This window comes from Ctenopharyngodon idella, chromosome 9, assembly GCF_019924925.1.
Source record: "Ctenopharyngodon idella isolate HZGC_01 chromosome 9, HZGC01, whole genome shotgun sequence".
Taxonomy (NCBI): Eukaryota; Metazoa; Chordata; class Actinopteri; order Cypriniformes; family Xenocyprididae; genus Ctenopharyngodon; species Ctenopharyngodon idella.
The window spans coordinates 38,237,029-38,309,117 of record NC_067228.1 but is presented as its reverse complement, the minus strand read 5'-3'; the positions used below and the strand labels follow the sequence as shown (position 1 = coordinate 38,309,117).

Sequence of the window (72,089 nt, the reverse complement as noted above, 5' to 3'; positions counted from 1 at the left end):
CATCCTAAATAGTATGTGACATTAGTAATATTCAATACTATTTAGGGCAGATAGGGTGGATAGTATGCACATTTGGATGCAGGGTCAGGCTTATAGACTGTGTATTTGTTGACCATATGTGACTCTGATGTATGTCAATACTCAGGAGGTGGCGCCCTCATGTGGCATGGTGGAGCAATGTCCTGAGTCAATGGCATTACATTTATGTATTATACAATTATATTGCATTAATCTCATTTGAGTATTAACGATTTATGTGGTAAACCCCATCCAAAGAAATGTCCTCTTGTTGAATCTAGTCTTGTCTCGTACATCTGGAGTCTTTATGATTTCTCTCCAATATATTGTATAATTGGGCCAGTCCACCTTTACTGAAAGAATTTTGTGAGGACAATTTTGTCAATATTGGCAGTTGGGTTGCTGTTAATTGAATTAAAACACTGTCAAAAGAAAGTGTGTAAATCAAAACCATCATGCATAATTCTAAAAATACTGAGTGTAATCATGATTTACGACTGCTATAGTTTACACAAAGAAAACGGTGTTTCATCATTTTTGAGTTACTGATAAACGCATTTATAAATGAAACCAGTTTCTACAGACAGTAAACATAACATTTTGTGAGTATGAATAAATCAAATAAACCATATTATATTGAATAAACCAGTTTCACCTGCTTCACTTTGCATTACACCTGTCAATAAATACCTGTTTGTGTCAAACTCATTCCTTGTCTCTGAATCTGGTATTCCATTACAATTGACTGCAACACTTTTATTTAGAAAGCTTTTACCTCAATAGTGTAAAAGTCTCAGAGATGCTAAGATGCTTTTTGAAATATTTTCTGCATGTAAAATGTTAATTGCATATCCAAATATACCCATAGATTTCCTAGACTTTTTTTTGGTGTTTTCCTGAATATCCTGGACAAGAATTATTATTATTATTTTTGGTATTTGACAATATGGGACACAAACTGCCCAGATAGACATGATATTTTTCCATTAATAGCCAAACCTGGAGTGACCAAAGATAAAGACAAACCCGATATCAAATCAGAGATCTTCAATGGACAAATGTTATTGCCAAAATCATTCAAAATCATTCACCCTTACTGTAGAATAGCCTTTAAAAGACACCATGTGAAGATCAAGGGGTCCAAACGAAGGGGACCTCTTTTCCACTGTCTGAGGTACTACATATTTGTAGACTGTACCGTCTGTGTTGAGGTCATAATTTAAGATGAGAGTATCCTGAAAGCAGCAATCACATTTCAGGGAGATGAAGAGTGCAACAGCCTGGAAGAACTAAAAAGATGAACTGTGCGGGCTGATGAAAGGCACAATTTTGCCAAGCAATTAGGAGTCCACAAAATCTTAAAAGAATGGATAGCACAGTGTGAGGCAGAATGTAGAGATAAAGGCTCTACACCTGTAGTGCTTAAAAATATAGCATGGAACAGCAGAAAAAAAGCTCACCAACATTATAATGAGATTCTCAGTCTTCAGAAGATGGTGGAGAAGAGAACCGATTCTGGCAAAGTTCTCCAGAAGGTGCTCCTGCATCCTCGAAGAGTGATGCTGTGGTCACAAAGTTTCATACAGCTGTTCCACTAGCAATGTAAACCTGATGTTGTTTACATTGATGCCACAGGAAGCATCATACAAAAAGGAAGATTAGCCCCATTTTACATCTATGAGCAGATAGTAAGAATTTAAAGTCTTTAAGAAGATTTGAACCACCATGGAAAAGGTCCTGCCTACCAAAATCTCTCAAAGAAATTTGAGCGACATAATCAGTTGAACACACAGGTCTGTGCTTCATTGTTTGTACAATGCAACTGTTCTTTAATACCTCTGTGACACTGTTAAAACAGCAGTGTGTACATTTTGTTTTTTAGAATTATACCAATGACAACAAAATGCAAGCATTATAGAGAGAAAAGCCATTCGGACCTGAAATACATGTGCTTTCAAAGACACTGCCTCGCAAGGCTGGATGATTTCGTCCATATTTATCAATTTTCAGACTCTACCCACAAGAAAAATGTTATAAATTGTAATGATTTGTCTCTAAAATATCGAATTTATTGCTAACTTCAACTATTAAGTAATCATGTTTTCAATAATGTTTCCAAACATATTTGTGAATGTAGAGACAGAGGGTAGATGTTGAGCGCTGGAGACAAGGAAGGCAGTCCAAGAAAGGGGTTTATGTACCGCCATTACTAAAGTTCTTCCCCTTCAAGAAAGCCAAAAAGGTATTATATAACTTAGTATTATAATACAGTCCAAATGAAAAGATTTTTTTTTATTAAAAGAAGGCTAATTTTTAGTCATTTCTCACAATTGGATTTGCATATGCACTATGCTTCAGCATTAGACTTGAGAACTGTCAGTTTCGGGAGGGATGGATGAGGGCAGAATTCATCCTGTGTTTCTGCCCAATTTCCTTTTTCATCTCATCTTTTTTCTGCACAAATGACTTGGACAGCGAGCATGAGCGGCTCTCTAATGTCTCGCGTGAATTCATGTGGATGTGGGGTTTTTTTTTTCATTTTTTTTTGATCGGGGTTACCGCTTGGCCAAAGATCTTGTAGTCCGTACATGTTATCGGCATTGTGTTGTGTAGTATGAGTGCTGCTAAAACAAGATGACAAGAAAAATTGTGTAGTGTGAGCACCATGGTGATTCGTGTAGTCTCGTAGTCCTGTAGTGTGAGTTTGCCCTTACATGATTTTAATTATGGTGTTTTAATCAAGAGCCAAGAAATAGAAAAGCTTTGACAGGTTTTAAGGTTTTATCATACAAGACAAAGTGCAGAGGATGGAGCAAAACAAAACACCTGTCACGAATTAGAAGTCTAAACGAGAAAAAGAGAGAAAAAGGAGAAATGTCAGAGGAGCTTGAGATGGTTGCCCAGCCCTATAAGTTTGATCCAGGAGAGTTGTCTACTCTAAGCTTACACTACTCCTACATCCTACGTCATGCGTCGGGTTAGAGGTCACTCTTCCACAGTGGTGGAAAGAGTACTGTAAATTTGTACTTAAGTACAAGTACTGTTACATTGCTAAAATAATACTCAATTACAAGTAAAAGTATTGGTGTCAAAACAGTACTTAACCCTCTACCGCATGGTGTTGCCATATGGTAACATACTCTTTGCGTTCATTTCCTTGCCACTGTCTCTTGAAGAGAACATTCTTGTTTTTTTTGTTAGTAAGAGAAGACCTTAGTTTAGCCAATGATGTGCTTTGGTTAAGTCACATGACATGCAATTTTTTTCTGTGGCGCGATTTCTGACAGACTGACGTCTCTTGTTGGTAGTTGCTGAAAGCAAACTAAAACGTTAGTAACAAACAAGGACCCGCCCATGTCACGTTCACAAAAAAATTGGTAACATCATCTCAGGTAAGTTATGATGACATATTCACCACTCATAAAAGTTTTTATGAAAATAGTTTTTGGTAAATCGATAAAATGTCTGTGTTGGCACATGGCAACACTATGCAATAATGGAATGACATTATTGTAATAGGTTAGATAGCTAGCAAAGGTCAGCTGCAGTCTGTTAACCTGTAACAATAACAACATTAATGCTAGTGATATAATGTTGATTAGTCGTATGTTAAGGACTGCCATGGCATTTGTATTATGGATTAAATCAACATCGGAGACCAGCCTGCCCACTGCCACCACAGCCAGTACTACTGGCCCAGACCTACCACTGCCCTACCATGGTGTCTCAAAAAGGCAGGTGCAAGTGGCTGTAAGTGTATTGTTAGGGTGAAGTGCACCAAATGTGATGTGTACCTGTGCCTCACCTCTAAAAAAAAATGCTTTTTGAAGTTTCGTATAGAAAAAAGGTGAGGTTTCAAGGATTATGGGGGGTTCATGTTCATAACCTTCCTCTCATAAGATTGCGTAATGTTGAATTTTCATGAACTGAAATGTTTTTGGTTTTATGTCAATGTTTTATGATACATGATGAACAGTATTATATTTGTTTTTAACTGTCTAAATTTGCAATTTAAGTAATATTCATAAAAAACGTAATGAAATTCAAAGGACATAAAGCATTTCCAGCAAAAGAGAATGGAATAAAAGCACATGATGTTGGAAAATATGTATATGGTGTTTATAATTACTGCTAAAGCTTATAATAGCACCAATTGATTCAATACAAACAACATTTCTGAGGAAAAATATTAACTACATACACTTACACTTATTCTAAGTTATTTCCACTATTGTACGTTGTTGCCATATGGCAACATATAATAAAGTACCTTAAAATAATATTTTTTTTCCAATTTTTTTTTTTTTTACAGCACTTCAAGTTAAGCCATTCTAAGAGAAGAAAGAGAGTCAAATATTTTTTTTCTATAAATTTATCATAATGCGTGCGGTAGAGGGTTAAGTAAAAGTACAAAGTACTCTTCTCAAAAACTACTCATATTCCACCAGCACTAACCGGGTGCTAGTTCAGTGCTAGTGCTATTGCCATTTCAGAGTTGGTTCAACTGACGAGCCTTCTAAGGGTGCTTTCACACCTGAGCGTTTGTTTCGGAACCTGGTGCATTTTCTCCCTTGGCTCGGTTCGTTTAGGCATATGTGAACATGGCAATCACGCTCGGACCCGCGCCAAAACAATCGCTCTGAGACCGCCTGAACAAGGTGGTCTCGGCCCGATTGCAAACAAACTCTGGGGCAGTTCGCTTGTGGTGTGAAAGCAATCCGACCCAATGGACCAACGAACCAAACGATATCATATTTCATAGTGGGAAATGTGTTATATAAAATGCAGCAGTGTTTGATTCTGTGAGTGAGCACATTAATTACTGCAGTAAAAACCAAAGAGCACCTCTTCATCTTAAAAACTTGTGTAATAGCGCTTCTCCGTGCAAGAATGCTGTCCCGACAAAGCCTTGATTCCCGCTCTAGCTGCATTATAACGTTCATAAAATGGCTACGTTTACATGCACCCAAATAATCCATTTGTAATCGGATTGACGGCTCAATCGGATTGAAAAACGTTCATGTAAACACCTTAATCGATCCGATTGAGCTCGATCCGAATGAAATTTCGATCGGATTGGAAGGGGTGGTTTATTCCTTTTCTAATCCAATCCAACAGCAAAAAATTACCATGTAAACGCCTGAATCTGACTACTTTCTCAATCGTATTCAGAAGTCTCTGGGGCACATGCGCAGTGCAATGTTGACACGCATTACGCAGTGCGCAAGTTCACGTTCAAGTCTTTAGTTGTAAAGATGTATGCCAACAGGCAGTGGCGTAGCTGTATCCCTTCGTCATAATATTGGAAATCTTTCCATTTTAAAACAAGGAGAGCCAATGGATATCACACAAGAAGCAAAGTGCAAACTTTGCGCAAGAGTTATGTAGCTGTCTCAACCTCGGTCAGCATTCACTACAGAAAGTGAAAATAAGAAGTGACGGAGCTGTCTGACGCTGCATTAACAGAGCATATTCTCTCAGAGACGAATTTCAACATAATATGCTGATAACGGTATATAACTGTTAATTTATTCCATTATTTCTCTTGTGGCCGTACATATAGGCTAGTGAAACAAATGAGAATAATAGTATTTCGTGTTAAACAGGTTGTTTTTTTAAAGTCGGTGCTTGAAGTAAAGCTGCGCTTAATTTTCATTGACGACTGCGGTGTTAGGAAATATTATAGCCTACACTCTTAATAATTGTAATTATAGGCCTATAATTCATTGTATAATAGACCTAAAAAATGTTAAACATTTTCAAAGATAGCTAATAGCCTAATCTTTTATTATCCTCACAGCACGTATAATATTAATTTAATAATAAAAGAAGCCGAACCTAATAGTTATAATAATAGACTAGAAGAAGGTAACAGGCCGACATTAATTGGAAATACCAAATCCTCTTAATATTGTCAAGATTTGATGCTTTTGACAATATCTCTGGCTGTCGTCGATACATGATCATCGTCTGTTGACGCGACCCGGGTTACCGCAAGTGTGATTGATATGACGTCACACACGCAGAGCGCGTGCACAAAAGTTTTAATCGGCATGTATACAAAACGCATATAAATGGATATTTGAATCAGATTACATTGTTTAGAGTACATGTAAACAGACCTGCAATTGGATTCAATTAATTCCGATTGACGAAAATTGGTGCATGTAAACGTAGCCAGTGTTTCCATGTGTTCTCGAAGACAGATTGGCGCATGACATCAAAGCAGCGCGAGAACGATCCAAAAGCACAGAGATTATAGACAGAGATTACAGTTGAGCTGCTATTAGCTCGATTAGCTGCTATTTCAAAAATAGTGGTCACAAGTTTCTTGTTGGTCACAGTAACCCCGCCCCCAGCCCCTGACGCAAGAGGTTCTTCCTTCTAGACCAGCAATGGTTTTGGTGCTACTTACGAACCACTTTTCCTGGTTCGGAGCTGGTGCTTTGGGTGTCGAAAGACAAAGAACTGATTTGAAACTAGGCTCTGGCTCTGAACCAGCACTCAAACTGCCTTGGTGGAAAAGGGGTATCAGAGTACTAGTTACTTTTTAGCCAGTGATAGCACTGCTTCCGGGTCCAAACGCTCTACCAGACGCCCCAAGAAAACAACAAACGGTGCTAATATACACTCACATTGTGATGTAATACTACTGAAAAATTATAAACCTAACCTTTATCTTCATACAGAAATCCCAGATGGCGAGACAGTAATTCATCTTTTATTACTCGTTAAAATATTTGTGTCTGGGATGCCGTGAGAATGAAGACTGAAGTGTACACAAGTTTTTAAATGCTTAGCTTAAATATGTAATTTTAATTAAATAGTGCTCATAAATGGCAGTTGAGATAGTATTCTCAAGTAAATGAGTAGAGGCTTAAGGGGGTCGCACACCGGACGAGAAGCTCAGCGCCGCGCCATCAAAACTTATCAAGCAGATTCTCCCCAACCCGTCAAACTGACGTCATCAGAGAGAGAACGCCATTCCAGAGCGGAAGAAAATTTCAGATTTTGATTAAAGATTATGATGACTATTTTTTTTCGGTGTATTGACTTGCATGATTTAATTGTTCACAACAAGACTAGTAATGTGCACTAACAAAGTAATCGGGGTCAGTTTTGATTTCATGATGACTTTAAGTCCACATACCACCTACTACTGCCATATAGATTTTTTGTCCATCCATTTTGTCAAGGCAAACATTATTTTCAGGCTTGAAGTGGTTTAAAGTCTTCTGAAAAGAAACGTTCACTTTATATGATAAACCAATTTTAATTTAGGCTTTTATTTACATATAACATTGATCAGTTACCATTACAATAATCTTACTGAAACAATTGCTCATTCTGTGTATTTGTGTCTAACCAGTAGGGTAACTTTGTTGCAATAGCTTACAGCACAAGAAAGCTTGATTTCAAACTGAATTGAATTTACAAAAAAAGACAAGTAAACAATCAGTAATAAAATAAAGTAATAAATAAAACAAATTCCCTCAGTTTAGTTGAGGTATTTAAAATATGACATCACTGAATTTTTATACTGTGTTTTAAGAGCCATGTGTTTTTATTTAGATATATCGAACATCAGATGGCTTTGACCTGTAAAATCTGTACAATGTAGTGATGTAGTTAGACAGACAAATCATACAAATAGGCTACCCCATTCCGAAACATTTCTAACCTTTCTAACATTGTGATTGTTTAAAAGCTTCTAGTGCATTTCACAGCCAATAAGATTTCATGTAGCATTTTCCTTGAAAAGTTTATGACATTTGACAATGTTTAATCCAGGAGTAAAGAGAATTAATTTCTGCTCTAAGAGCACGAAGAGATCGCGATCACACATGCAATATCTGAGTGAGGGGCGGTTCATTTGTATAGGCCTATTTGAGAGAGCTCGCATCCAGTTTACGAGTACATGAGCGCGCTGTTGCAATAATGCGCTCGCGACATTTGCGGGAATTGGTTAAAATTATGCACAATACCTGCAATCCCGCGCCGACTTGAGAGACGCAAGGCAGTGTAGATCTTCTCTCCAGATGAGTTTTATTGCTTTATTGCAGGGCACTTGATCTCAGTTTTTGTCTTAGCAGGAAAATCAAGTCTCACACTGGATTTCAGGATTGGATCTGTTATTTTCAAGTGATGAGTAGTAAAAACGAAAACAAGCAAATCCTGTGCAGACCCATAGCATGTCCTCTGGAAGCCACCCAAAAATGAATTCTAAGAATTACCAAAGTCCCTTTAATGGGATAGTTCACCCAAAAATTAACATTCTGTCATCATTTACTATCTTCAAGTTGTTCTAAACCTGTATGAATTTCTTTCTTCTGCTGAACACAAAATAAGATATTTTGAAGAATGCTGGTAACCAAACAGTTGCTGGGCCCCATTGACCATAGTATTTTTTTTCCATACCATGGAAGTCAAAGGGGCCATATTCTTCAAAATATCTTCTTTTGTGTTCAGCAGAAAAAAAATAAAATAAAAATGAATGAACTTCTATAGTAGTGAATGAGAGACTACATTCATTTGTGTTCCCATTTGCTCAAATATCGAAAGAAAAAACTCCACAATATTGTTTTTTTTTTTTTTTACAACTTTCAAAAAGAGGGGAAAAATAGAGATGTTGATAACAGCAGTCAGAAGAGGGAAAGATGTCAATATTACCATTAGCCGCTGTATTAGAGACACACTCACACAGCATCGTTAGCTACTTTTTTTTGTAATTGGATGCAAAGGGTAATATAATATAAAATATAGTGCTATAAATGTACATACATTAAAAAAAAAAAAAAATGAAAATATAAAAAAACTGAAGCACTAATGCTGCTGATGACTTTTAAAACATGTCATCCCAGTCTGTGAAAAGGGTCCATTTGGATTGTAAGGGGTGATTTAAAACTATTCTAATCTGTTGGATAGGACATGTAAACACTTGATCGAATTGAAAACTGAAACTGGAAAGTTCTGTACATGTGCAATGACATAGAAATGGTGTAATGACATATAACGCACAGAACAAGCTGTTGTTGAGTATAGTGTAATAAATGACCGTTAGGTCATTCTAAAATTCTCCTTCCACTCATCGCCTGCGATGGTCCTTGTTTTAAACCGTCTTCCACAGTTGCATTGTTTTGGGCAGGAAAGGGGCGTTTTTACTGTTTGATAAATACAAGCAGCATGGCACAAAGCTTCATGTGCTTTTCATCTCCTAATTAGGACCCAAAATGGATAAATATTAAGTCTGCATTTTAAAACAAAGAAAAGAAGGAATTAATTCATTCCGATTGAAACAAAAGGCACCAATAGCTACATCAGTCCTCCGGAGGTCGCATTTGTCTGCCACATACGTCATTGAGGCTGCTTCTTTTCAGTAAACTGACCACTACATTCCAAAGTCAGAAAGAAATTACAACAATTTATGCTTCACTAGGAATAACGGCAATTTTTATAATGGTTACTATTTTGAAATAAAACATCCTTTATGACGCATGCAGCCAACTAATGCCACCTCCGGAGGACCTTCGAAATGAGATGCACCGATAGTGAATATAGCTACTGTCTGTATATATAGCAACCAGTTTCTAACAGCAACTGCAGTGATGCGATGACATTACCAGTTGATGATTGCCTCTTTTATTTAGAAGGTGGGACTTATTAATTTACAATTTAAAAAACTTACATAAGGTCTTTAAAGTTTACTTTGGATAAAAACTTTAAAATGGATTTAGGGTCGTTAGCATTTCCTGCAAGGGTGCCCAATTATCAAGTGTTTCTTAAGATCTTATCTTATTAGCTGGTTCAGGTGTGTTTGATTAGGCTGGAGCTGAACTTTAAAGCAAGGTAGATCTCCAGGAACAGGATTGGGCATCCTTGATATACAGTATAAATAGGTTATGATGTTCACCTTTCTGTTCATCTTCTGAGATCCTTTCATTTTATGCCATGCAGACCTTGATCTCATCTTCAATGCCTGTGTGAACTTGACATAGTCTGTAAGAAATAAGAATAATTATATTAAAATTTAAAAACAAGTTTGGAGTTAGCTGCCAAAAAGGGCCTGAAAGTCAAGGAAAACTGATCAAACCTTTTCAAACCACACACAACATGGCTTAAAGGGTTATGTAGCGAATTAACTCAAAGGGGAAATATTCATAATTATTCATAACTCAACCAATCAACCAATCAGTTCATTCTGTGAACACTCAGTATTGATTATTAATTAATTCTAAGAGAAGGGTATTTTTCATGGCCACAGAAAAAGAATTCTTTCTTAGCATTTACAGCGCTTAGAGCTTGTAACAAAATCGAGATCATTTAAGTGACAGTTATTCGCAGGCAGGGAGTCAGAACCAAATATGTATTGTGCACAAGCTTTATTAACTAAATCACGAACACATAACTAAACTAACAAACACACACACATGTATCATAACAGGGGAATTAAGCAATAAGAAGAGTCAATTAAACAAGCTGGAAGGACCATCAGTTTTCTCAATAATAAAGCACCTTTGCTAACAAAGGGGTTCACAAATTAATACTAAATCACTGTTTAGTGTTCAAATGTACGATACTTGCAAAATGCCTTAGCTGTTGAGGAGCATCCGGATCTGCGGGCTGAGAAATTCTTGATGGTTTGGTCTGAATTTGCAATCAATATCTTCTGCGTTGGATGAAGAAATATGAAACAACTTGCGCTGTTAATTTGACTCTCAGTGGTCGAAGAGGTTGCGCATAGTGTGAGGCCTACCCGCCTGGCTCGGGGGCCGGGTCTCATGTGACAGCAATAAGTAGTATCAGCAGGGACAAAGAGAAGAACCAGAGGGGTGAGTGTTCTGCCGGGGGTATTTAACTTCTACAGAAAGTTTACACCCCTGAGTCTTGGCTTGACCAATGAGAAATGGTCCAATTCTCTGGCGGGAGATTTTCCTTGTTTGAGAGTGACCTCATTTGCATGAGGTGTGTGGTTATGAAGTCTGTGTCCATTTATACTCTGATAAATATAACAAACATACAATGCTTACTATGAGATTTCCACTAAAGTGTGAGTCATTAAATGAGCATTCATTTGATAGGAGACATGATGTACATAGGGTTACCTTAACTAATTGTTCACTCATAAGATTTGCGTAAAGCAAAATACAATGCAAGAGTCACTTTACAAGACGGTTATAATCATACATACAATGTCCTGGGATTCATTTTCATTTATAGAACAGTTTGTCCATAAATTAATGCAGGAGAGTCTGTTTTACAGGCTTTGCTTCTTCCCTGTAGCCTGACTCACAATGACTTTTTGATGCAGAGGTCTGCATGGTTTCGGGTCATAAAACCATGGCAACAAGAGGCCTAGTTCTATTACCTCGGGGGGTTGTGCAGACACCTTAATTTGTGTTCGGTGAGGGGTTTTAAGAATATTTGTTAAATATAACAAATATTTGTGTCTGATTTATCTCAGTCGTTACACAAACATCAAAGTTCAGTTTTACAGTCATTAAGGGACAATGTTCAAGGCAAATGGTGAAATTCTTACATTTAAAAACATACTTTGTTCGATATATTTGGGTAAGAGAACCTACGTTTCCCCAATTGATGAGGATTGTCACATATCTGTGGACTGTGATTTTTCCTTGGACTCTTAATTTACATTATGTTCCTTTGTATCCATATTCACAATTTCTATTAGTTAATTTCCTGTTTTCTTGAATTCCATACTTACTTCCTGTCTCCTGTTTCTAGTTTAGTTCTAAATTTTCTCCTGATTATTTACTGTATAGCCCTCTGTTTCAGTTAATCATTGTCTGTTTTGATGGTAATCTCTTATGGTTTGCCTTTTGTTTTGTCCCTTTGTCTTCTTCATTTATTACTGGATTACCCTCATTTCAACAAATAGCTTGCAATTATATCCACCCCTTCTTAAAACAGAAACAAGACATGTTCTAACTGTTCCTCTATGCCAACTGTACTCGGTCTACCCTACTATTTACTTTACAAACAACCACTGTAATATTATAGTATTTTTTTATTAACATACTATTTTGTTTTGAAACAAACACCAAAATGTTATCAAATGTCAGTGATTTACTCTCTACTCATATTTAATAAAAATTAATCTATTTCCCAAACCGATTGTCCAATTTAGGGATGCTGGATCCTTTCCCAGTATCTCTGGTCGTAGGCAGGAAAACACTGTGGATGGATGGCTAGTCTATCACAGACATACACACCTGCACTCACACCTATGGGCAATTTAGTGTTTCCAATTCAATGGCTATATGAACATCTTTGGATTGTGAAATCTGGAGTTTATTATTTGGTTCAGCAGATATTGGGTTTTGGTTACTATACACTGTAAAAAAAAAAAAAAAAAAAGAAAAGAAAAAAGTAAAAACAAATGGTTAAATGACTGGCAGCTACAGCTGCTTTGGAGAAAAACATGTTATTCCACCAGTTTGTCCTTGTTTGAATTAATATATTTTATTTTAAATTTATGGTTTTCATTTGGCAGCTGCTGCTGCCAGTCATTTGACCTTTTTTTTTTAAAAATGATTTTATAGTCACTTTATATCATCCCCACAACTTCGTCAAAGCGCCCAGCCCAATAGCTTGACAGTATTAAAACATAATAACAAAACACAGTAAAAGCACTATATCTTGATGTAACAGTAGAAAAAAATATATATGATTAAAGGTATTTACCTGCTATGTCCTGCTATGTCCTTTAGCTATTGGTAAATGTCTGTGTTCATATTTGTGTTTATTCACTCTCAATTGACATCCCACAATCCAAATTCGCTGATGTAAAATAATCCATGTAATAATCCATGTAAAAGCCATTACTAGTTCACCGAATTAAGCAGTACTGCAGATTAGAAGCCGAGCAGCGACACACTCCAACGAAACAAATATATTCAAACTCTATCGGTAAAAGGCACGCATGGTTGTCATTGGCCAGATTCCCTGATGACGTTCATATTAACCAATCACGCTCAAAACCCAGAGAGACCGCAAATACTGTTGTAATAATAGAAAAAAAAAACTTGTTTTAAACAAAAGATTGTAAATGTGTATATTGATTTTAATTAATTGGCCAAATGGTGTTTTCACATATGCTTTCCACCAGGGTTAGGTGCTTCTGTGCTATTCACTATTCACCTATCATTTCCCTATGAATTTCCGGTTCAATTAGGGTTAGGTTTCGAGCTAGAGAATAGTGTGTGCACATGTTTGGCTATATTTGTGACTTACAGTTACATTCACGTGACCAATAATCACCCTTTTACATTTTAACAAATCCTTTGCCTTTCCTTTAGAACCACTCTTTTGCCTAAATGCAGCTGTGCACACAACTGTAGCATTTTCTGTATCTGACCCTTTACTGTATTGCAGTGTTACACAACCTGTTGGTTTAGGGTTATTCCTCTGTCTACAATAACACTTATTGCATACACTGCCATAATTACATACAAGTTACAACATTTGTCTACAGAATTTTATTTAACAGCATAGATACTTCAAGCTGTTGACTGCAGTGGTAAGGCTGTTATAGCATTCGTGGTATGGGAAAATGTAAACTGAAAACGTTGAAATGCTGTCCGATTAATTCAACAATAATTGAGCTCTTCGATAATAAATGTATTGTTATTCCTTTCAACACTGTAGTGCTTGCAGCAGCATGATGACTCAGTAGTTAATACCCTCACATCACAGCAAGATGTTTCCATAATATGGACATGCACATTTGACAAATTGAGGATTCTAAATTTTCCATTTTAATGTGTGTTTTCCACAATTGCATGCTGGGATGCATTCCAGTCCTTTTTAGACCCTTTTCTCCATGCTTTTCTTTTTCTACTTCCAATTTTTTCAGTGTAGGGTTTCTCTCAAACTAATAACATTCAAAACACTGGAATACTATTGTATTCCACGGAATTACTTTAGATAGCAATCTTATGCAAGCTTCTTTGCCCTTCGATAAACTTAATTGCATTAGGGAGGCTATGAAAGATGGCTTGGAGCACGAGACATTGACTAAAACACTGCTTTCTCTATTAGGGCATTTAAATTTCATGATGCAGATTATTCTGCAAAGTCGTTCTTTTATTTCTAGGCTTACAGATATTTCAAAAACAATCAATAGATTGCGCAATTCTATCAAGTTAGATTTATGCTGCAAATCTGAACTGCGATTTTGGTCCCTTCTTTGTGAAGGTTGGAATGGAATGTCTTTTTTTACAATGATGAGATTGACATCTGTTGCGCTTAAATTTAATTTTTTTTACTGACACTGCTCCTTCAATTGGATTCTGAGGTTTTTACAATAATCAGTGGCTTGCTAGTGCTTGGCCAAAATAATTGCCGGCTCTTCCCTCTCACACATATTCAGTAGCGCTGTTAGAATTATATCTTGAATTATATCCTGCATTCTTTGGGGCAATCAATTGTGAAGGAAACAAATCCTCGTAAACTGTGACAATGAAGCTACTGTTCACATAATTATTAGATTTTTAAGGTAACTTACATAGACGTTTATCAATAACAATTTTACGCTCCGTGGCCTGGTCTTGACAACTACCTGGCCTTGACAACAAAATAGCTCACTGCCTGTCTTGTTTTTTATCTTTTTGCCTGTTCTGTTGTAGCCTGTGTTTCTTAGTTGTATTCTAGGTTGTTCATTAGTCCTGTCCTTGTTAGTTCCCTTAGTATCTGATTTGATTAGTGTCCCTGTTTCAGGTGTGTCTAGTTAGTTCTCCCTTTGTTTGACTTGTATATATTCCCTGTATTCTCCCTCAGTCTCTGTCGGTTCTCGTTTGTATGTGGTGTGTTATTTCTCCTGGTTCCTTGATTCCTTTATTAAAAGTCTACTTCCAAGTACTTCTCCTCGTTGTGAGTGTTTACCCACCATGTACTGTGACAGTCTCGTTTTAAATTTCAGGAGTTCAAAATACTGTGCCCAGATGGCTCTACTGCGAGCCTGCCTTGCCCAGCATTCGCCCTGACTGTTCTCAACTAAACGCCTCTCTGCGATTGTGTAAAACAAATATCCTTATTTAAAACTTTATAAAGTAAAATAACGAGCTTCTGGTGTGACTGCCATACACATTCATCATTGTGTAGAACGTCATGGCATTGTGTACTACGTCGCAGAAATTAACGCTTTTTGGACGTACTTCGAATGCGTATGGCTGTCGTGCCAGAAACTACACAACCACCACTTTGACACTTCATAAAGTGTCATAAAGAGATTGTAAAACTAATCCATATGAACTGAGCAGTTCAGTTAAAATTTTCTAAAGAGGCACATTCGTTTTATATGATGAACATATTTAATTAAGGCTTTTATTCACATATAAACATTCTTGTTTGTTACAAGGCATGTTTGAGCTTCCGTAAGAACCAATGAGGTTTGTTCTAGTGCGTCAAGTATGTGCGGTTGAGCTTCTGTTTATGTTCGCTGACAAATGTATTACTGTTTTCCTTACAGAACATTGGATTATACTTTGTCACCTTGGAATTGTAAGGTTCTATCTGACATTTTCTGACTTAAATCAATATATTACTTTATGTGAATGAGTAGGCAGGATGATTTTTCACATCATTTTGAAGCAAATCTCTAGGCTTCAACACACAGTACTCAGAAGTCTTGTGGATACATATTCAGTGTGTATTTTGTGGCCTTATTTCAGTGACTTTTTTTTTTTTTTCAATAACCATGCATAAACATTATTTACATACATGTTGCTCACATATTATGATAGCCAAATTTGTGCTGAATATAGTCTAATGACACTTTTGCCATTAATATGTTTATAAGCACCTGAAAAATGCACAAATGTCAGGACATGTCAAAACTTCTCCAGGGCCCCAAAATACTCTCAGAACCCAGAGGGTTAATTCCTTGCAACCTTTGGATGGTAGGATCTTCTCACTGTGACTCAGTATCCCTGGTAAGTAACAGACAGGATATGTTAGTACATGAGAGTTTAACAAGATCCACACACCATAAAGACTGTTTTATAGGCTATACTGTGATAAATAACAAAGAGAAAAGCCCAGTGTCACCTACTTCAATGGTCTAGCACAGGGGTCTCCGAACTTGGCCCTGGAGAGCTGCTTTCCTGCAAAGTTTAGTTCCAACCCCAGTTAAACACACCTGAACCAGCTAATCAAGGTCTCACTGGGCATGCAAGAAATTTTCAAGCAGGCGTGTTGGAGCTGGTTGAAGGTAAACTCTGAAGGACAGTGGCCCTCCAGGAACAAGTTTAGAGACCCCTGATCTAGCAGTAGGAACAAGGCTGAAGTTTACAATGAAGCATGCTGTAATTGAATTATAGTTTTTATATCATTTTGATAAAATATACTGTGCAGTTTTTTTTAGTTAGGAGTAAATTAGTTACATGCTATGTAGATCAGGGGTGGTGAACTCTGATCCTGGAGTGCCACAGTCCTGCAGAGTTCAGCTCCAACCCTGATAAAAATTCACCTGCCTATAGCTTTCTAGTAACCCTTCAGACCTTGATTAGCTTGTTCAGGTGTGTTTGATTAGGGTTGAAAGAAAACTCTGCAGGATTGTGGCTCTCCAGGACGGATGTTCGCCACCCATGAGTAGATTGTCCAAGTTTCAGACCACTGAGATTAAAGATGGTACAATGGAACATGCAGTATTCTGGTTGTTTTATATTCTGCTAGCTTGTTTAATCTAAACTAAAATACATATTCGTTGTAGAGATAAAACTTACTGCCACATTTTCATCACCGCTAAATAATTTACCCAATTAGTGCCACATCGACCCCTGTGAAGACGTTGTTGCTGGTGGCTTTGCAGGCAAATACTGAGATACAGATGGAGATGATGAACTGAAGTATGGAGAACACCAGCAATATTCCAAGGACCCCCAAATCATACCTCTAATAAAAAAAAAATCACAATGATCATATGAAAGTAGTTTCACGAATAATATCCCAACAATTATACTGAGAGAGTTTTTAAATATTATACTACATAGTAGTTCATGGAGTGCTTGGATAAAAGTTCTGTGAAACATGAAAAACAACACTCCATAAAAGAGCTCAAAGACTTCAAGAAGCTAAAATGGCAAGGTTGCTTCAGCAAATGTGTTTTTATCTTATGTTTGATTTGCTAATACTATAGGTTATGTTTAGGGCAGGGTTTAGTGTAGGTGGTACGTTATTTTTAACCTTTTAGCACCACTCACTAGACGTAATTTCCGAACTGCAGTGAAATGTAGAACAACCAATGCAATAAAATGTTTCCACATTCATGTTCATGTTTAGGAGAAAATGTAGCACCACTTACAGGACATTTTATTTTCAAAGTGCCATGAAACATGCAAGAAGCAACGTAATATCATGTTACAGAAATATTGTCATATAAGTATATTAAACAGGGGTAAAAACTAAAAACATTGCAAACAGAAAACATTAATAGAGAGTACTGTATTTGGGGCATTTTGTAAAACGCATTAAAATCAAGAATCTGTGGTTTGTCAATTCTCTTGAACATTTATTTAATTCTCAAAGGTACAAAGAAAGGTACAAAGTTTTACTGACCAATTTAAGTGTATTTTGTAAACAAATTTTGATTTTGATGGCTGCAACACACTCCAAAAAAGTTGGGACAGAGGCAAAAATAATAGTGAAAGATTACAGAATATCCAAGTTAAACGGTTGGGTATAAGAGGAGCATCCACCAAAGACTCAAGGTACGTTTACACGACAACAATGTACAAAAAATGGAAACGTTTTTTCTTTGTACAGATGACAACATTATATAACACTATCCCCGTTCACACGGATCCACGAAAATAACTAAAAACGCTGTATTATGCATGCCAGACAAGTAGTTGGCGATGTCACTTTGTAAAGAGAGATTACGCGCATGCGCACATATGCATTCTTTTACAGAGAACTCACGCCAAACGTGCATGCCTATCCACCTGCACTTTCATATTCTTCTCGTTATTTCCCTATAGGGGCTAATAAATAGGAAGTCTCGCACATTCACAGAAAACACGTTAAAAAATAAGGTGTATAGACTGAACATATAATACGCATGTGTATGGCATCACTGTTTTCACAGATTCACGTTTTTGCAGTTTACAAGGAGATGACAACGGTATTGTTTTAAAAAACTTGCACTTTGGACCCCGTTTTCAAAATGTTGCGTTTTCAGGAGACCAAAACACCATTGTTGTGTAAATGAATGGGCAAAACACATAAAAAGTTTTCCATTTTTAGTTGAAAACTGTCATGTAAACAGCCCCTCAGTCTTTGCAAGCAAAGATGGGTCATGGCTCACCACTTTGTGCCAAATGTCATGAGAGAATCGTCAAACAATTGAAAAAAAAAAAAAAAAAAATCACATTTCTCAATGCAAGATTGCAAAGTATTTAGGTCTTTCACCATCTACTATACCTAATATTGTGAAAAGATTCAGGGAATCCAAATAAATTTTAGTCCATGCAGGGCAAGGAAGGAAACTTCTGTTGAATGTACATGACCTTTGACCCCTCAGATGACACTGCATGAGAAACTGTCATGCTACTGTGTTAAATAAAGCCACATGGGCTCGAGAGTACTTTGGAAAACCGTTCAGACTTTCATCAGTGACAGGTGCAAAAGAAAACATCTGTCATGGTATGGAGGTGCATTAGTGCAAACGGCATGGTTACTCGCCTATGTTTAAAGGTAGCATTGAGGTGGAGGCATTGTATGGCACATCATGAAAAGGACAATCAGAGAACGATGACCACAGACTGTTGAAAAAATTCAACAATTAGTATCCTTTAAATGTTAGTTTCCTAAAATTTAAAAAGTGCAATTAAAAGGAAAGATGATGTGACACAGTTGTAAACATGCCTCTGTCCCAACTTTTTTTGGAGTGTGTTGCAGCCATCAAAATCAAAATTTGTTTATATTCATAAGTTGGTCAGTGAAAACTTTGAAAATCTTTTCTTTGTACTTTTGTCAGTTATATAAAGTTTAAAGAGAATTAACAAATTACACATTTCTTGATTTGGGGTTGTAAATTATACATTTAGTACCTCATACATTATACACATAAAGTCTTCAGTTCGACCGTAGCTTTTGAGGCAACTTCGATACTTGCTGGTCTCTGAGCCGAGTCCTATTTCCATGGACATGAGAAGAATGGCGAGCCCTGCAGTTACGGCACTGAGCACATTCATTACAAGACAAGATTTCACCTATACAGAAAGAAAAGCTGAAAATTGAAAAATGTCATGCAAGAATAGTAATGTCATACACTTGTAAAATGTCCTCAGCTCAGTTTTTAAATTGTCTTGATCTGGTGATAAAAGGGTGAATGTTTTATTGAACTAACAAAACTTAGAATAATGTCTAGAGAAAAAGCATCAGCCACACAGTTTGCACTCTGATGAATTTTAGTTGGTGAAAATGGACTGGTATACTGTAAGTATAAAGCTCAACGACTGCACTTGTAGCAGGCCTTTCTCTTGGTGAACACCAAAGCAGGTCAAAGCATCAGTCCAAAAATTACAGAATGTGCTAGTTACAGACACAGAGATAAAAGAGAATTTACCATAGAAAGAATTGTGGTTGCTCCACAGATACAAATGTAAAAGTTGACATCATGCGGCATTGAATTTTGGGTAACTGTTCGGTTTATGCGGCATAATGTGAGCATCACGCTGCCTTTCTGCTAGTGATCCTAAAGGTTCTTTATAAGCACACGCTGTATGACTAACATTTAGTCATGCTTCCACAGATTTTCTCTATCCATAGATTTTTTTTATCGACTGCATAAGACTCAGTAAAATAAATACATAACCTAGTGTTTTTGAAATGTTTTTTTTTTTCTTTTTTTGGGGGGGAGGGGGGTGTTAATAATTAGGTCAAAAAGAGGAGTGACACTCGTTACGTTTCTATTTGTTGCTGTTACACCAAATTCTGTGACCATAGGGTGCTGTTGTAACTGTGCCGCCTGATCTTGATTATAGTATGCAAACAGTGTAAATTCAGACTACAGCCCAATGAAGGTGAAATCTGTGCAGCACATTTGTTTAGAAATGCTGGCTATTCACATCATAAATGTTTATTTGTTTGTCACACTCTTAGAAGGATAGCAGTGTCGTGGGTTGTAGCTAACACTTAGCAGGCTCCCTTTGACAAGCTGTTCTTCAAGGTTAAGTGTAGAGTAGAACCCTCCACTACTGTCTAGGTCCTCTACTACTGTTGGGTCCTCCACTCCTTGTTGGAACCTCAACCAGTCCTAGAGAACCTAACAAGTAGAGGTCATTTTGCCTTTTAGTAGATCTTCTTTTTTATCAAGGCAATCTTGGTCAGGTGCTAGGAGTCTTGGGACCTTGGACAAGTGTGATTGGTTTAAAGTAGGGACCTCCACTCCAGGTTGGAGCTTAAGCAGTCCCGGGTAACCTAACAAGTAGAGGTAATTTTGCTCTTCTTGTTATCAGGCACATTTTGTCAGGTGCTGGGAGTCTTGGGACCCTGGACAGGTTTGAGTGTAGAGTACTGAGTAGAGTACTGTATGTGTTTTAAAGTAGGGTTCTCCACTCCCTGTTAAAGCCTCAACCGGTCTTGTAGAACCTTACAAGTAGAGGTTAAATTGCCTTTGAGCAGCTCCTCTTGTTATCAGGCAACTTTGTCAGGTGCTGGGAGTGTTGGGACCGTGGGTCTCTGCAGTCCTTCTGGGCTGAGGTAGAGTAGAACCCTTATAAATAAGGGTCTTTCATTCCCTGTTTGAGCTTAAACTGATCTCTTAGAACCTGGAAAGTAGAGATGCCTTCTGGCAGCTCTTTTTGCTATCAGGAACCTTTGTCATGTGCTGGGAGTCTTGGGGTCCTGGACTAGTCCAGGCAGGGTGTGAGCACTTTCCCTAATTGTTCTGGGGTAGTAGAGCTGAAGCTTCCCTGCCCCTAGAGTTCTATGTTGCGAGGAGGGTGAATAGTTATTCTTAATGAAAACCCCCATGTTTGCTCGCTCTCTAGTGTTAGTGGGTAAGCCAGGGTAGCATATTAAAATGGTCTCCCTGGGCCAGCATTCCCGAATGGCTGTGTCAAGCTAAAGAAGCTGACATGGCTAAACCTTAGAGCTCTGCTCCTCTGCTGCATGTTGTTAATGCTGGGCCCACAAGGAAGGGAGGAAGGTTAAAAAAGGCTGGGACTTTCCTTGTCACAGGGCATATAAGCTTGGGTAATGGTCAAAGGGAATATTATCACTAACGGTCTATGAGTCTTAGGATGTGCCCTGTATGATTGAGGCTTCTGACTCCAGCTAAATAAGTCCATAGAGTCAAAATGACGTCTATTGCGGGCGACCTCTTATACGCATGGCACTCCAGTAGTGATGTCATGGACTGTTGTCGGCCAATGAAAATGTTGTGTGTATACACATGCTTCATACACCGGTCACCGGTGATCAACTTTTTGAGGCTGGATATTATGTACATACCACACATGGATGAAGTTTATTCTGCACAGCAACAGACAGAGATCCAGCACTGATGTTCTGAGAAAGAAATAAAAGACATTTCAGAGTTCATTCAGGAAATTAAAATTAGAGGCAATAAAGCAAAACCATTAAATAAAACTTACAACAAGGGATCCCCAGTAGGTTATTCCACTAAACAAAGAAACAGCAGGGAAATTGTAGACATCAGTGGTGCGTACAATACCAAATAAGAAAACCGTCATTCCGATCATTATCTGGACAACCTAGAGAGGGCAGGAATGGGTAAAATGTTAATATTTTTCCATATTATATTTTTGGTATGTTATGTCTTTCATGTTTGGACACACACATACACACAAAGAGAGAGGGAGATAGGGAGATAAGCTATTAATGTTTTATGCACTGCAGTCTAAAGGCATTCAGGCCAGCACATATCTATTTAGGATATATGACAACAGCTATTGGTAATGATATATCTGTCACACGTAGATCAAACAGACACGAGATAAAGACAAATAAAGTTCTTTGATAATCCAAGAGTACATGGAGGAGTAAGGGAGCAAACACTACACAACAACATAAACAATACTGGACAAAGAAACACAGGAAATTGATGGATTAAATAGACATGGTGACTGACTGAAACAGTACAGGTGCAATGGGACTAATTGCTAAACTAAACTAAAGGGAATTAACTAATGATCATGGACAGCCAAACAGAGCAAACAAAGAGTAAACTAGACTAAACTGAACATTCACATTACAATATCATGATCTAGTTATTTTTGTTATTTAAAAATAAGAACAAGCAAATTATAAAGAGTAGAAAAAATACAACAAAACAAAGATACAATTAAAAAAATTTTTTTTTTTTTTGGTAGGCCCACAGGCTTGTTTAAAGGGTTAGTTCACCCAAAACTGAAAATAATGTCATTTATTACTCACCCTCATGTCGTTCTACACCTATAAGACCATTCATCTTTGTAACACAAATTAAGATATTTTTGATGAAATCCGATGGCTCAGTGAGGCCTGCATTGCCAGCAAAGTCACTGAACCTCTCGAGATCCAGTAAGGTACTAAAGACATATTTAAAACAGTTCATGTGAGGTCAGTGGTTCAACCTTAATATTATAAAGTGACGAGAATACTTTTTGTGCACCAAAAAAACAAAATAGCGACTTTTCAACAATATCTGATGGTGGGCGATTTCAAAACACTGCTTCGAAGCCTTACGAATATTTTGTTTTGAATCAGGGGCTTTGAAGCTTCATGAAGCAGTGTTTTGAAATCGGCCATCACTAGATATTGTTGAAAAGTCATTATTTTGTGTTTTTTGCCACACAAAAAGTATTCTCGTCGCTTTATATTTTTGAGATAGAACCACTGAACTCACATGAACTGTTTTAAATATGTCTTTAGTACCATTCTGGATCTTGAGAGGTTCAGTGACTTTGCTGGCTATGCAGGCCTCAGTGAGCCATCAGATTTCATCAAAAATATCTTAATTTGTGTTCCGAAGATGAACGAAGGTCTTACAGGTGTGGAACGCCATGAGGGTGAGTAATAAATGACATTATTTTCATACTAACAACTTTCAACTAACCCTTTAACATAAGAAATACCACAGAAATTTAATTAAAAATATGTACAAATAAATTGCTGCATAGTCTTTACTATATTCAGTCTAGAGCAGTGAGCGATTTTCTCTTTGTCTTTTGTTGTTTGAAGAACATTAATGACAGACAGCAACAGGTGTATTAGTCACATTAAGACCTACTGCACGGATCTAATATCCGACTGACACACATCTGGTTTTCACCCAACTGTTTACTTTTACTTAAGAACCAATTGTGTTTACATAAAAACTCCACACTATGGGTATTTTAACATAATTGTGTGTGTATGTGACTGTTCAAGTGCAATAAGACATGAAAGAGAACTGAATGTGAGATTTCATGCTGTCTGAGAGAGGCATCTTTCTGTTTGCGTGCTTCAGGTGTGTCAGTCAGCGTAAGCACCACTTTGAGTTCTTTATGCATGGCTTATTGAGCTTAATAACTCTTTTTAACATCATGCACATCCTGCTCTTCTTATTATTTCTGCATGGTTCTTTATCTCTCTAATGTGTCAATAGCTTTAAGTAGTACAGTGATATGCTGATATGTATACCACAATATAAATGCATAAACTCTTCATATTGTCACCACAATATATCGTCATTACCGTCCTAATTTATCATTAAATGCATTACCCCCAGTGCCTTAGGTTCAGTGAGAGCCATATTGTGATGTGCTCCTCTGGCCTCCTGTCCATCATCACAAATAACAGCATTTTGTGCCACCTGTGGATTTACTTGGATGACAATTGTTGCTTTGTCAGTTGAGATGAGCCTGCTGGTTTCCATTCTAGGCAAAGTTTTGGATTTCCCCTGTAATTAAAGGACAAGTTTGAAGATTTTATGTGAGAAATGTGTCATTACAATGTCATTATGGGACACAGTCTAACGTGGGGCTAGTAGGGCACGGTTTAAAAGTTTCCACACATGCCAGCATGACAAAACTTAGTGTATTTACTAGCTGCCATATCAACACTATATAGAGAAAAAATTGTGTTGAAATTCAAAAATCTTTAGAAGATATCACTGAACATTTATTTAACTTTTATGAATTCTATTGAGAAACCAAAGAGGTGAATAAAGACCAAGATTCAGTGTTCAGAAATGATTAATTAGGGCCCGAGCACTGATGGTGTGAGGACCCTATTGGAATCACTCAGTCAACTCTTCTTCTTCTCCGAAATGAATCGCATTTTTGAGGGCCTAAACATGCTCGAAAACTGATGAAACTTTGCACACACGTCAGAAGTGGTGAACATTTATGTCTGATATGGGTTTCAGAATTAGGTGTGGCCAAATGGCTCGATAGCGACACCTACAAAATTTCAATTAAGCGTCCTTCGCGCTACGTTTCACGTACAGGTATGAAATTCAGTAGACACATGAAACAGCCCAATACCTACAAAAAAGTCCCTGGGTGCAAAATCTGAAAAACTAACAGGAAGTGAGATATTTTGAATTTTCTCTGCAAAATTTTAGCAGTTTTGCTATTTCCAGATGTTGTACTTTAACAAACTCCTCCTAGAGATTTTATCAGATAAACATCATATTTGGTCAGTCTAATCTAAAGGTCTTTGCGATGTTAAATTGTGAAGATCTTGAGTTTTCTTTGAATGGTGTGTCCGTGGCGGCCTGACAAATTTTGATGTTTCGCTGTGAAACAGGAAGTTGATGTAACTCGGGCATACAATGTCCGATCGGCCCCAAACTTCACATGTTTTGTGCTGACCTGAAGACATCTACATGACAATATTCAGTGACAGTCATAGTGCCTCCTGTGGGCAACAGGAAATATTTCACACTGTGATTAACTCCTCCTAGAGATTTAACCAGATCAACAGCATATGATATCAGTCTAATCTTAAGGCCTTAGTGATGTTAAATTGCGTCAATGTTAAATGTGTGATAAGAGTCCTGGCCTGAAGATATCTATATGCCAATATTCAGTTAGTCATAGTGCCACCTGCTGGCAACAGGAAATGGCATGCTCTGCACTGTAATTCACTCCCAGAAACACATTTAAATATGCCATGAAGTGCCAAACATGTTACAAACACGTTAAATCATGTAACACTTGGCTAAGTGCTAATGTTTGCTATTAACACCATGAAACAGGAAGTTGTTGTAACTCAGGCATACAATGTCCGATCTGCTCCAAACTTCACGTTTGATAATAGTCCTGACCTGAAGACATCAACATGGAAACATTCAGTCACAGTCAAAGCGCCACCTGTTGGCAGTAGAAAGTGTGGCACGTCGTGTATTTACTCGCTTACATGCATGTCGCCCACTGTTCACTGTTTTCTTAAGGCCACCGGGTGCGAGGGCCCTTTTATCGCTGCTTGCAGCATTTATTATTAATACGTTTTATTTTATATTATTTTATTTATATTTATATATTATGTCTTCATTGTTAAACTCAAAAATTTGTTTATTTTTAATTATTAAAAATGCCATTATTTTATATGACTATGTTAATAATTGTATTTTATTATTTTACCATTGACCTACCCCTTAAACCTATAACCAGGGTGCAATTTGTGAAAAAAAAAAATGTTTTACAAGTTTTTTTTTTTTTCCCTTGAAAATAAATCACAAAACACAGTGGACCTATTGACTGTTTTTGGCAGATGTTACAGACACATTTTTACAATAAATATTCAGATTTAACCTTGTGCTTTGAAGTATTTGATAGATTATATTTGACCACTATGTACAACGACACTAATAATTCTTAAGTTCTAGGAATGCAAAATCATGCAAAATCAATCAGTACTTATTGATATTTTGAATAGAATAACGGGACACAAACCTGTAGGCCTACATATTCAATTGCGTTTGCTCCCAATTATTTTTTTGATCACAGTGATCGGTAGACAACACAAACTTTTAGTCCAAAAGTTCGCACATTCGGAGAAATATATTCACACGTTTACCTCATATTTCTTTAGATAGAATAGAACCATTATTTCATAATGACTCGCAGAAAGACGATTCTCAGCCGATCCATTAGTCAATTGCGTGATAATAATTCCCACCTTACGGTGAGGGTAAAATTCTGCGTTCAGTCTCATAATACATTTATGCGTCAGTTTATTATATAATATCTGCATCAGAGTGAGTTTTGAGCAAAAACATTGTATTAATCTCATACTATCACTCTAAAATAGATTCATGTGGCGCGCTGACTCTCTAAAATGCTTTGCATGGATTGAGGCGCGTGAAACTGGATCACGAATCCCGGACGGTCTCTAACGGAAGCACTAACAGTTAAAGTCCATTTCGTATTTTATTGTTGTTTGTAGTGTCATGTTGCACCATTTTACTTGGCGATGTTTTAAAAAATATTTTTATTTTTGGTATATTATGTGCTCTGTTGATGGTTTGTGGAGGAGCATCACCCTACAAATCACACCCATACCACCAAACCTTTCCATAACCTTACCTGTATCCCGCGTCAATAACAGCAAAAGTGCAACATGCATACAATAAGTACATTGTACCTAACATTTTTTTTTTTTTTTTTTTAATGCAAGTAGTAGTTAAAGACACCTAATATAAAGTGGGACCCCAAAGAACAATAAATGAGCAACAATGTACACTAAAACTTGTGTGAAAGATTACAAAAGTTGTTTAATTGATGTATATCAAAGTGTGCATATGAATACAGGTTATAGTTTAAACATCATAAATGTTAATTGATGCATGAAATATTTTACCTGAAATGAAATGAGTTGTTGATGTGGAAGTCTGATCGCTGGTATGGTGTATCTTTGTGTGTGTGTGTGTGTGTGTGTGTGTGTGTGTGGACTGAGAAGAACCACGAAGGAGGAGCTTGCTGCATATGAACTTGCTTTTTACATTTAAGGATTATGTTGATGCCCTTCCTCCTAAAATTCAAAGGGCTTTACATATTAATAAAAACTACAAGGTTAAGTTTAAGCGAATTCTGTGCTTAAAAGCACCAGCACATGTGTCTCTGTTCAGAACACACAAAATAATCCTATTGTTTGGCACTCATTTATCATTAAAAATGATAAAGAAAGGCTTTAAATTATTTATAAATTAAATTCAGTTGGGTTTTTTTTGTATATTTGTATGGCTGAATTGAATTATCAAAATTGAATAAATCGGAAATAACACCTATGAGCAATGAGTGTAGCATTAATGAGAGGGACACTGGAGCACTACTGAGGCTTTACTGAGGCTTGATAAACGTATACCTTGAATGCAATCTGAGTTGTTCTGGAAAAGTGTAATAACTATGTGGGTGTAATGCAGAAATGTAATGGTGAATAATGTAGATGTCTTGTTTTGAATGAGTGGAAAACTATAGCTGAATGCCCTAGTTTCACACCAAAGAGGTGCCAGGCTGTTTACCATTGTGGTTGCTTTATATTTCCATACTGCTAGCTGTATCTTTGATCTTGTCAGCAGTACTGTGGAGAGACTGCTGTATCTGATATAATCATACTGCAGTAATGTAATACTTGTACACTCCACTTGTACACTGTTTTAGGTTGTCCCTGCATAAGTATAGATAACATATAGCATAAAGGTATAATATTGCCTGTTATCCTAGTTACGGTTGTCACAACAAGCTACCAATTCAGTCTGGTCTCATTGTTAATACGTAGGTATTAATACGTAACTTTCAAAGACACAAAACGTACATTTTTGTACGTTTAGAAAGGTGCTAAAACGTACAATATTGACGTAATTATGGCACTAAAACGTAAAAATACGTACGTTTTTACTGCGAAAAAAAACGTAAAATATTTACGTATCTTTCATGTCATAAAGTTATATGTATAATTTCCATTTTATCGTTTTGTAGATAAATGTAAGATCCCTAAACCCCATCCCGAACCTAAACCTACCCATTTTTTACAGAATGTTAAAAGAATAAAATAAAGAACAGAAATGTGTAGGAAAATGACAATTTTAGTAAAAATATAACATTAAAACGATATTTTGAGCCACTAATCCTACACCTACCCCTAAACCTATAACCATTTCTTTAAACTACCTACTAATATAAATAAAAGAATGACAGACAAACAAGCGTAATCACAATAATTTATTTTTTGCGAAAATGTCAAAAGTGGTAACAAAAGTAGTTCAAATGATGATGAGTTCCAGTCACAGTCCTCTCTGGCGGTAATAGTTTTTTATAGGGTACAGAGCATAATTTAACTTATTAATCCATGAAAATATGATGAATCCGGCTTCTCTCCGTGAAGGCGCGACACTCATTTCAAATGTCAATCCACTGAAACACGGCATGTCGCAATCTTTGACGAAGGTGAGAACCAATGAGCGTTCGATATCAGTGCCGTAAACCATGTCGTAACACTTCTCGAGGGTGGCGCCACTTTCAAATTTGAATCATAACGAGCGCGAGCTTTGATTTTGACGGTCGCTTTTGCTGAGAATGAAGATGAAGATTGATGGATAAAGGGCTGAATTTGGATCTGTTCCTTACAAACATATGGATTCTAAACATTCGGAGTACAGCGAACAAATAAAATGGATGTGATTTGTGAATTTATGTTGTGCTTTGGTGTATCTTATGGTAGTATTGTCAGTCACTGCATAAGAGAAAACGCCTTCTGTGTCTCACAGCAAACAAACTAAATATTACAAAATGGTTAAACAATTACAGAAATTTTATTCATAAGGTTTCAAATTGTAGTCTTGTTTAACATTATGTAATCCTCCGAAACGAGCAGAACAAGTCACGAACAGAAATGTTACTTCATATTATGTAGATGAGTAAACTGCTTTCAATAAATTCGACTAAAAACATCGTTAAATCATTAAAGCCACGATTTTAATATTAATACATGGGAATTCATATACATTCACACTTTACGTTACATGATTTACGTTTTTATTGCTGTTAATACGTAAGTATTTTTACGTTTTAGTGCTATAAATACGTCAATGTTGTACGTTTTTGTGTGTATGAAAATGTAAGTAAATGAACGTGTGGTAGAACCACAATTTGCGTAAAAATACACACGTTTTCTCATGAGATCACGTTGACCAATTACCATTGATTAGTGAAACATTGGCACTAGATACAGGTGGCTTTGATGTGTTTTCTTTTCATGCACTGGGACAGCTTCTTGTTCACTGAACCTGGGTTTAACTTGGTTAGATATTTAAACTTAAAATGTGTGCCTTTATTGAAACAATAATAATAATAATAATAATAAGTATTATTATTATTATTAATTATAGATTAAAAAAGACACCAGAGAAAAAAATTCTTTGTGTCAGCAAACATTTAATGTATACACATCATTTGATGTATTTTCAATTAAAAAAAAAAAAAAATCTAATCAAAACAAAAAAGAAAAAAAAAAAATGCTTGGAAGCAACAATATGAGATCTTAATTCCTTGCAACCTTGGTAAGATCTTCTCACTGTGACTCAGTATTCCTGGGAAGTAACAGACAAGATAAGTTACAAGACATTCACAATCATTATCAGTTTTAATTTTATTAACTAGATCCACACATCACACAGACTGACTCTTTCATCTGAAGTCTGAGTCAAGCCTGGTGTCTTTGTTATGAGTCCGAGTTGAGTCTCAAGTTATTTCATGACTTAAAAAAAAAAAAAAATCTCATACTCAAAAATCCTATTTCTATCCTAGTCCTAAACAAAAAATATGCAATCTTTCTATTATCTGTTTTGTTTGTAATAATTGGTAAAAAGATGTAAGGGATAATGTATATCTAGCCTGTTACAATCCATTACAAAGTACAAAATCGTTCTGGCAACTAGAAGAGTACTTTCAATACAGTCGCTAAATGGACGCAAGACGGCACCAGTCACGGTTTATTTAACAGCTGTTTGTTATTTAGCAAATTCACTGACAACAATCATTATCAGAAAACATCAAACCTCAGAATGGTTAAGTCAATAGTAATATGTACGCATTCTGATTGCGATATGTTAAAATATGCGTCTTAAGTAATAAATGGATTAACATCTCTTTCTCTCTCTCTCTCACATTAAGAGAGAAAAGCTGCAAATGCATATACTACGAAAAGATTTATAAATCGTAGTGCTATAGGTTTAAAACCTAGATTTGTTTTATTCATGTTTTAACAGGCTGGTGATCCAAAGGTACGGAGCCCCTAAAGGGACGTGGTGGTGGAAAAAAATTGGGATGGGAGGAAAAAAAAAAATTCCCTCGCAAAGATATTTGCGTTCCCCCGAGAAACTTTTTGTTCCCTCGCAAAGATATTTGCGTTCCCTTGCAAAACTTTTGCGTTCCCACGCAAAGATATTTGCGTTCCCCTGCTGTGAGCTCAGACAAACACTTCCTCTTTAATGTCCCGCTGGCTGGCAGTAGTGTTCCTAGCTCGTTGTCTAGGTTACTATGATTGGAAATAGCTGCATTTGTGTTTTAACAACGTTTAGCTTACGAGTTATTGATCCGGGAATCTCGAATCTGTGAATATATCGGCAACTTTACTGAACTTGACTTAATTAAGCACTGACTGCATTTCTTTATATTTGAGTCCAACAAGTTCAAACTCTATGAGTCGCGCATTATTTGTGTGCATTATTAACATATGGAGCTGACTGAAACACTACTGCCAGCCAGCGGGACATTAAAAAAGTGTTTGTCCGACCTCACAGAAAGGGAACGCAAATATCTTTGCGAGGGAACGCAAAGTTTCGCGGGGGAGCGCAAAAGTTTTGCGAGGGAACGCAAAAGATTTGACTTTTTTTCCCCTCCCATCCCAATTTTTTTCCACCACCACGTCCCTTTAGGGGCTCCGTACAAAGAGCCATATGCGGCTACACCAATAATAGCTAGCTGAGTTAATGTGACTAACCTTTGTGGATGCAATGTCTAATACAATTTGATGTTGTTGTTGTTACGGTGTTTTTAATTGTTTTCCCACATTCTTTGCATCTAGCTGTTTTGACGTTAATAAACCAACATTTGGGTTAACATATGGCACAGTGGCTCCCGCCATGTTTCATGGGACTCTTATGACATTTCGGAGTTTACGCACAATACACGGACATAAGTACTCGATTTCTATGACAAGGGTCTAAACTACCGTGACACGTAGGGAAATAGATATTATGAAACCATTCAAATAAAACACATGTTCTTTCTTTATGATATCAGTAGTTGAGGATAAAATACTTGAATTGTTTTTAAAATATCCATGAGTCCTTTTTGTCGAGTCAAGTCTGAAGTCATTTCAGGTCGAGTCTGAAGTCAAGTCTAAAGTCTATTAAAATGCGACTCGAGTGCGACTGTAGTCCGAGTCACTAGCTCGAGTGCCCATCTCTGAACTTACTATGGTGTGATAAATAACTCAGCTTTTTACATTATTAAACAAAACAAAAACAGTAAACCAACAGGTAATACTACATGTGACAGCTTCACACTACAGCAAAGACAATAAAGGACAAAGAGGTTAATGAAACTGAGGGCTTCAATACACTCAAGATAACAAGAACTAAACAAGACACCGTAGTAACCATGACTTTCAATGGAAACAGGAACTAAGACAAAGAAAACATACAAACTAGAAGTCCATGGAAATGAAACTGAAACCAAGACAGATCATTAAATTAACGAAGTGGAAAAACCTACTGTCACCCACTTCAACAATCTAGCAGTAGGAAAAAGGATGTAGTTTACAATGAATTATGTTGTAAATCATTACCTGGTTTAGTGCCACACTGACCACTGTAGAGTTGTTGCTGGTGGTGGCTTTGCAGGCAAATCCTGAGATACAGATGGAGATGATGAACTGAAGGATGGAGAACACCAGCAATATTCCATTGATCCCCAGATCATATCTCTAAAATATACAAATAAAATAAAACTGTTATAAAACAAATAAAAACTACTTATGTACAGTAACTACACAGATCAGGCATAACATTATGAGCACTGACATTTGAAGTGAATAACACTGATTCTTTCTTCATCACGGCACCTGTTAGTGGGTGGATATATTAGGCAGCAAGTCAACAGTTTGTCCTCAAAGTTGATGTGTTAGAAGCAGGAAAAATGGGCAAGCTTAAGGATTTGAGCGAGTTTGACAAGAGCCAAATTGTGATGGCTAGACGACTGGGTCAGAGCATCTCCAAAACTGCAGCTCTTGTGGGGTGTTCCCGGTCTGCAGTGGTCAGTATCTATCAAAAGTGCTCCAAGGAAGGAACAGTGGTGAACCGGCGACAGGGTCATGGGCGGCCGAGGCTCATTGATGCAAGTGGGTAGCGAAGGCTGGCCCGTGTGGTCCGATCCAACAGACGAGCTACTGCAGCTCAAATTGCTCAAGAAGTTAATGCTGGTTCTGATAGGAAGGTGTCAGAATACACAGTGCATCACAGTTTGTTGCGTATGGGGCTACATAGCCGCAGACCAGTCAGGGTGCCCATGCTGACCCCGTCCACCGCCGAAAGAGCCAACAGTGGACACGTAAGCAACAGAACTGGACCACGGAGCAATGGAAGAAGATGGCCTGGTCTGATGAATCACGTTTTCTTTTACATCACATGGATGGCCGGGTACCTGGGGAACACATGGCACCAGGATGCACTATGGGAAGAAGGCAAGCCGGCAGTGTGATGCTTTGGGCAATGTTCTGCTGGGAAAACTTGGGTCCTGCCATCCATGTGGATGTTACTTTGACACGTACCACCTACCTAAGCATTGTTGCAGACCGTGTACACCCTTTCATGGAAACGGTATTCCCTGGTAGCTGCGGCCTCTTTCAGCAGGATAATATGCCCTGCCACAAAGCAAAATTGGTTCAGGAATGGTTTGAGGAGCACAACAACGAGTTTGAGGTGTTGATTTGGCCTCCAAATACCCCAGATCTCAATCCAATCGAGCATCTGTGGGATGTGCTGAACAAACAAGTCCGATCCATGGAGGCTCCACCTCGCAATTTACAGGACTTAAAGGATCTGCTGCTAACATCTTGGTACCAGATACCACAGCACACCTTCAGGGGTCTAGTGGAGTCCATGCATCAACGGGTCAGGGCTGTTTTGACAGCAAAAGGAAGGTGGTCATAATGTTATGCCTGATCGGTGTATATATAAGAAGGCATAATATGGCTTTTGAACACTTGGAACATAGTGCACAAGTTGCATGGACTACTTTGTCATTTTTATAATACTTTTAAGATGCATCTTTCGTCATTTCGAAGCATAAAATTTCCAGTTGCTAGTCAATGTAATTGTATATGAAAATGAAAAAGATTGGCCAGCACAATCTTTATTAATAAAAATAATGTTCAATTAGTAAATGATGATATAATTGTAATTTTTTAGTGAACCAAACATATTTGAGCAGACAACATTAATATAGTATTGCACATTGTACATTTAATACCTTAAAATGGGAACAGGTGTCAGTAGTTCTACCATAGTCATTGTAGCATCTTATCTCGGCAAGCAATCCTATTTCTATGCCCATCAGAAGAATGGCTATCCCTGCAGTTATGGCACCGATCACATTCATTATAAGAGAAGCTTTCACCTACAGGAAGAAAAGCTGACATGTGAAAAGTGAAATAGTGATAATAATGGTGTACACTTATAAAATGTCCTGAACTCAATTTTTAAATATGTAAATTGATAATGAATCAGATATCCTTTTCACACCCTTCTTACTGTTCTAAAAAAGCCTAGTTTTCATTAAAAAACATCTAAATATAAAGCCATAAAAAGGTAGATATAGGAAAGTGCTTGTTTGTTAGTTTTTTTGTTTGTTTGTTTGTTTGTTATTTAGTGTTTAGGGATGAAAATAAAATCTCAATGGCCTTTTATCTCATAGCCCCATTATACCCTATACTGCATGCAATCTTTACTCAAAGAACAGATGACTAAAGCACTTTGTGCTTGCACAACAATTACTTGAGAATGTGAATAATAGTGTATGCATACATTAGAAACAATGTGACAAAAAAAGATATCACCAACAGAATTCAGCACACTGTATGTACATACCACACACAGATCAAGTTTATTCTGAGCAGCTACAGACAGAGATCCAGCACTGATGTACTGAGAGAGAAACATGACATTTTTTACAGTTCATTCAGGAAATTAAAATTAGAGACAATAAAGATAAAACCTTTAAATGAAACTTACAATGAAAGATCCCCAGTAAGTTATTCCACTTATGACAGAAATAGCTGGGTAAAGGTAATTGTTGTTGATGTTGCTGGTGCGTACAATACCAAATAAGAAAATCACCACTCCAATCATTATCTGGACAGTCTAGAGAGGGCAAATATGGGTCAAGTGTTTATATTTTTGCATGATGGCATATCCTTCATGTTTGGATACAAACACACATTGTCTCATTCACACACACATTTACACACTCAGAAGAAGCTATATTAAAGGGTTAGTTCACCTAATAATGACATTTCTGTCATTTATTACTCACCCTCATGTTGTCCCAAACCCGTAAGACCTTCATTCATCTTCAGAACACAAATTAAGATGTTTGATGAAATCTGAGTGTTTCTGAACTACACATAGGCAGCAACAACATTGCACCTTTTGAGGTCCAGAAAGGTATTAAAGACATCGATAAAACAGTTGACGTGACTGTAGTGTTTCAAACTTAATGTTATGAAGTAACGAGAATACTTTTTGTGCACAAAAACAAAACAAAAATAATTACTTTATTTAACAATTTGAACTGTTGTCATACGCAGTTGACGTAGTGAATGCAATGCAGGCTACCGTGTTTACATCCGAACGCCAGCGTCAACTGCGTGTGACAACAGTTCAAACTTAAATAAAGTCGTTATTTTTGTTTTGTTTTTGTGCACAAAACGTATTCTCGTCTCTTCATAACATTAAAGTATTAGTTCACTTTGAACTGAAAATTACCCCAAGCTTTACTCACCCTCAAGCCATCCAAGGTGTATATGACTTTCTTCTTTCTGATGAACATAAACGCAGAAATATGAATAAATATCCTGACGCATCGGAGCTTTATAATGGCAGTGATAGGGATCAATGAGTATGAGCTGAAGAAAGTGCTTCCATTCACATCCATCCATCATAAACATGTGCTCCACATGACTCCAGAGGGTTAATAAAGGCCTTCTGAAGTGAAGTGATGCGTTTGTGTAAAAAAAAATATCCATATTTAACAAGTTATGAAGTAAAATATCGGGCTTCCGCCACACTGCCTTCCGTATTGAAGTTATGAAGAAAGTGTAAACTGGCGTCGCGTCAGTTAAGCTTTTTCCATATGTTGAATAGGGAAAGCGTTAGTCGTAACGTAAGCTTTGAGTACTGCAAGAGTTTTAATGAGAGAATTAATGGCAGAATTTTCATTTTTGGGTGAACTAACCCTTTAATGTTTTATGCATTACAGTCTAAAGGCAATCAGACCAACACACATCTATTAACTTGAGGACATATGACAACAGATTTTTATTTTCTGTTCATTTTATCACAGAAAAAAATTAGATGCTAAAAATATTCCCAAAATCATACTGTCACAGTTCCCGTGTTTCCCGGACTCCATTTCCCAGGATCCTCCTGTCTCCACACCTGCACTCACTTCCCTCGTCATCTCCCCATCAGCTGCACCTGGACTTCATCATCAGCATTCCCTACATTATGGACTCACTCCCTTCACTCCTTGTCTGTCCTATTGTTGTGGATATCCGTGTAATGCCTTATCTCTACTACACCATACCGTAACAGAAGGACAGACCCAACCGCCGGAGATCCACGTATCAGCTATGGGTATCTTCCTTGTTCCCATTCCCCCAAAAGATTGTGGACATAAGCTCACAGCGGAGGGCCGGCTCTGGACTGCCAGGCAGGACGGCCGCCCGCTGGAGGAATACGTGGAGGAATTCGCTGAGCTGTCTTCTCAGGTGAGTTGGCCAGATGCGATTTTAAATTCCTGTTTTCTGAGGGGTCTGGACGAGGATACGATCTGCTTCTATGAACCTGAATGCCTCTATTCCTTAGTCGAATCTATTAATCTGGTTCTATTCCTCAATGGTTCTGAATTTGAAATTGAAGAGGTTCATAGGCGGTCGCATTCACCTCGTCCAGCTCCCTCAGAAACAACGGTGGCCTGGCCAGCTCACCAGCCGCCGACCTCCTCCACCTATCGCTCAAGTACCCGTGGGTGGGGAGCTCCTGGGCGGGCTTTCAGGGTCGCCAGAGCCTGCTAAGGCTCCAGACCCACCATGGCCTGGCACGTCTCCTGACTCTCCATGGCCTACCACGTTTCCTGACCCTCCATGGCCTGCCACGTCTCCTGGACTGCCACGTCGCCCTCGGCCTCTGACCCGCCATGGCTGCCCTCAGCCTCTGACCCTCCATAGCCTGCCACGTCTCCTGACCCTCCATGGCCTGCCACGTCTCCAGACCCACCATGGCCGCCCTCGGCCTCTGACCCGCCATGGCCTGCCACGTCTCCAGACCCGCCATGGCCGCCCTCGGCCTCTGACCCGCCATGGCCTGCCACGTCTCCAGACCCGCCATGGCCGCCCTCGGCCTCTGACCCGCCATGGCCGCCCTCAGCCTCTGACCCGCCATGGTCACCTGAACTCCTAGACCCGCCCTGGAGACCTCCGTTCCTGTCTGTATCTCCCCCTGCACCTGCATGAGGTCTCCAGGGCACCCACCCCCCCTCCCCGGTTGTTCCATCCATGGCGCGAGGCCGCGCCTACCGGGAGGGGGAGGTACTGTCACAGTTCCCGTGTTTCCCGGACTCCATTTCCCAGGATCCTCCTGTCTCCACACCTGCACTCACTTCCCTCGTCATCTCCCCATCAGCACTCATCACCTGCACCTGGACTTCATCATCAGCACTCCCTACATTATGGACTCACTCCCTTCACTCCTTGTCTGTCCTATTGTTAATCTTATGTGTAATGGTTGTATGTTTGCTCCTTCGTTCAGTAAAAGACCCTTTGTTGTGGATATCCGTGTATTGCCTTATCTCTACTACACCATACCGTAACACATACATAATTAAAATTCATCATTTAATGCATTACCCCCAGTGCCTTTGGTTGTGCTTTAAAAAATCCCTTAAGAGCCATATTGTGATATGCTCCGGCCTCCTGTCCATCATCACAAATAACAGCATTTTGTGCCGCCTGTGGATTTATTTGGATGACAACTGTTGCTTTGTCAGTTGAGATGAGCCTGCTGGTTTCCATTCTAGGCAAAGTTTTCACCTGTAATTAAGCATTCAAATTCTGCAGTTCATAACTTAGTTAAGATTGCTTCTGTCTGCTTTTCATGTACAATGCAGTATTTATATTTGGTTACACTTTATTTTGATGGTCTGCTTTAGACATTCTACTAACTATAAGTATCTTTGCAACTATATGTCAACTAACTCTCATTAGAGTATTAGTAGACTGTTAGAGTTTGGGTTAGTAGAATAAGTTGATATGTAGTTGCAAAGATACTTGTAGTCAGTAGAATGTCTGCTGGGAAGCATCAAAATAAAGTGTTAGAAGATATTAAGCAGACAGTCTACTGATGCTCTGAGAGTTATTTGACATGTAGTGCAAAATTACGTAGTTTGTACAATATCTAAAGTGGACCAAATAAAGTGTAACCTTATATTTAAAGCATTAGCTGATGTCCAGAGTGACAAACTGACATTGCTAGGGTTTCTAAAACAATAAAATTACTAATACTTACATTAGCTTGCACTGTAATAATAAAGTAAAAGTAAAAAGGACTGCTCAACTAAAAATGTTATAATACTCTGATATACTCATGTCATAATTTGAGATAAACACTTAAGATAAATGTATTTTTCATAAGCATGCCTTTGAAGTTTCTCCTCTCTTTTGAAAAAATCAGAGGATAAAATTTACATTGTTTGCAAATATTTTGTATTTTTGTAGCACAATATCCAAACAAATCACAAAACTTTTAAATGGAATTTTATCTGCCAAAGTATATTAATAAATGAGCAACAATTAAAACAATCACTGGTGTGAAAGATCACAAAAGGCAAAAAGATTGATAGATATTTTAATCAATGTATCAAAGTGTGTAAATAATAATAATAATAATAAAAAACATTAGGAATGTTAATTGATGCATGCAATATTTTACCTGAAATGAGTTGTTGGTGTGGATGTCTGATCACTGTCTGATATGCTGTATCTGTGTGTGTGTGGACTGAGAAGAACCACTGAGGAGGAGCTTGCTGCATATGAACTTGCTTTAACTTGCTTTACATATAAATAAAAAAATATCTGTCATTAAAAGTACCAGCAGACATGTCGGTGTTCAAAACAGACACACATACGCACAAACTAGTTTTTATATCATTATGTACACTTTCCATAGACAATGATTTTTATATATTATATACCCTAACTCTAAACACAACTCTCACTGAAAACATTCTGCATTTTTTTAGACAGATAAATGCCCTAGTTTCACACCCATGAGGTGCCAGGGAATTTACCATTGTGGTTGCTTCATATATCCTTTCCATTCTGCACCTCCAACTGTACCTTTACTCTTGTCAATGGTACATATAGATTGATTTATCTCGAACATAAGCAGACTGCAGTAATGTAATACTTGTACACTCTAGAAGTTTTAGTTTGCACTGTACAAGCATACTATAACATAAATAACATTGTCTGCCATAGTTATGGTTGTCACAACAGAGCTACCAAAACCATTTAATTGGTTTAGTGAAGCTCAGTAGAAGCAGGTGGTTTTACAGATACTGAGACTGGATGCAGAGAATGAATTGACCACAAACATTTACCAACGTCATGCACAGGGACAGCTTCTTGTTTATTAAACTGAACCCTGGTTTCAATTTTAGGTCAAAGCAAAAAAAAAAAAGAAAAAAAAAGTGCTTGTCTTTGTATCAACAATCAAATTGTTTGATGTACTTTAATATCTCAAATTACATCAGTCAGTATTGTCTCTCTGCGTAGAACAGAACTGTGTGTGTGTGTGTGTGTGTGTGTGTGTGTGTGTGTGTGTGTGTGTGCGTGTGTGTGTGTTTTCTCCACTGTATCACAACAGACTAAACAGTCCAGGATATATTCATTCAAACCCTTGGTTAGCAAATACAAACTTTGGCCCATGTGAAATATGAAATTAAAATACACGACTAAAAATCAATTTTAGGTCAAAGCAAAAAAAAAAAAAAAAAAAAAAAAAAAAGTGCACGTCTTTGTATCAACAATCAAATTGTTTGATGTACTTTAATTTCTTAAATGTGTGTTTTCTCCACTGTATCACAACAGACTAAACATACAAGTCCAGGATATATTCATTCAAAATCTTGGTTAACAAATACAAGCTTTGGCCTATGTCAAATATGAAATTAAAATACAGGAGTATATGAATACAGAAGTATACTATGAGGCCAATTTTCCAATAATTATAAAATATGCACAAATATTCTTGCTCCGTTTTTTACATTATATTAATTTTTTGCAACCTTTAAGCAGTAAGATCCTCTCACTGTGACTCAGTATCCCTGTGAAGAAACAGACAAGATATATTAGTACACAAGAGATTAACAAGATCCACACACCATAAAGACTGTTTTATAGGCTATGCTGTGATTAATAATAGGAGAAATGCCTACTAGCACCCACTTCAACAGTTTAGCAGAAGGAAAAGTTTACTGTAGTTTACAATGACGCATGTTGATTTTTGTACATTAGTTTTTTTCTATGTAGCATAACTACATTTCAACAATGTAAGACTAAGACAGTTTATTGAAAAATGAAAAGTTTAAATTTATAGTAGACTGTCTTAGATTCAGGAGATTAAGGTTAAAGGCACTATTCAATTGAACATATTTTGGTCACTTTATATTTCCTTTTCTTTCTGCTATCTTGTTTAGTGGAGTGATATCATTCTCTAAAAACCTTGACTCCAGCAGAAATGTATATCTAGATAAAAATAAGTATTGGTTGTTGGTATAAAACTGACTGACACCCTGGTTAAAGCAATTACATCATCACCACTAAATCATTACCTGGTTTAGTGCCACATTGACCACTGTAGAGTCTCTGTTGCAGGTGGCTCTGCAGGCAAAGCCTGAGATACAGATGGAGATGATAAACTGAAGGATGGAGAACACCATCATTATTCCAATGATCCCCCAACCATATCTCTAAAAAGACATAGCCATATATGAAAGCAGTTCCACAAACAACATCCCAGCAATTATATTAAGTGAGTTTATAAAAGTTACATTAAACTATAAGCAGATATCATTCTGATAATCAGGGTATGTCTCAAAAAGCAGGATGTATATCAAGCTCAGAAAATTAAAATTCTGTCATCTTTTATTCACCCTCTTGTCATTCTAAAACCTGCACGATTTTTTTAAAGATATTTTGAAGACTGCTTTAATACAATCACAATGAATGATAACTGGAGCTTTCACACAAAAAGACACAAAAGCGCCATAAAAGCATTAAAAAAAAAAAAAAAAAAAAACTGGTGCATACAACTAGTGCACTATCCTCCAAGTCTTCTGAAATCATCTGATTGTCAGGGTTTATCTGTATTTGTTTTGGTTTTGGGTGGATTGTCTTTAGTTCAGTTTCCTTAGTTTCTGTTAGTTATCTTGGTTATTCATTGTTTGATCATCATTTGCACCTGATGTTCAGTTGGTTAAGTTTGTATTTAAGTCTGTGTATTTAAGCCCTGTGTTTCTTAATGTTCACAGTCAGTTCTTGTTGATGTATAGCGGTTGTTACATCTCCTTTTGTTCTGGGTGTTGTGTGATTTTTTTATTTATTTATTTATTTATTTTTAAATAAAGATTCACACCGCTGCAAATAGATCCTTTCTCACGTTCAACTGAATGTGACACCGATAGCTTTGTGTGGGGAACAAACTGAAGTTTATGGATGTCAAGATTTTCAATGATTAATGACTTGAAAGTAAATTATGACAGAATTTTCATTTTTTTTGGGTGAACTTTTAAGTACAGCAATTAATAGCTTAATACTAATTAATGCACATTAAAACAAGATATCAGACAGTGTACATTTATTACCTCAAAATACATACAGATGTAATTTTCAGAGTGACTATATGAATAGTAGCAATTTCAATATGGCAGTCCCATCTGTATGCCCATCAGAAGAATGGCTATCGCTGAAGTTATGGCACTGATCACATTCATTCCAAGAGAGGCTTTCACCTACAGGGAGAAAAGCTTTTAAATCAAAGGAATAGTAATGATGAACACTTTTAAAATGCCCTAAACTCTGTCTAAAGTAATAATGAATCAGATACACTATACTACCAAAAGTATTGGGACACCCCTCCAAATCATTGAATTCAGGTGTTCCAATCACTTCCATGGCCACAGGTGTATAAAAGCACCTAGGCATGCAGACTGCTTCTACAAACATTTGTGAAAGAATGGGTCACTCTCAGGAGCTCAGTGAATTCAAGCGTGGTACCATGATAGGTTGCCACCTGTGCAATAAGTCCATTAGTGAAATTTCCTCACTACTAAATATTCCACGGTCAACTGTTATTGATATCATAACAAAGTGGAAGCAATTGGGAATAACAGCAACTCAGCCATGAAGTGGTAGGCCACGTAAAATCACAGAGCGGGGTCAGTGCACGCTGAGGCGCACAGTGCGCAGAAGTCGCCAACTTTCTGCAGAGTCAATAACTACAGACCTCCAAACTTCATGTGGCCTTCAAATTAGCTCAAGAACAGTGCGTAGAGAGCTTCATGGAATGGGTTTCCATGGCTGAGCAGCTGCATCCAAGCCTTACATCACCAAGTGCAATGCAAAGCGTTGGATGCAGTGGTGTAAAGCACGCCAGTGGAGACGTGTTCTCTGGAGTGACGAATCACGCTTCTCTGTCTGGCAATCCGATGGACGAGTCTGGGTTTGGTGGTTGCCAGGAGAACGGTACTTGCCTGGCTGCATTTGCCAAGTGTAAAGTTTGGTGGAGGGGGGATTATGGTGTGGGGTTGTTTTTCAGGGGTTTGGCTTGGCCTCTTAGTTCCAGTGAAAGGAACTCTTAATGCTTCAGCATACCAAGACATTTTGGACAATTTCATGCTCCCAACTTTGTGGGAACAGTTTGGGGATGGCCCCTTCCTGTTCCAACATGACTGCGCACCAGTGCACAAAGCAAGGTCCATAAAGACATGGATGAGCGAGTTTGGTGTGGAGGAACTTCACTGTCCTGCACAGAGTCCTGACCTTAACCCGATAGAACACCTTTGGGATGAATTAGAGCGGAGACTGTGAGCCAGGCCTTCTCGCCAACATCACTGCCTGACCTCACTAATGCGCTTCTAGAAGAATGGTCAAAAATTCCCATAAACACACTCCTAAACTTTGTGGAAAGCCTTCCCAGAAGAGTTGAACCTGTTATAGCTGCAAAGGGTGGGCCAACTCCATATTAAACCCTACGGATTAAGAATTGGATGTCATTAAAGTTTATATGATATGATTATATGATATATTACATATATACATATATATTATATGATATGCACGTAAAGGCAGGCGTCCAAAAACTTTTGGCAATATAGTGTATCTTGATCTGTTATTGGTAAAAGGATGAATGTCTCTGTTTGTTGCTCACTGGCTGTAATTGTACTAGCATGCCTTTCGGTCCCATTTTATATTAAGTGTCAAACTACTATGTACTACTATAACACAAAGCTGCATCAGGTGTGTTTAACACCCCACAGAGGTGTCCAATCCTGCTCCTGGAGGGCCACTATCCAGCAGAGTTTAGCTTCAATCCTAATTACACAGACCTGAACCAGCTAATCAAGGTCTTCAGGGTTACTAGAAACTTCCAGGCAAGTGTGTTGGGAAAGTTTGGAGCTAAACTCAGCAGGACAGCAGCCTTCCAGGAGCAGGATTGGACTCCCATGTACTAACACATAAAAGAATCATTTGATATAATGCACTTATTATGTATACAGTAAGTCTGTTTTTACATTGTACTCATATTTATAAAAATACCTGCATGTAATTACAGCTGTAATTAAACTGTTGTCCCTCACTTAACCTTAAACCTATAGCCATACCACCAAACCTGCCCAAAATCTTACCTGCATCCCTCCTGAATGAAAGGAAAAATGTTTTGCAATGCAACATGAACATGTTTATTACTTGTAAATAATGATGTACAAAAAGTAACAAAGTGACAAAAGAAGAGTTATCACCAACAGATTTCAGCACACTACAGGCTACTGTATGTACAGTACATACCACACACGGATGAAGTTTATTCTGTGCAGCAACAGACAGAGATCCAGCACTGATGTTCTGAGAGAGAAATGAAGCACATTTCAGAGTTCATTCAGGAAATTAAAATCAGAGGCAATAAAACCATTAAATGAAACTTACAATGAAAGATCCCCAGTACGTTATTCCACTTAAGACATAAAGAGTACCGAAAATATCGACATTTGTGGTGAGTACAATACCAAGTAGGAAGATCATCACTCCGATCATTATCTGGACAGTCTAGATGGAAGATATAAGGCAGGAGACACAAATATAGAAGCAATATTTTATGCACTAAAGGGATTCATCAGACCAACCCAAACTTGTATGAGGTTCTGTCATTTTAAGTGATCTAGAAGAAATTAAATGCTAAGAATATTCACAAAACAATGTATCATTATAATTCATCATTTAATGCATTACCCCCAGTGCCTTTGGTTGTGCTTTAAAAAATCCCTTAAGAGCCATATTGTGATGTGCTCCTCTGGCCTCCTGTCCATCATCACAAATAACAGCATTTTGTGCCGCCTGTGGATTTATTTGGATGACAACTGTTGCTTTGTCAGTTGAGATGACCCTGCTGGTTTCCATTCTAGGCAAAGTTTTGGATATCACCTGCAGAAATTAAGCATTAAAATTATGCTTTTCACAACAATCCACATTTATTAACAATTAAATGATTTATTAAGCATAATAATACAGATGGTGCCATCAATGACAGAGTCCAAGACACAGACAAACAGGGAAATACAGGGAAATGGGCAGGGGTAACATTTTAAAATAACTTTCATTAATAAATCATTAACAAACATTATATAATGCTTAACAGATCATTAGTTAACATATATTCACATTGCTAGAAATATGAGATCATGTGCTTGTTAATGTTTTCTAATTATTAACCACTACATAATAATTATCAGATCATTATTTAATGTAAATTAAAATGCTTACAAATGTCATTAAACTTTGATTCATATATTACTTAGTGCACTTTTTTATATTTACAAATGTTGTGAAAAAATAGTTTAATTAGTAATTTTAAGCACTTCACACACTATTCATGTTAACACTCATTTACTTATACCCACAGTCTGTAAAGGCCATACGTTTGGTCTTCATTTTTTGTGGTGTGTATTTATTTATTTATTTATTTTTTACAAATCTGTCACAGAGACGAACTCCGTGATTCCCTCCTCTGGCCATCAGAGGGCGCCATCACCCAAATGCTAACGCATACACACATCTCCATACACGGACTACATTTCCCATAAGCCCCGTACCTTGGCACTAATTACCACACCCAGCTGCAGCGCATCACCTGGACTATTTAAGCTGCTCTCAACCTTGCAATCATTGTGAGGTCTTGTACTACTATGGTTTGCATTTCTGAGCTGTCTTTATTGTGTTTATCTGCCTGTTATTGACCCAATCTGCTACCCGTTTTTACGATTCTCTGCTGCCCGCCCTTTGGACTATTTGCTCTGTATTGGACTTGATTGATATCTGCCTGCCCTGATCTACTGCCTGTTCTACGACCACGATTCTGTCTATTCCCTGCTGTACCTGTTTGCCACTGTTTGACCCTTGCCTGTTTGACCACGAGAACTGTTTAATAAAGCCTGCTTATAGATCCCACTTAGTGTGACGACTCGTTACAAAATCATTTATTAATTATTTATTCATGTTTTTGCAATACTGAATCTAAAGTTGAAACTATTCATCATTTGTAAATGTTTATAAATGTTAATCATTTAGTACTTTAATGGCCATTGGACTTTTAGCTACTGTAACAATGTTTGTGTAAGGGGTGGTTAGTTAAGTTTAGCCAAAAGTTTGCGACAGACATAACACCACATAATTGTAATTTGGGTGCAAAACATGTTTTTATTACCTCAACACTTAGTATACTATATCCTTAAACAGGATATACCTTGAATGTAATATAAACAGTTTGAAGCTGACCCCTGTCAATCAAACTGACCCCTGTATACTGTTGACCCCTTAACCAACCCTTAAACCTACCCGTGCCACACCTCAATAGCAGCGTTTTGCAGTAGAACATGAACACAATAAGTGCATTGTACCTAACAATTATTATTATTTTATTTTTTACACAAGTACATAGTAAAGACACCTAATATAAAGTAAGACCAGTCTTTCTTATATTGTAGAATTTTCTGTTGAACATCTAGATCACGTATAGCTACTAAACACCTTTTTGCGTTTGTACTTTTGTAAATCTAAAAAAAGTGCATTAAGTAATATATGATCTGAAGTTGAATGACATTTGTAAGCATTTTAATTGACATGAAATAATGATCTGTTAATCAAACAACATATGTTAATGTTTTATAAGTTGGTAAACATCAAGCACATTATCCCATATTTCTAGCTATGTGAATATATATACACCAGTGATCTGTTAACCATTATATAATGTTCGTTAATGATTTATTAATGAATGTTATTATAAAGTGTTACCCAGGTAACACTTTAAAATAAGGTTCCATTTTGTAACATTAGTTGTAACCAACTCCATTAGTTAACATGAACCTTGAAAAATGTGTCTAAAGAATTTATTAATCTTAGTTAATGTTAATTTCAACATTTACAAATACTTCATTAAAATCAAAATTTGTATATGTTAATGTTATTTAATGGTCCTGAGCTGACATTAAGTAACAAAGAATAGTTGCATTTTTGGTTATTAATATTATTATGATTTATTAATTTTATTACTTTTTATTAATCTTAATAAATACTGTAACAAATGTTTTGCCTATTGTTAATGATAGTTAATGTATTATCTAACTTATCGGACCTTATTGCAAATTGTTCCTATTTTTAATTGTCAGAGATACACAGTTGTGAATGTGTACAGTCTTTTTGATATGATGCCTTTGGAGTTTGTCCTCTCATCTGAAAGATCAAAATTTCAAAAGTTTTCTAAAAGTTATGGTCCATAATAATAATGTTTGTAGCCTAATTTCCAAACAAATCTCAAAACATTTAAATGTAATTTTATGCACCAAAGAGTAACAATAAATTAATAATAATGATAATTGATGTACATCAATGTGTGTGAATAAAAAAAATCATAAATGTTAATTGATGCTTGAAATATTTTACCTGAAATGAATGAGTTGATGTGGAAGTCTGATCACTCTTATGCTGTATCTTTGTGTGTGTGGACTGAGAAGAACCGCTGAGAAGGAGCTTGTGTTATACTATACATGTATGTTGATGCCCTTCAGAGATAAATTACAGTCACGCACAATGTGTGTGTGTGGGGGGGAGGGGGTTTCTTTGTATGACTTTGAATTTATTTATTATGAACTCAAATGAAATGTCACTTATGTGCGATAAGTATAACATGAAAGGTCAATGGAGCACAAAAATGACTAAAAATGTTTTTTAGTTTAAGCTTTTCCTTTAAAAATTATAAACTAGGCTTAATGAATGATAATTTAGATGTAATGTAATCATGATTAATGTCAGTGTCAGACAACCATAGCTGAATGCCTTAGTTTCACACCAATGAGGTGAAAGGCAGTTTACCATAGTGGTTGCTTCATTTCCTTTCCATTCTGCTAGCTATATTTTTGCTCATCAGCCGTACTGAGGATGGATTGCTTAATCTGACACGAGCAGACTGCAGTAGACAATTACTGACAGTAACTTAATAAAATACAAAAAAGACACAAAAGTGCATGTTTTTGTGACAATAAAAATAACTTGATTTCAATTCTCACAGTACGTCAATCACTGTGCTGGTCTCTCTGATGACTCTAGGATATAATCATTCAGAATCTTGGTTAACAAATACAATCTCTGTCCATGTCAAACATGAAATGAACAAAACATTGGGCCTTGCCTGATGCAGAAGCATAATTAGTTAACTTTTCCAATAATTATAAAATATGCACAAATATCCCTTCAAATGAAATTAACAGAGAAGACATGTTAGTACACAAAATTCTCAGACTCATTATCAGCTTTATTTCTGCTCACAAGAACCACAGACAATAAACACCATATTTTATAGGCTGTGCTGTCTTGATAAATGAAAAAGTAGTCTAGAAGTAAAATAAAGGCTGTATTTTACAATGAAGCATGTTGTGACTGTCTTACAGTTCCTATCTATTTCACACACTATGATGTGCACTAAGATTAAAGTCAGCTTACTATGAAATATTATGGTTGCTTTATATTTCCTTTACATTCTGCTAGCTTCAGTGGAGTGGCATCATTCTCTAAAAACTTTGACTTCAACAAAAAGGTCTAAATTAAAATAACAATTGATTGTTCTGATAAAACTGATTGTAAAGCATGTAATAGCACTAATAGCATCACCACTACTAAATCATTGACCTAGTTTAGCAAAACATTGACCGCTGTAGAGTCTGTGTTGCAGGTGGCTTTGCAGGCAAATCCTGAGATATATAAGGAGATGATGAACTGAGGAATGGTGAACACCAGCAATATTACAACGATCCGCAAACCCTGCAAAACATTCAACATGCCCATTTATGAAAGTAGTTTCAGAAATAACATATCTATATTGAGTGAGTTTCTTAAAAATATACTGAAGCAGGGATCATTTTGAGCTAATTATGTGAGTGTGTCAATAATCAGGATTTGACAGAATTTTTATTGCACATTGTGCATGTAATACCTCAGGATAAAACCACTGATGCGTCAATATTAATTCTATGGACATCAGAAGAATGGCGAGTCCTGCAGCTATAGCACTGATCACATTCATTACAAGAGAGGCTTTCACCTACAATAAAAGAATGTGTTAGTTTCAGGAAATTACTTCAAAACAGAGGTGATTTAAAGTGCACAGTCATAACTAATAACAGTGTGGAAATACATCGGAAACAATGTGACAAAAGAAAAGTTATAATGTGCTAAAATCATTGGGTGTACGTACCACACACAGATTGAGTTTATTCTGTGCAGCAACAGACAGAGATCCAGCAATGATGTACTGAGAGAAACACAGGGCATGATAAAGTTCATTCTGGAAATTAAAATTAAACGTGAAGTAAAGCAAAACCATTAAGTGAAACTTACAATGAAAGATCCCCAGTAGGTTATTCCACTAAAGACAACAATAAGATGGTAACTGATGGTGAGTAGAATACCAATAAAGAAGATCACCACTCCAATCATTATCTGGACAGTCTAGAAGGCAGACACAGGTCAGGTGTTTTATTCATGATGGCATAATACGCATGCATGGAATGGATACACAAAAAACAGAAGCTATTGATGTTTAATGTACTAGAGTCAAAACTTAATCAAACACATAGCTTTGCACTTGGAGGCATATGAAAAGAGATTTCCTTCATTTTAAATTACCTAGAAGAAATTAAATATTAAGAATATTATTAAAACCATATAATTCTAATTCATCATTAAATACATTACCCCTAATGCCTTTGGTTGTGCTTTGAAAAATACTTTAAGAGCCACATTGTGATTTGTTCCTCTGGCCTTCTGTCCATCAACAAAAATAGTGCTGTCTTGATCCGCCTGTGGATTCACTTGGATGACAACTGTAGCTTTGTCGGTTGAGATGACTTCGATAGTTTCCATTCTAGGAAAAGTTTTGGATTTCACCTGTAATAAGCATGTTCATTTAATCTTATTCAAGTTCATTAAGAAATATATGAACAGGAGAAATTATGGCTATTTAAAGAGGACAAAAAGATCTGTGCTTATCATAGATTATTTTTTTCTGTTCCTGATATATGAAAAAAAGAGTGTGAAAACATTGTCTTTCAGATTCATATACACATCATAATGCATTCTTTTTAACAAGGATGCCTTTGGAATTCAATTTACTTAAAGGTCAGAGATCAAAATTTACATTGTATATTTCATTTGATTTTGAAATAGGCAATATTATTATGGTTTTTGTAGACTAATACCCGAACAAATTACAAAACATTTAAATGGAGTAAATAAAAGTATAATATTATTCAAAAGGTAACACTGTATTTCAATAGAGCCCTTTAAACATTCTACTGTCAACTTACTAACGCGAACACTGCGCTTAACTGTAACCTAACAGACCACTAGTCTACTACAGTCTACTAATACTCAGTTAGTTGACATGTAGTTGCAAAGTTACGTATAGTTATTAGAATGTCTAAAGTGGACCAGCGAAATAGTGTAAAATAACATTACTTCAATTAATGTATCAAAAATGGTATATAAACACAAACACAATCTAAAGAAAGAACATAGATGCTAATTGTTATAATTTTATAATTAAGTTTATAAAAATTTTAGGTTATTAACATATATGTATATATATTACCTGAAATTAGATTTGTTTGATGTCTAGTAGCTCTTTTGATGCATCTTTGTGTGTGTGGACTCTTTGAAGAACAGTTAAGGAGGGGCTAAAAGTTTCTGTTGATGGCCTCCTTCCTCTTAAAATAAAAAAGTGCTCTACATATAGATGAAAATAGAATAACTTATGGTCATTGATAAAGGACAAGAATGTCTCTCTTGGCTAAGTAATAGAGAATGAACTATTAAGATAATAATAATAATAATAAATAATAATAATAACAAGAACCATAAGGCTAGAGGTTTAATGATAGTATTAAACTACTGTCTGTATACACACACACAGTAGTTTTGTTGAACTAAATGGCAAATAAATGGCCCATAAATGGAAATGAATGAACACAGACCAATTCTGTGGGGGGCACTGGGAAAAATCACACTCGGATTTGGATCACAGCAAATGTACAAAAGCGTTATGTGTTTTTCAGTAAATAGAAAGACAAGTTTGGGGTTCAGTTATGTTGGACATTTAGAAGAGATTCTGTAATGTTTTTGAATTTTGTGGTTACCAGTGCTAAAGAGCGGGGCTTGTGCTTGCTGTGGGCAGCTACTGCACATGATAGTCATCTAGTGAGTAATAACGATACTAATGTCAGTACTGACACTAGTCTTTTTAATCTTTTCAAGTCTAGTTTAATTAACTTAATTTTTTTTTTGGCATTTTTGCCTTTATTATGATAGGACAGTAAGCAGACAGGAAGTGAAGTAAGAGAGAGAAAGGGGAACGGGATCGGGAAAGGTCCGAGAGCTGGGACTCGAACTCGGGTCGCCCGAAGCGTCAGTACAGTAAGAATGAAACATGTTCATTTAAACAAATAATGTTTTGTTGAGCCAACCTTATACAATTTTTATTAATTTAATTAAAAAAGTTAATTGAATAAACTATTATTTTGACTGAAGAGCAACAGCATGTGTCTGTGTTCAAAACACACAGATTTTGATTACATACTAAGGGCCAGATTACTAACAGCTTGTGCCAGCGCCAACTCTCTTTTGGTGTTAAAAACTAGCATTGCTTCTGTAGTACTCCTGGATAGAAGTAAAAGAAAATTAAGAGAAAGTCTGATGTGATGGCTTCTCGTCTCTTCATTTACAACGAATGAAACACATCACAGGCGCGCACAAAACTATCGTGCGATGACGTCATGACGCAGGTATGCCAAATGAAAATAATTAATTTACTAAATGCACAAAACATACTTTTCTTCTCATAAACACAAATAACGAATTAAATACTATTTTACAATATTAGAAAAATACTATATATTAACTTTGGGAACTTAATCACCATATCACACTCTCCCCCTCAAAATAAAGATGTCGTCCCGACATCAAATTGCTTAATTAGTCAGTCACAGTAATGCTCAATTTACAGTATTTAAACTCTTTTCACTTTACCCAGCAGTTGTCTACAACAACATCAGATATTACAGCACTGTTATCAACATTTTCCTTTTACATTCTCCTTTTTTTTATTTTTTTTTTTAAGCATACATTCACAATTGTGCTATTGCTCATTTCACCTTACAAAAGTCCTTATTCGTCAACAGACAAGAGGCACTTGTTTGTAAATAGTCCCATGAGGTAATTCTAAAAAAAAAGAGAGTCATTTGCAAACCACCAACAAGTCTCTGTTAGAAAGGAAAAACAGTCCATTCATTTGCTCTAGCGAGAAAAAATGGCAAAGAGTCCTTCAAGGAAGAAAAAGATTCAAAAAGTGTCAAAAAAGAAAGTCTCAAAGTGATTCAAAGTGTCCATAGTTTCAAAACCGCACAACAGTCCATTATTTTTCAAGGTCTGATAACAGTCCACTGTTTTCGTTTTGCAATAGTTTCTCACTATGGGCAATAAACAGTCTCTGGGTAATGTTCTGTATCGTGACATTTCATGCCTCCAACACAGGCCATACAGTGACTAGTTATTGGGGTAAAATTCATGTGGTAGTGAATTCAAAGTTAATAGCACACATATGGGGGCTGGGGGTAACAAAGGGGTGTTGATAACCAGGGCGTCACAGCTGCCATCCCACTAGATGCAAAGTGTGGGTAGTGGTTGTTGCCCACTATCTGCACATTGTAGCATGATGGGGACCCAAGATTGTCGTAGGTAAACTTTTTAGGTGGCCGTCGTTTTCTCCTGGTGAATTGGTACTCGTTTTCTTCCTCGGAGGTCCTGTCTCTGGACCCAGGCGCTGCAGCTGCTTCCCTAACAGATAAGTCTTGTTGCATTAGGTCAACAGTTGGTTCCTTTTCATTAAGTTGTTCTCTTATTTCAGGTGCAGACTCTGGACAACCTATCTCTGACTCGGCTGGAAGTGACTGTGGCCTTGGTTCCACCACTGGAGAGTTAGACCGTGGCTCAGAAGGTACTGACTGTTGTGATAACACAATTCCTTTTTCTAGGCAATCACTGCTTTCTTGTGGTCTTATCTGAAAGGGCTCCACTTGAAAGTAGTACTCATCCTCTTCACTTTCATTATCGTACTCTGACTCACATTCTCTTCCCCGGGTGGGCTGCGTTCTGCTGTTTCTTAGCTGATGTCCTTGTTTTGGTTTAGTACTTTGAGCTGGTGTGATTTCAAGAGGTAGATGGTCACATGGAAGAAGAAGATTGCGATGTAAAACTCGTGATCTACCTTTACTCTGTTCAGGTTTTACTTCGTAGACTGGTGCATCATCTGCCACCTGGCGTGTAACAACGTGAACTTCATCCTCCCAGTAATTTCGCAGTTTCCCGGTCTAACCTCTCGGGGTCAGGTTTTTTACGAGGACCCTGCTTCCTGGGAACAAGTCAGTACACCTCACTCGTTGGTCGTAATTCCTTTTGTTTCTTTCTGCACACTTGTTTGCCTGTTCTCTCGCTATCTCATAAGCTTCCTGCATTCCTTTTGTCCATCGTTCCATGTACTCACTGTAACTTTGGGAGTTATTGTCGGAGTTGAGTCCGAAAAGAGCATCAATGGGCAACTTTGGTGAGCGTCCGAACAGTAATTGGAAAGGTGAGAAGCCAGTCACGTCACATCTAGTGCAGTTATAGGCAAAGATTAATTTGTTCAGTGCATCTTTCCAATTAGCTTTTTGTCTTTCAGTCAGGGTTTTCAGCATCTGCAATAATGTCCGGTTAAATCGTTCCACCTGCCCATTTCCCTGGGGGTGGTCCTTGAGCCTGCAACGCCGCTGTATTTTTTGAGTTGGGTAAGTAGCTGGTTTTCAAATTCTCCCCCTTGATCGTGGTGAATTCTGGATGGAAAACCAAACTTGAGGGCAAAATCATTGAATAAACGGTCAGCTACTGTTTTTGCTGATTTTGAGGTGGTGGGATATGCCTGGGCAAATCGAGTGAAGTGGTCGACGATCACCAAAATGTACTCATAGCCCCCTTTGCATTTGTCCAGATGTAGAAAGTCAATGGACACCAATTCAAATGGGTGGGTCGTTTTGATATTTTTAAGGGGCGCTCTTGTCTCACGGCAGGGTTTTTTCTGTTTAATACAGCAGCAGGTTCTCAGGACATAGTTTTCAATGTCTTTCTGCATATAAGGCCAGAAAAACCGATCCCTAATGAGGCTTGTGGTGCGATCGAGTCCCTGATGTCCCATCTCATCATGCATCTCTCTCAGAACAGTTCTTTTGAATTGCATTGGTAACACCAGCTGTTTTCTTTGAGACGTTTGGCGGAACAGGATGCCATGTTCATCTAGCTTCAGCTTCTCCCACTCTCTCAGAAGAACTTTGGCTGGCGAGTTGACTGAACGCCACTGCTGAGGAGGCCTAGATCCTGCTTGTAAGTGTTCAATTATTACTCTAATGTCCTTGTCATCCTTTTGTGCTTGTCTGATTTCCACTTTTGACAGGGGTTTGAGGAGTCCCTCATTTTCCTCCATACTTGCCAGTACACTCTGACAGGCTACTGCAAGAGTCACATCTGGATTCCCTTGGAACTCCACTGCTTGGATCACAGCTCCCACACAGTCAGGTGAAAACTGCTCAGTACATTCTCTCATTGTTGTTTCCAAGTCCGCCGGCATCCTGGAGAGTGAGTCAGCATCTATGTTTTCTTTACCTGGACGGTAACGGATGGTAAAGTAAAAATCTGCGAGCTCTGACACCCATCTACACCCGGTGGCGTTCAACTTCGCAGAGGTCAGGACATGGGTCAATGGGTTATTGTCACTGAAAACTGTAAAGGTTGGTGCATAGTACAGGTAGTCTCTGAATTTTTCAGTAATGGCCCATTTCAAAGCTAAGAATTCCAGCTTCCCGCTGTGCAGATGGTAATTTTTCTCAGCTGCCGTCAAAGTACGAGAACCATAGGCAATTACTCTCAGCTTGCCATTCTGCTGCTGGTATAAGACAGCTCCCAACCCTTGATTAGACGCATCTGTATGAAGGATGAATGGTTGAGAGAAGTCCGGAAATCCCAGGATCGGAGGCTGAATCAAGCAGTTAATCAACTTTTCTAGTATCTCCTGATGTTTTGCTGTCCACTCAATTGATTTACTTGATGGCACCACATGATTTCTTTTGTTGTTTCTTACTTTGTGTTTCCCCTTTCTCTGTGGCCCAGCATCTTCAGTGTTACTTTTTAACAGGTCATAGAGGGGACTGGCAATTCGGGAAAAGTCTCTAATGTACTGCCGATAATAGCTGAGCAGGCCCAGAATCTTGCGTAGCTCCCCCACCGTGCTTGGTGTCTGTTCCTTCAGTGCCGTTACAGCGACGGTGTCTGCGGGATCAATACGACTGCCTTCAGCTGACACAATTCTCCCCAGATATCGCACCTCTTTCTTAAAGAGCTCACATTTTCTTGGTTTTAACTTGACTCCATGGGACTGTAACCTCTGCAGTACTTTCTTCACTGCTTCCACTTGTTCATCGAAGGACTCAGTGAAGACCAGGATGTCGTCTAAGTACGGTATGCAAATTTTGTCTCTTAACCCTTCCAGGCTCTCTTCCATGAACTGTTGGAATGCTGCAGGCGCATTCATAAGGCCGAAAGGAATACGAATCCATTCGTATAGGCCCCCACGGTGTTGTGAATGCAGTCAGGTACCTGCTCTCTGGAGACATGAAACCTTGGTGGTACGCCTTTCCTTGGTCTAGCAGCGAGAACCACGCATTATCTCCCAGCCCATCTAGAATATCCTGCACCCTGGGTATTGGCTGGCGATCAGGGATTGTTTTGCTGTTCAGGTCCCTGTAATCAATACATAGCCTGAGGCTGCCATCCTTTTTACGGACGCAGACGATTGGGGACGAGTAAGGGGAATGAGACCTGGCCACCCACCCTTGAGCAATCAGGTCATGTAAGTAGTCCTTCATCTCTTGATATAACGGTTTAGGGACTGATGTGTATGTGCGGGCAACAGGGGTGTTATCATTTAATAAGATACTCAGTTGTAAACCTGGAACACAGCCGATATCGTCGTCTGACTTCGAAAAGGCATGACATTCTTCACGTAACATCCGCTTAACTTGTTGTTGTTGGGGCGGAGTTAAATGGCTCACATCCACTGGAGGGTCCCATTGATCTGTACTGCCATCTCCCTCAGTTGTCTCTGGTAGAACCTGAGTAACAGATGCGGTGGCTTCACACTGTGCATTTGATATTGGTAAGACAGATTTAACTGGCTGCAGAGTTCCTAGCTCTATTCTACCACTGAGCGTGATGTCGTGATCTGTCCCATTCTGCACACTGATAGTAATTATTGGGCGGGCCCCCTTTTCCAGAATGAGGAGGGTATCAAAGAGTTCAAGGCCATCTGGGTACATTGGGTTAACATGTGGCTCAAACAGTAGCACCGTATCTTGTTTCACGTGAGGCACTTTTACCAGACACTGAATTTGCATAACGGTGTGTTTCCGTATGTTCACAGGCTCCTTCCTGGTTCTTACTACATACTCGCTGAGGTCCTCTGCAGTCACCAAGTTGATGAAGGTATGTACACTTTTCTTCTTTATGCTAGGGAAAGCACTTCTGACAGTTCTGTACAGACAAGCATTAGTCACATCAAGAGATCCACTTGTTTCACTTTGTTTCAGTATTTGTTCTATCACATTATACCCGATGATAGGTCTGGGCAATTCTTGGTCCTTCAAAACGAGCACAGGAATGTTTAATTCTTTCTCATTGGTCACAGGGGATGCCAGCTTGAAAGTCAACTCCACCCATCCACTGTATGGCATGTTTGCTCCATTGGCCGCCACCAGGCGCAGGCTGTCTGGCGCTTCGGTCGCCTCCGAAATATTTCTCAGTGTCACCTCAGGTGCATATTTGGCTTTCCACTCCTCATCTATAATGCATACTTGGGAGCCTGTGTCCCATAATGCTTCAGTCTTTTTTCCCTGTAGATAACAGGTAACAAGGCACTGTTTCCCCACTAAGGACGTGATGGCAGAATGCTGGTTAACTTGACAAGGGGCAGTTAAAATACTATCAAGTGACTGGGACTCAAACTGTCTCTGATGGCCCATGCTACATTTCTCATGTTTTTGGGACTCTGCCGCTCGGGTCACACCCTGTCCCTTGGGGGTAACCCGCTCCTGTTTAACGGAGCTCCAAGCTGAAGTCTGGCACCTTTACTCTTACAGCCAGCTGAGAAGTGCTCGCTGCTGCCACAGTGGTAACAATGGGTGCAAGGTTCTTCTGCTTTGCGCTGCTGGCAATGGAAACATTGTCTGGCTTGTGAGGGACGGGGCTGGCGGAGCTGATGGGAGTGCTGTTGTGGTGGCACCATATACTGCTGGTGATAATACTGCGGTGCTGCAAAGCTTGAAGGCTGAGTTGCATAATTGATGGGCATGGGGTGCTGCTGAGAAGAAGGATACATATACGGCTGTCCATGGTGAGTTTCTAATATTGAATAATGCTGACGTGACTGGAGAGAATGTTCTGGTGGAACAGTGGACAACTGAACTGGGTTTGCAGGCAGAGGAGGTGTTTTCTGTTCCCTCACCTGTTGTTGGCTTTGCGAGAACTGGTGTGGAGACATATATGGACTTCCCTGCCGTTGGTATGTAGCTGTATCGGGTTTCCAGGTCTGATGCCCTGGGACTTGGGTCCATTCTGATGTCTGTTGGGACGCTGCTGCTGGTTCTTTGTCATAAACTGCAAAACACTGCTGAGGGACAGATAAGGGCTGTTGGATGGACTCTTTAATCTGGATGATGTCATCACTCAGGCTTTTCAGTTGTGACATTAAATCGAACTTCGATTGTTTGCACTGAAGTTTTTGTTCAGGGGCAGGCTCATTTAACTGTACAGCATGAACAGTACCATTTTTTTCATATTTTCGCTTATTTTGTCTTTCAGATTCATTGGAACAAGCTACATTGAGTTTCTCCAGCAACACTTCGTCTGGGACAGCGGGATCTGAAAGGTATGGTTGAAGATCACTTTGGATTCGATCGTTTTGCAATCCAGTCAAGACGGTGTGCAAGAACATATTCTGAACTAGGGCGGGATCATATTTCAACCCTGAGTCATCCTCCTGAGAAGCAAACAGAATTTTCTGTCTCAGATCAAGGGCTCGAATTAGGAAGCTTTGTGGCGTTTCTCTAGTGCGCTGAGCTTCTGTAGTGAGCTGCTTATACAATTCAGTTGCATTTTTCTCCTGATAATGAGAACGAAGTATCCGCCTTAGCATCGGGAGCGTCAGCCCTGCCTTCCCCTCAAGATAGCTCCGCAGCTGAAGCCCTGGTGTGATAGCCCTGATGACAGAATCTACTATTTCCTGTTCTGCATAGCCCTTTTTGAGACCACCTTCCATCTGCCGTGCCAGACTGGAGAATGAGAGCCGGTCCTTCTGCCCTAGATCTCCTATTAGACCAGAAATTTTGAAGTCTTTCTGCCATGTTGAGGTGACTTGTCTCTGAAAAGTGGGTGAAGAATGAACTGGGTTCTGGGCTGCATTTTGTGATGGGGTGGGGCTAATGTGCATGGCAGAAAACAATTCAGCTGTACTCTCTCCACTTAAGTGTATTGTTCTCTGGGCTTTGTTAACGTCCCCAAGTTTACTTTCCTCCCTCTCTGTATCTTTTTCAGGAGCATTAATTGTGACTCCCGTGAGCTGGATCAGTTTATCATTAATTGTTAACAGTTCGCCATCTTCGAACTCCTCTAGCTCAGCTCTCAGTAAATAGTTACTAATGAGGTTTAACAGGGACAAACGAGTCACATGTGTTTCATCCTCTCGCGTCAGCCGAAGGAAGACACTGAGTTTTATCAGCTTTTCACGTGATAGTGTGCATAATTTCTCACCAATTTCCTCTTGAAGATGTTTAAGCTCATCCATTTTAGCTGCTATGTAGACAGGCCGTTGAGAGTGGTGTTTCACTTACTGACTTGACTTAGCCGCCGCTGGTATCAAACTGAACCACCAGTGCACGCACTGCTCAATCAGATCTTTTCCACCACTAGTCTTGACTGTCTCACCCTGTAGCTCAACTGGTTCGCTAATGAGGGATGATGTTGCTTGATGGGCTCTGCCGGTCAGGGAGTCACTCCACCGAACATCGATCCCAGCGGTGCCTCCAAAATTGTAGTACTCCTGGATAGAAGTAAAAGAAAATTAAGAGAAAGTCTGATGTGATGGCTTCTCGTCTCTTCATTTACAACGAATGAAGCACATCACAGGCGCGCACCAAACTATCGTGCGATGACGTCATGACGCAGGTATGCCAAATGAAAATAATTAATTTACTAAATGCACAAAACATACTTTTCTTCTCATAAACACAAATAACGAATTAAATACTATTTTACAATATTAGAAAAATACTATATATTAACTTTGGGAACTTAATCACCATATCACACTTCTGCTCAGCTACAGTAGACTGCTCTAGATTCAAACCAATCAGTTTAAAGGCAGTTTATTACAACACATTTGTGGTTGCCTTATAGTTTCTTTTCATCCTGCTAGCTGTACCTTTGATGTTTTGGGTAATGAGAGATATTTATCTATAAAACTTTAACTTGAGCAGACTTTTAACTTTACAACATCAATAAAATGCAATGTTCTTTTTTCAGCATTGACCAAATTGGATTCCCTTTGAGAACAAACAGAAGAAATGTGAGCAACACACTATATCATATTTTGATCAATATCTATACTTTTGAGATATCAAAACCATTTACTCTGTTTACTGAAACATTGGTCAGAAACACTGAGAACAGGTGTAGAGGACGAAACTGAGCACAAACCACAAATACCTACCAATGACAGGTGTGTGTGTGTGTGTGTGTTCCTGGTAAACCCTACAGTGTGGGGACCAACTAAAATGTGCAGTTGCGAGCAATTGTGCCTGCAAAATGCTGCCACTTAGCAGGGTCGTCTGCGTCTATCATCCAAGTCCTGTAAGTTCTCACAGCCAAGGCTTACAGTGCAGCTGGACAACCACCTCTCCGCCCTGCATGCCATGGCCTTCATGCAAGTATACCAGGCCAAGGCACTTAAAGAGCTGCACGAGGGTAGTTCTGATCCCGGGTTGATGCAGAAGCTGCGTACAGCGACAGACCTCGCCTTATTTCTGTTCTGCCGCTGGTCTCACAGACAATGGTACCCAAAATCTCAGCAAAAAAGCAGCTTCCTCTGGGTTACAAGAGGTGTGGGTTGACAGTGAGCGATGTAAGGTCTTGCCCCTCTCATCCCCCTCTTCTTTCACTAACAGGTAGAAGTCTGTGGTTTGAAGATGCAATGCCTTCCCACGCATCTCCAGCCACAGGAACCATGGAGCCAGGTAAGTGTGTCAACACACTCATGGCCCACACACCGGGACGCTGTGAATTCCGAGGTAGGCCCCTGTGCTCTACAGCACTGCCCCACCTTGGGCATGTCTGCTGTCCCTCTGGTCCCCCTTCCACTGTGTCTGGAAACATGGCTAGTGCTTACCAGCCCTCTCATTGGGTCATCTGGATGATCAGATTTGGCTATGCGATTAAGTTTGCAATGCATCCCCCCAGGTCCAGCAGTGTCCGGTTTACCTCAGTGGCCTGCGTGCGGAGACCACAGTCCTATTGGCGAAGTACGCAATAGAGCCGGACCCTCCAGCCGACATGAAGTCAGGGTTTTACAGCCCATACTTCATTGTGCCCAAGAAAGGCGGTGGGTTACGACCGATCTTGGACCTGCGCATCTTGAACCGGGCCCTTTACAAGCTCCCGTTCAAGATGCTGAAGCAGAAATGCATCCTCACGTACGTTCACAGCCAAGATTAGTTTGCCTATTAGTCAGCCCCCCAACGGTCAGCTCACAAACAGGTGACACCGCCCGGCCATCAACAGACTGCTAAGAACCCTAATAAGCCTTCGAAGTGGCCCTGAGACGGGCAACCCAGGGATGGGGAGGTGTGGATTTGTTCACCCCAGGACTGTGGGTGAGCCTCACTCCCACCCGGGGGGAGAGAATTCTACATGGTCAAAAAAAAAAAAGTGCAGTTTTCTCAAAGACTCGCGGTGTTCATGGCTATCTTTTTCATGATGGCCAGACACCAAAGGACCGCATCAGAACCTCACTTCCTGCGTTCTGTTGCATCAGGTCTGCAAACAGGAGAGTGTGATGTACGTCAGACAAGCTTAGCTTCTTTCCCCGTCACTCACCTCCACCACTACAGCCTCCGGACCAAGGTAGATGCTACTGTACACCATTCATCATGGATTTAACAGGGATGCAAAGCCACCAACGTGGCATCAGTCAGTTCTGACGTAACGTCTCCATTTACTCCTTCAGGGAAGGGGGGTTACATTAGTAACAGAGATGTTTTCTTTTTTTTTTTTTTTAAATAAAATATAGATTAATCCTTATTCAGTCAAGATCAGCGACTTTGCAATATTTTGACATTTTTTGTGTATTTGTCCATTCAAGCGCAAGAAGAGGCAAAACAACATTTGAATTCAGTATTCACACATATGAAAGGCAAGTGCATCTTCTTGTGCTTGCTTAGTTTAAAATCATATCAATTGAACACACAGTAATCAATAAGCAGAATAGAAATTTTAATTTTGTAACCAGTATCCGATGCCTGACCTTAAGTATCCGATTCCAGAATTTAAATTCAATTCCTAATCCTAGTTGTTAACCTGGCCTATAGGAGTTACAGATGCGGTCACAGCTTGTTCAGTGTGCAACCTGGCTGGACCTTCTGCCTCATCTGAAGTTTCATTTAGATTTTTCGGCGAAAAGAAATTCTAAATGTAACAGTATGAATGAGGTAAGTGGTGGTGATTGACACTTGTGATCATCAATCAGCAAAGAGTGCTTCCTATTTTAGAGCTGGTTGGTTGCAGCCTGTTATGCGTCACATCTGGATTATCCCCTTTCTGTTTGTTGATGGTGGCTTTAGGTATGTGCTGTTAGCACGCAGCAGTTTGCTAACCTTCTAATTACTGTTCGTATGGCATTAACGATTCGTTTGTTGAATTCTAGCCTGTCTCCTTCGGTTGCATCAGTAGTGAATTTGATGACTGCCCTCCTTTCAGGTATGTGAGTGTTTTGTAGCAAGCAGATAGTCTAGCTTCGCTTGGGGCTTGACGATTGATGGGTGGTTTGAGTAATGTGCAGTCCCTATACTTCAATTTAGCAGCGGGTTATTTGAAGGCTGTGTATCCTGGCCTGTAAACTGATTATAAAGCACATCTATCCTCTTGTGGTAAGTGTCTTGCATGCGATTACGAGTGGGGAATTCTAGCGGGTGACATGTAACTATTAGTAACACTGTTTTGTTGTTCGTATTTGCCGCAGGATTCTCCCTCTGTTTCTGGGCAATTATTGTTGCAGCTCTGTCGTTTTTCTGCTGCTGCGCTGCAAGAACGCTGTTACCTCACAACTAATAAAGGGGATTGCTGCTGCTGTCTGGTTTCTTTGATTTCTAATTCATTTTTATTTCAGGGTGGAGGATCGTTCATTTGATTATCATTTGCTCCGTGCAAACTATGTGCAAACTACGTCTTCCTACGTAGTTTGCACGTTTGCTCCGTGCAAACTACGTCTTCCTCGTAGTTTGAACTGAGTTCTTTCTTTGTTTTTCTTTTTAATATTGTTAATTATAATTTATTTTGGTGATTTTTTTTTCCCATCATTGTTTGCTTTATTATGAAACTTTGACTCCATTTAACTGTGATTTCATTTACTTGTGTTTATAAGATTTATAAACAAGTAAATGATTTATTTGTTTTGATTTTCTTTCAGGAGCTGGGGTCCCACGTAAAGTTTGTTTTTGTGATTCGGTATAATTTGTGATTTGTGTGAATTTCTGTCTTTTATGTAATTTGTTTTGTATATTTTCATTTATTATTGAAGTGTCATTGGAGAGAGCTGCCAGGGGTGGCACAGTATCATTGAGGCTATTTTAAGTGATTTTTAAATCTTTTTTAATTCAATCTATGTGAATAAATTTAGTATTTTTATACGATACCTACGTTTCCTGCCTACCTTTTTATAAGAGAAGCGAACCTGTGTGACCTAATAACAAACTCTGGGGTTTATTTCTATTTCCTGGGTGTAACTCCCCCAGGTGGCGTAGGCGAATTTCCTTCAAGTAGATGAACTTGGGCTTGTGTGTTAAAACCCGTACCGCTCCCCGCCACATAAGCTTTGGCAAACTTTCAGTATTGGATTTCTCTTTTATTTTCTTTCTTTTTTAGTTCTGCTTTGATATGTGTGCTTCATAGTTATTTCTTTCTACTTATCCAGACTGCTTAGTAATAAAATATGTCAAAGAGATTCAATTCAGTTCAGTTATCTGCTTCTGGCCAGCAGGGGAGTCTGCAGGGCCCTACACATTTTCATGGTTTGCGTGGTGGTTAACAAAGCAACTGTATGAGCCATTTTGCACTTGATACAGCAAATCATTTGCACTGGTTTGCAAGCTTAAAATACTTGATTTGTCATAGACCAATATCAATGAAGCGCAGTGTGTTAAATGTGCAGTAAGCAATTTCTGAGATGCTGTTGAACATTTAAATTTAAATCACCTAAACAAACAATTTTGTGAATATTTGCTAGATGTCTGTTCTGTGTGTGTGTGCTGAAAAAAATGTGTTTGTACTCATGTGTAGAGTAGTCCTGGCTGTGTGAATAGGAGAAAAAATGTTTGCTCATGATGAAGGAGGTGAGAGTGAGCGAGCAAGTAGAACAAGAGATAGCTGAGATATTACCAAAGAGGAAAAGGTCAGAAGAATATAATTGGAAGAAGGAGGGTTACGATCAGGCAAGAGCTTTGGGCCCACGTTAATGTTGGAAAATCTTTCCAGCGCTGGAGAGACGTTTGAGAGCGAGAAAGCCTGAAAAAAGATGCTGAGGTTGCTTTGTTTCTGCTCAATACGTGAGTAACCTTTTTTTTTTTTTTTGCTGTTTTACAGAACCAAGATATGAAGAGTTTGGTTCCAAAACGCGATAAATGCCATTTTAAAAAAAAAACTGAGTTTCTGCCAAAATCAGTATTGTATCTGGTCGGTATTGAAAAGTCATTTATTAATTTTGTGCAAAATGCGATATCTGTCATGTTATTCTGTCATGTCTCCCTTTCTTTCCAAAACACGACAAACGCCAGTCTCCCTTCTCTGCAGAACGCGATATATCCGCTCAACCAATCACAGCGCACCATTCTACGCACTATAAACAGTAATGGCGGCGCTCTGAATACACCCGGCATCCTAGTTTTCGTTATCTGCTTTGTACTTTGTGATCAACAAAAACAGAAAAATGAATAATTTTGACAGCACTGATGAACCTGTGGTGGTTTCTGCGGTGGGGAAGAAACTTAAGTCATCGAAATGAAATCATTTACATGAGAAGATTAAGAAGATGAGGCACTTGGTCAAGCTGTTGCTTGTTCCACGACAGCATCAAACTTCAGTCACGGTCCCCAAAACTGAATCATGGACAGTTTTTAAAAGCCGTTTTTAATACCAATGTACTCTGTAAATGTGTTTATTTTAACTGTGCGGTGGCGCCAGATACTCTTTAATCGGTAATGACAAACGGAGATATAATTCATTTATAACATTAACAAGATGACACGTTGAATTAATTTTGGGAGCGACGGCTGAATGTATTTTTAGTAAAATGCCTGTATATAAGATTAGTATTGGCAAAGTTCAGAGGCTGTCATATACAGGTGCTGGTCATATAATTAGAATATCATCAAAAAGTTGATTTATTTAACTAATTCCATTCAAAAAGTGAAACTTGTATATTATATTCATTCATTACACACAGACTGATATATTTCAAATGTTTATTTCTTTTAATTTTGATGATTATAACTGACAACTAAGGAAAATCCCAAATTTAGTATCTCAGAAAATTAGAATATTGTGAAATGGTTCAATATTGAAGACACCTGGTGCCACACTCTAATCAGCTAATTAACTCAAAACACCTGCAAAGGCCTTTAAATGGTCTCTCAGTCTAGTTCTGTAGGCTACACAATCATGGGGAAGACTGCTGACCTGACAGTTGTTCAAAAGACGACCATTGACACCTTGCACAAGGAGGGCAAGACACAAAAGGTCATTGCAAAAGAGGCTGGCTGTTCACAGAGCTCTGTGTCCAAGCACATTAATAGAGAGGCAAAGGGAAGGAAAAGATGTGGTAGAAAAAAAGTGTACAAGCAATAGGGATAACCGCACCCTGGAGAGGATTGTGAAACAAAACCCATTCAAAAATGTGGGGGAGATTCACAAAGAGTGGACTGCAGCTGGAGTCAGTGCTTCAAGAACCACTACGCACAGACGCATGCAAGACATGGGTTTCAGCTGTCGCATTCCTTGTGTCAAGCCACTCTTGAACAACAGACAACGTCAGAAGCGTCTCACCTGGGCTAAAGACAAAAAGGACTGGACTGCTGCTGAGTGGTCCAAAGTTATGTTCTCTGATGAAAGTAAATTTTGCATTTCCTTTGGAAATCAGGGTCCGAGAGTCTGGAGGAAGAGAGGAGAGGCACACAATCCATGTTGCTTGAGGTCCAGTGTAAAGTTTCCACAGTCAGTGATGGTTTGGGGTGCCATGTCATCTGCTGGTGTTGGTTCACTGTGTTTTCTGAGGTCCAAGGTCAACGCAGCCGTATACCAGGAAGTTTTAGAGCACTTCATACTTCCTGCTGCTGACCAACTTTATGGAGATGCAGATTTCATTTTCCAACAAGACTTGGCACCTGCACACAGTGCCAAAGCTACCAGTACCTGGTTTAAGGACCATGGTATCCCTGTTCTTAATTGGTCAGCAAACTCACCTGACCTTAACCCTATAGAAAATCTATGGGGTATTGTGAAGAGGAAGATGCGATATGCCAGACCCAACAATGCAGAAGAGCTGAAGGCCACTATCAGAGCGACCTGGGCTCTTATAACACCTGAGCAGTGCCACAGACTGATCGACTCCATGCCACGCTGCATTGCTGCAGTAATTCAGGCAAAAGGAGCCCCAACTAAGTATCGAGTGCTTTCTTTGTATTGGTCTTAAGTAATATTCTAATTTTCTGAGATACTGAATTTGGGATTTTCTTTAGTTGTCAGTTATAATCATCAAAATTAAAAGAAATAAACATTTGAAATATATCAGTCTGTGAGTAATGAATGAATATAATATACAAGTTTCACTTTTTGAATGGAATTAGTGAAATCAACTTTTTGATGATATTCTAATTATATGACCAGCACCTGTATGTGAATCAACTTACTTTTTTGTGTATTTTCAATATGAAAAATAAGTTTTATATTGATGGATTAATTGCATTTTGAAAACAAACGTGTCATGGATTTATTGCATTTTGGGAAAAAAAATTATCTGTTTTTATAATAAACCTTTTAAAATCAAAATGTAGATTTGAATTTTTAATGTTTTTATATCCAAAAGATGCTCTGTGAAAGTTTGAAACAGAAAATAGTGGTTTTCATCTTGCCACTTTCTTGGTAAAGAAAACACCTTTTTACTCAAATTAATCAAAATGGAGTTATTGCGTTTTGGAACCAAACTCTTCATATGTTGTTAAATCGCAGCTGATTCATCCATACTTGCACCAGCTGTCTGACACAACAACTGTTAGCCTGTGTTGAATTGTGTATTCGTTATTTTGGGGGCGAAGCAATGAAGGGAGGGGTGTGTTTATTTGAGTGTCTATTTCAAATATCGTGCTTGTCAGAAATTGCTTACTGCACCTTTAAAACATAAGACAGAGTAAAACAAACAAACCAGGGACTAGTCAATGAGTCCAATGGCAAGCCACACACAACAGTCCCATCTTCCCAAATTATGCACTTAATTTTGTACAATCTGAATCTTGCCCCTCACACAATTTAAGCCTGGATCTTGTTTTGACTCATGGTTTCTCTGTACATATCTGTGAAATGCTCCATGCTGGCTTTTCTGATTATTGCCCTGTGGTGTTTGAACCTGTTATTTCATTTGACCCTCCCATCCTTTCTCGACCTGTACATTACAAAAATTGGAAACGCAAAATGGTCTTAAATGATTGTGCATATGCTCTCCTCAGTCATGTTGGAATGAAACTCACAGAATTTAAATCGTGCTGGTAGAATTCGTTAAGTGACGTTGCCACTCAGGATTGGTCACTTGTCTGTTGCCTGGCTGCCAGTTTCTCTGTAGCTGGCTGCGCTCTATTTGAGAGATGTAAACACAAATTAATAATAAAATTAAAAGAAATATCTGATCATCCTCCATAACACGGTTGTTGTTTACATCTCATATCATCAGTAAACTGTTGTGTTACCAAGGCAACGACAGATGCTTCTGTATTACATTCCAAAGAATGGCCGTTATCAGCCCCACAGTGAAAACCGAAACCGTAACTGTATCAGCTGGCCCGGATCGGCACGGAATGGAACGGTTACGCAATGAGAACCGTTCGGCCCGACAGTGAAAAACCGGCTTTTGCCTACCTCTTGTTATGTTTTGTTCATCAAATAATTTTGACACTTTTTCACTTGTTATTAATGTTTTTTGAATGCAAAAGGCAAAAAATTCTGTTGATTTGTTATGACTGTTATGCATGTTTATTAAAAACAAGTTTTGTAATAACCAATTGTTCCAGACCTTTGACATTGATGAAAAATTAGATTTGGACCTTTGAATGCAGACTTTGAGAACCCATAGACTGTAAAAAAAATATGGACGTAGTGTCCATGTGTTACGGAGGGACTGCGTCGAGAGGCGTGTGGATCCATATGCAAGCTTTATTTCCAACACAGAGTCAAAACAGGCAAGGGTCTGACAATGGCAACCAGGTATTTAGAGGGCAAGACAAAAGAGTAATCCAAAACACAGGCAACGGTCAAGGCAGGCAGCAAACGATCATCAAACAAGGAATCAGTCCAGGGTCAAAACACAGGCAAGACTAGGCAGAACAAGGAACAGACAGGAATACACAGAAACAAGGCAGAAACAAAGGCTAAACAATACTCAGCCATGAGTGTGTGTGTGAGTGCAGCTTATAAAGGGTCACTGATGGGAAACAGTTGTGAGTGCATGATTGGTTCCTAGGTGGAGGATTGTGGGAAATGGAGTCCATATGATGACAACAGAACACGGACCCAGGGCACATGTAACTCCGTGACGTCACCCGTTGATTTCTGAAGAGCATTTTTGAAGCGAAAATGAGGCCGCTGCCATCTTAGCAGCGCGTCACCGCACGTCACTCCCAGATAACTGAAAATGGGCAAAGAGGCGGGACGTAGTTGGAACCAAGGTGACTGGTTACTGAAACCAAGCCCGCCTGGCTCGACGTGATCATGTTAGCAGGCAAAGGAGCTAACTATCTACCTATCTAAGATACTATCTAAAATATTAATAAAGACAACAAGTTATATCATTAGACACCAACACCAGTAATTAATTTGTGTCGGGTGTGCAAATAACAACATGAAAAATCAAACGGGACTTCATACCTTTATAATGAAATAGTGATCGCGAGATGAATCCAATCCGTGGCATTTAATTGGGTAAAATTAAATGAAAAACAAAAAACAGTACTTTTTGTCCACAAAAGAGTTAAATCCATTAAACATTGATATATTATCCATTGTTTGCATCATATATCTTCTGAACGATCTGCTCTCCATCGTTCTTCAAGAAATTATGCAACCTGAGCAGCGTTTATGTTGTAAAACTGTATGATCATATATATCTCAAAAAAAAAAAATGAGCCCACGTCCAAAGTATAATTTTTCAAAATGCAGCAGTTTTAGTTATAATCCAAGCAGTGCTGTCGGAGTTTTATATCCTCCCGCCATTGTCATTGTAGTAAATCTCACAAACAAAACATATAGCCAATGCCACGATCCAACAGCGTGTGTTCTGTTTATCTTCCGCATGTGTGCACATCTACACAGGCGCACATCTGTCTCAAGTCTCGACCATTAAAGCAGCAAGCTATATTATTTTATAATTGTATAAAGTAATCCAGAAAAAAAGCACAAATACGGCTGAGATGCCAAATTCAGCGGCTGGAATTAGCTGAGGTAAAGTGACGGCTCACAGACAGCAGCGGCAATTCACCTGTCACTCAAGTGACCACGCCCATAATTATGCAGAACTTTAATGCTTAAAATAATTAAAACGGATGAGTTATAAAAAAAATTCACCCCCCTCAGAGTTGTCATGAAGGGCAAAATTAAAATGAAAGCCAGTTTTTGCATGATGCGCATTGCACCCATTGGTAGTTCCTTATGTGGTCATGGAAAACACTATTGGAAAACACAAGCAGGACAACTTTAACAATGTTACACATTGAATTACTATGAACTCTGGGTATTTCACAATGTTCTTAATGTGTTTTCACCTTTAGTCATGCATGTCCAACTGACATACGATAAGTTTCATATGTTGGTTCTATTGTACATACTTGGTTTTCCCCGTAGCTCGCTGGAACAAACACGACTTTATTTTCCATGCCAGGCAATAAATGCTGGGGTCTGTCTTTTTGGCTTCAGCTTCCCATAGTCTACTTTTGTTTTTTTCCATTTTTAGAATTTCTTCTGTGGTACATGGGAAGTCCTGTGTAAGAAGTACCTTTGCTGTAACACACCATTTCTCTGATTACCAGTACAAAGTTCGACAAGAAGAGACCAGTCTTACCTCAGCTTTTACATTTCTCAGCATTTGGATGGCATGGTGCAGACAGAGATTTCTGCATTGGTTTAGAGTCAGAACCTCCATATTGACCTCATGATTTAACACTTCATTTTCAGCTGCCTATTTGGAAACAAAATAATAGACTTTGATGAACCCACTGGCCACACGTGCACTAAAGAGGAAGCAAAGCAGCTCAAAAGAAACTCACAGAGCACACAAAAATGCCATACAGAGTCCTGCTGCTTCCACTGTGGAGGATATGTGATGGTCCAAGCGTGAAGGCCACCAGACAGTCTGAAGACATTTCTACAAAAGAAAAAGGTAGCAGGATAGTATGGTCATATTGTCACAGTACTTTAAATACAACTGATAAATGTTGTATTCTATGCAACTCTCCCTTACCTGAGGAGGTCCATGTCACTATCACCGATTGTTGTTGTAAAGCACTTGTGAATCATAGATTCGAATCTGTTTGGCATTGAAGTCAAACACCTACAAGGAAATACATCTGTCATAATTGTATTACAAAACACAATTCTTTTTAGCTGAAATGACATAATGTTAACATGTAAGTCATGGTCAATCTTGTGGCTTTTGCTGTTTCTGCATCATGTATTGTAGACTGCTTAACAAATCCATTTCTACCAAAATGTTAGGTCAGACACCTATTTGACCTGCATTCAAGCCAACTACCAGAATAAAACTGTAATGGTAGCTCACCCAAAGAAAGAAGTGATTCTCTGTTTCAGGCGAGGAATATCTTGTCTGAAACCTATAAAAGAAACAACACAAGGTAGGCCAATACTAAACTGTGTTCTTGTCACAGATCAACCAGGCTCTCTCACTTCCACCACACAGAGATCATTGTCCCCAGTCTACTGATCACCAGCACCTGTTATCAATAACCCCATCATCAGCACACTATAAATATGTACACCTTAGCTTCAGTCAAACTTCTGGCCTTGAATGAGGAAAGACTCACTTATCTGTGCTCTGTGTTTTCCCAAAGTATCTTCCAGTTTCTCCATGTTTGCTATAGAAGAGGTCTTCTGGTTTCTTACCTTCTTCCTCATGGCTAATGTAATGATGGGTCAACAGAGTGGAGATCCATTTGCAGCTTTTATTAAGAATAGTAAATACACAGGTAAGGGCAGAGGCAGAGACGTAAACGGGGACAGGCAATGGTCGAGGCAGGCGGCAGACAAACGGTATCAGGAAGCAGGCAGAGATCAGGGCAGGCGGCAAACAAACACAGTCCAGTAAACAGGCAAGGATCAAGGCAGGCGGCAGAGAATCACAAGAGATAAACAGTCCAATCGTTAACGGTATAACAATCCACAGAAAACGCTTAGAGATGATCACCGGGGCAAATCAAGACTTCGCAATGTGTGTGTGTGTGCGTGCTGCTTAAATAGTGTGAGTGTGATGTGGTGCAGGTGTGTGTGCAATCAGTCCCAGGAATGAGGGCCTATGGGAAATGTAGTCTGAATGATGATCTCAATATTCCGGTGAAGGCTCCCTCCGGTGGTGCGGGGAAGGAAGTGCGGGAGCCTCACTTGTGACAGAGCCCCCCCCCTGCGAGCGGCTCCAGACGCGAGGAGGCGGACGACGCCGGGGTCTACCACGTGGTCGAGGGGCCGGTCTCTCCGGATGCGTCCTGTGAAACTCTTCTGTGAGTGAGGGGTCCAGGATATCATCCACATCGACCCAGGATCGCTCCTCCGGGCCGTACCCCTCCCAGTCGACCAGGTACTGAAGTCTCCCACCCCGGCGCCTGGAATCGAGTAGTTCTCGAACTTGGTAAGCCTCCTCGCCTTCGATCAGCATGGGTGGGGGGTTGCGGGCCTCGGTTCCCTCCGACTCCCCCCTCGGACCACCAGAGGGTTTCAGCAACGACACATGGAAAGTGGGAGAGACACGGTAGTTAGCAGGTAGGTCTAATCGGAATGACACGGGTGTAATTTGTTTAATAATTTGAAAGGGCCCTACAAACCTGGGACTGAGCTTTCTGCAGGGAAGTCGGAGGCGGAGATCTCGTGTGGATAGCCAGACCCATTGACCCACGGTGTACTCTGGACTGGGACGCCGGTGACGATTGGCCTGTACCTCCTGCCTTCTCACAGCGCGCTGCAGATGGTGATGGGCGAGGTCCCAGGTTTCCTCACTGCGTTGCAGCCACTCTGTCACGGATGGTAGATTGGTGGGTTCGCCGGACCAAGGGAAAAGTGGTGGCTGGTAGCCAAGTACACATTTGAAGGGAGTCACGCCGGTGGCGGTTTTCTGGAGAGAGTTTTGTGCGTATTCCGCCCACATCAGGTAACGACTCCAGTCATTTTGATTTTGTTGGCAGTAAGTGCGTAGGAATCTGGTGAGCTCTTGGTTCATGCGTTCGGTTTGGCCATTGGATTCGGGGTGGTATCCTGAGGTGAGACTGACATTGACATTCAGGTGTTTAAAGAAGGCTGCCCATACCCGAGACGTGAACTGTGGCCCTCTGTCTGATACAATGTCCTCTGGTAAGCCGTAAAAACGGAATACATAGTCGCAGAGGGTCTCTGCTGTCTCAAAAGCAGATGGCAGTTTGGGTAGTGGAATGAGTCGACAGGCTTTGGAGAATCGGTCCACAACCGTAAGAATGGTGGTGTGGCCACGGGACACAGGAAGGTCGGTGACGAAGTCAATTGCTATGTGGGACCAGGGATGTTGAGGAATGGGCAGTGGCTGTAACAACCCGGAGGGTACTTGACGAGATGGTTTCGAGGTTTGACAGGCTGTGCAGTTTTTTACAAATTGAGTGGTCTCCGCTAGCATGGTTTCCCACCAGAACCGGTTCTGTAACAGTTGGAAGGTGGCAGTAATACCCGGGTGACCAGAACTGGGAAGAGCATGCACTTGATGCAGTAACTTGTTGCGGAGGGCTTCTGGTACGAACGTGCGATCTGGTGGGCATTCCGGGGGTGGTACCGTCTGAGCGTTGAGTTCGGTGATTTCTGTCATGATGTCCCATTGTACGGGAGCGACCAGAAGTTTGTTGGGGATGATGTTTTCCTCGCTCTTTGTTCTCTCTACCTCCTCCACTTGGCGAGACAGCGCGTCGGCTTTGAGGTTCCTTGAGCCTGGTCGATATGTCACGGTAAACTGAAATCTGGTGAAGAACATGGCCCACCTGGCTTGTCTGGGGTTTAAGCGTTTGGCTGAACGGAGATATTCAAGGTTCTTGTGGTCCGTGAGTATGGTG

At 38.9% G+C, this 72,089-nt stretch overlaps 2 long non-coding RNA genes across 4 annotated transcripts; both read right to left on the bottom strand.

The window, feature by feature from the left end:
* Nucleotides 1-15,664: 15,664 nt before the first annotated feature.
* On the bottom strand, nucleotides 15,665-26,883 carry LOC127518771 (uncharacterized). Of its 2 annotated transcripts, XR_007931645.1 has the most exons (7): nucleotides 26,830-26,883; nucleotides 23,747-23,923; nucleotides 21,636-21,755; nucleotides 21,493-21,549; nucleotides 19,086-19,247; nucleotides 16,793-16,929; nucleotides 15,665-15,965 (listed from the first exon to the last, which is right to left on the bottom strand). It is a non-coding gene; the product is annotated as an uncharacterized LOC127518771 (long non-coding RNA). The 2 variants fall into 2 exon arrangements; XR_007931646.1 differs by lacking the exon at nucleotides 19,086-19,247.
* Nucleotides 26,884-29,183: 2,300 nt separating this feature from the next.
* Nucleotides 29,184-46,622, bottom strand: LOC127518772 (uncharacterized). 2 transcript variants are annotated; one of them, XR_007931647.1, is made up of 7 exons: nucleotides 46,525-46,622; nucleotides 43,816-44,007; nucleotides 34,262-34,390; nucleotides 34,118-34,174; nucleotides 33,501-33,647; nucleotides 31,819-31,956; nucleotides 29,184-29,557 (listed from the first exon to the last, which is right to left on the bottom strand). It is a non-coding gene; the product is annotated as an uncharacterized LOC127518772 (long non-coding RNA). The 2 variants fall into 2 exon arrangements; XR_007931648.1 differs by lacking the exons at nucleotides 43,816-44,007; nucleotides 46,525-46,622 and adding an exon at nucleotides 37,156-37,329.
* Between the last annotated feature and the right edge of the window lie 25,467 nt (nucleotides 46,623-72,089).